The 72089-nt window shown below is 38.0% G+C and overlaps 3 protein-coding genes and 1 non-coding gene across 4 annotated transcripts; 1 reads left to right on the forward strand and 3 right to left on the reverse strand.

Annotated features, from left to right (window-relative positions):
- Positions 1 to 9225: 9225 nt before the first annotated feature.
- On the reverse strand, positions 9226 to 11789 carry LOC104242701 (large ribosomal subunit protein uL5z). Its single transcript, XM_009797773.2, has 5 exons — positions 11679 to 11789; positions 11094 to 11201; positions 10946 to 10988; positions 9800 to 9995; positions 9226 to 9625 (listed from the first exon to the last, which is right to left on the reverse strand). Exons 1-5 carry the CDS (start codon positions 11679 to 11681, stop codon positions 9430 to 9432), a joined length of 546 nt encoding a protein of 181 aa, XP_009796075.1. The 5' UTR covers positions 11682 to 11789; the 3' UTR covers positions 9226 to 9429.
- A 1320-nt stretch (positions 11790 to 13109) lies between these two features.
- Positions 13110 to 13215, reverse strand: LOC138876592 (U6 spliceosomal RNA). Its single transcript, XR_011401938.1, has one exon. It is a non-coding gene; the product is annotated as a U6 spliceosomal RNA (small nuclear RNA).
- Positions 13216 to 44581: 31366 nt separating this feature from the next.
- LOC104226324 (serine/threonine-protein kinase WNK8-like) lies at positions 44582 to 45586 on the forward strand. Its single transcript, XM_009778290.1, has one exon. It carries the CDS (start codon positions 44582 to 44584, stop codon positions 45584 to 45586), a length of 1005 nt encoding a protein of 334 aa, XP_009776592.1.
- A 67-nt stretch (positions 45587 to 45653) lies between these two features.
- On the reverse strand, positions 45654 to 48029 carry LOC104226323 (glucan endo-1,3-beta-glucosidase 4-like). Its single transcript, XM_009778288.2, has 5 exons — positions 47824 to 48029; positions 46569 to 46870; positions 46271 to 46460; positions 46068 to 46098; positions 45654 to 46001 (listed from the first exon to the last, which is right to left on the reverse strand). The coding sequence occupies exons 1-5, from the start codon at positions 47912 to 47914 to the stop codon at positions 45824 to 45826; spliced, it is 792 nt and encodes a 263-aa protein (XP_009776590.1). The 5' UTR covers positions 47915 to 48029; the 3' UTR covers positions 45654 to 45823.
- Between the last annotated feature and the right edge of the window lie 24060 nt (positions 48030 to 72089).

Below are 72089 nucleotides of genomic sequence, written 5' to 3' on the forward strand. Positions count from 1 at the left end.
CAGGATTTTAACCAGTGAGTTGGAGTATAAATATATCCAATGCTACTTGCGATTCAAATATTAGCCGTTTAAGCTAGCTAAATTTATTTTAAAATATTAGAGTTTCGGAGAAAGAAGAGAAAAGTTCCTTCTTTCGTCGAGATATTTTGCTTCGTTAATTCAATAACAATGCCAACAAAATTGCTCCCTTGTCGACATTTTCTGTGCTTAACTAAGATGAAGAGACCAAATAAGTTATCTTTTCACTTACATTAAGGACCATTTCGGTCATGGCAAATATATCAAGGATCACAATAAAACAACCCTGATATATTAAGGACCTTTTTGATATACTCACAAAGATTAGACATCAAACTTAAATAATCTTAAATCCACCTCAATAACTAGGTGAATTGATAAGTTATGTGACTTTTGTATTGTGATGATTTAACAAACTTTATATGAGAACCAGATCGGGAACCTATTACACAGCCTCAAAGTGCTCAGAACATCAAGTCATATGTCTGACACAAGTTCCAACATGATCAATCAAAGAAACGGCGGAGGAAACAGATGGCCATCAGTTCCTCCGGTAACAATACAAGTTAACTCTCTATAGTTGTTAAAGTCGTTGCACTATTTCTTTGCACACGCAACGGTGCAACAGTCACTTTATGGAGCATGCCTTGTACCGGATAATTGCATACATCATCCCAATGAACTCACTTATATATTACCAACATGAAGCAAGAGAAAACACACACTTGCAAACCCTAAATCATTAAGTCTCTCTCCCATGTGTGTTGCCGCCTTTCCTTGACTCAAAGGCTTGAAGAACAAAGATGCAATTGAACAAAGGACCAGATCCCAGCATTGAGTTTCTCGTGTGTCCTTAGCACTGTTGTGTCTATGTTAGTGTTATTTACTTGTAATTCCTACACAGCTTAGTTTAGAAGCATTTGGTAGGATATTTTCTGTAAAACTATAAATCGTGTGTTTGTGTTTGTCAAAAGTTAGTCTAGTGATGAGCTTTGTAATAGAGTTATTACAAAGAGGCTTGCAATAGAGTTATTGCAAGAAGGTGAGAGATTAAGAGTTTAATTCCTAAATTACAATAGGTTGTAATCTAAAGTTTGCTCGGTTAGTGAAGTTGAAATCTTACGAGTGTAGGTCGTAGTTTTTAATCCCGTGAGCTGGGAGTTTTTCCACGTAAAATATTGATGTCATTTACTTATCGTTGTGTGTGTGTGTGTTCTGTGGGAACTGATAGAGAACCAGGTTCTCTATACAATTTGGTGGACTCTTAGTTTTCATCAATAAAGTTGCAACTTGCAACGTACATACAGTGCCATTCACTTTGATCTCTGTAATTTACTCTCTTAGTCTCATTTTAACTGTCGCTTTAGCTCAAAAAAATTATTCCAACATAATTTTCACCTTAAGAATTCAAGACTAATTTGTTAATTATTTTCAACTACACCCTTAATACTAAAGAAGTTATAGTACTTTCTAATACTGTTCAATTCTAAAAATAATGTTTAATAAAGATAATTTAATAAACTATACCTTGTATTTATTATTTTCTTAATGGCCGTGAAAAGACCTAAAACAACAGTTAAAATAGGACGAGAAGAGTATTTGTTTATGGATAGTCCTAATGAAACTTGGCCCTTGGGGATAAGAAACTGAACACCATAAGTTAAGGGGTATAAAAAATATTAAGAAGTAAGCACGCGAAAAAGTTAAGGGGTTCAACATATTATATATATACATAAAATAAATTTTTAATTACACAATATTATTTTTCGGCGATGGGTGTAAATTGATATCCCTTAGTCTAAGGTAGCTCTGCTTGGTAGTTTGGAAGTAAGAAAGATCTCGAGAAATTAGGGGGGTTCGAATTTTAGATAAAATCCAAAAAAAGAAGGAAAAAAAGAAAAGGAGCGTAGAGTCAATTGATGCATGTGCTAATAAAAGATAACAAGTACCTTAAAAAATTAATCAAGATGCGCGAAAACTAATCATACACTAACGTAAGGATAAATAGATGGAGACTAAAACTTCTTACTTCTACCTTAATGGTTGATATTTTCATTCAACTATAAGTGATAATAGTATACTAAATTAAATTGGAAAAAAAAATAAGAACATTAATAACTAAAAAATAACTAACATGTTCATTTCTTCAATCATCACTGATCCCCCCTCCCCCCCCCCCAACCCCATAAGAAAAAGATAAAAACCACCAAAAGATCAACAATTTACAAATATTTTATGCTAATTTTAGTTTCGTCACCGGATAAAGGACAATCAGGTGTATTATCCGATAGTGTCGCCCTAAAATCTCCTTTGTATCGTTCCAATTTTATCGGACTTTTATGAAAGAACTCGGTGGAGTCTTCTAATTGGATGCGAAAAAATGAATCTTTTTGTAGCACATCTTCCATTACCAAAAGAGTAGTTTTTTTCGCTATAGCTAGCTAGTGCTGAAATCTTGTTCTTGCTTTGCTAGATATTAATTCTTAAGTTTCTAATATTGATGAGTTTAGGGTTTAATTTATCAAGTTAGCCACTTTAAATTGATGAGTTTAAGTTTCGTACATTGATAGTCTAGAAAAAATTTAGATTGCCAAAGGAGTCAACTACTCACAATATAGTATTATTGATTTGAAATTTGGGATTGAAAGCAGAAAAATATTTAAGTGCACTATGCGCTGAGTTTAATTTCTTCATTTCTTTTATTTATTATATTACTGAGAAAACGATTTTAATTAAAACCATAATAATCATAAAGTGAAATAGTAATTCATGGAAAGAGAAGCAGTGAAGATCAATCCATATTATTAAATCGCGCTTTCTGAAAGGCCAAAAACAACAACAAAAAAAAATAATTTAAGTTCTAAGTATTAACGATATAAAAAAATTATTTATGTAATTAGATCAATTAAAAGATAAATAATAACCTAGAATAAATAACAAGCAATCTACTACAGTAATTTAAATTACATGGTATAAATATTTTATTACAACTTAAACCCTAAACGATATTATGTTTCAAACAATGTTATGAAAAGTAGCTCCTCCACTTACAATGAAAAAAAAAATTCATAGTTTACTTTCTTCATGGTAAATACTTTTCACATGTGAGAGAAATGGTTCTATTTTTAATTATGGTTCTTTTTAGGGGTGTACATGGACCAAACCAATTATATCGGTTTGGATTGGTTCGGTTTTGTCGGATTTTTCGGGTTTTTTTTCTACATGAATATTATTTCAATCTTATTTTATTAAAATTATAGATAAAGCTTTGATAAGTGAATATATGTTTAGTAAATATGGAAAAAATTGACAAACATATGATCTATTAAAATATTCTAATGGGAGAATTTTTTTAGTAATATATGATAGTTATTTTCTTAGTCGTGTTAATTTATGCTTTCAAGGTTAATACATGAGAGGATCCCAAATATTTCTACATTTTCTAAAGAAAAATCACTATATAGTCTTAAAAATATAAATAAAATTTATATATTTATATGTCGGTTTGGTTCGGGTTTTTTTACTCAATACCAAACCAAGTTAAACCAAATCTAGTCGGGTTTTTTAATCAATTTGGTTTGGTTTTTTGATTTGATGCGATTTTCCGGTTCGGTTTGAACACCCCTAGTTCTTTTCACATGGGAAATAATTGAAGAATTTTCTTTTGATTTTCCAGGTACTAGTAGAGAATAGTAGTTCAGATTCTCTACTGATACATAGATAGTATTGCCATTTGTGAGAATAATTATTGTTGGAGAGGTAAGAACTCATAAAACACCACCTTATTGGGTAAATACTTATTCACACTTTAGTTCTACACCAATATAAAGTAAAATTACATATGAGTTCATGTTCAATTCAGGGGCGGCTCAATAAATTTGGTGGCCTAAAGTCAAACTTTAATGTGAGGCCCTTTTAAAAAAAATTATATATATTTTTAATTGAAGTAGATTTTTCTAGCTTTTTGAGAATAAAATTACTTAAAAAAAATTTAACAAACCATTTAATCTCTCATCTGTAGTATGATCTTAAGTAATAGAACATAATTCAAGAAGTTGATACCTTTGTATTAAAAGAATTTTTTGATGTTTCAATATACTTGTTACAATGATGAAAACCTGAGAAAAAAATAGAGTTTAAAAGTGTATTACATATTTTCTAATGATTAATGTAATCTTTTTTTTATATAAAATATTTTACTTTTCTACTTTGAAATACTTAATATTTTCTTAAAAAGATTTGAGGTCTCACGAGAAGAGTTGTGGTGGGATGGATAGCATATCTCCCTCTTTAATCGGAAGCATTCAGTTTCAGTATTTGGAACGAAAAAAATCCCTTATAAGGAACAGTTCCCACTTTAATAGATTTTACATGATACGAATTTTAATTAATCAATGTCCCAAATTGTGATGACACAAAAGATCATCACTTGTGTTAAAATAAAATTCTGCATTTCGAGGCTTTAAAAATCTCTTTTAGCATCACCTCGATTTGCGTGCACAGTCAGGGCGCGTAGCCGGAAAGCCTATATGTGAAAATCTGTGAGAAATGATAAATTTTGACTATAAAATGAATTAATTTGATTTCGGTCAACGTTTTAGGTAAACGAACCCGGACCCGTGATTTGAGTATCCCGGAGGGTCCATAGGAAAATATGGGACTTAGGCGTATGCCCGGAATCGAATTCCGAGGTCCTAAGCCCGAGAAATGAATTTTGAAAGGAAATTGTTTTCTGAAATTGTTTAAAGGATTTGGAAATGAATTTTGATTAGAACATGTTGGTATCGGGCCCGTATTTTGGTTTCGGCGCCCGATACAGGTCTTATTTGTGATTTAAGAAAATCCTGTGAAGTTTGGAAAGAAACGGAATCCGTTTGATGTGATTCGGACCTTAAATACAAAACTTGATGTTTTAAGACGTTTTTAAATAATTCATTGATTTTGGGGTTTAATTCGATGTTAATGATGTTATTATGGCGATTTGATCGCACAGATAAGTTCATATGGTATTTTTGTGTTAGTACGTATGTTTGGTTTTGAGCCCCGAGGGCTCGAGTGTGTTTCGGAAGGTTTTTGGAACTCAACAAGTTGTATGTTTTTCAGTTCTGGTGTGCTGAGATTTTCTTCTTCGCGTTCGCGGGAGGACCCTCGCGAACGCGATGAGCTATTCATGCTGAAGGAAAATTCCTTCCATGCAAATGCGAGACCCAAGTCGTGAACGCGAAGCATTTGGGGGTCTTCCCTTAGCGAACGCGGACCTGGTATCGCGAACGCGAAGGCTTATAGCCTGGGCAGGGGGAGGGGTACTATAACCTACGCGAACGCGACCACCTGGACGCGAACGCGAAGGCTCTGGGAGCTGAAGCTCCACGAACGTGAGCTGTTTATCGCGAATGCGAAGGTCACTTAAGCTGGCTTCATCGCGAACGTGATAGGCTTATTGCGAACGCAATGAAGGCCTATCCAGTGATTTTAAAACAGAACCAAAAACGGGATTTAGACAAAATTTCATAACTTCTTCTCTTCAACTCCAAATTGGGCGATTTTTGGAAGGGGATTTCACCACCAATTCATAGGTATGTAATCTTAGACTCATTTTCTTCAATTTCCATTAACACTCTTTAGATTTCTAGGCTTAAGTCATGTTCTTAAGGGTCCAAAATTAGTGATTTGGGTAGAGTTATGGCTTTTTATATATTTGTAATTTAGACCTCTTTTTGGGGTCAAATTTTGGAACTAATTATATATTCGAGCTCGTGGGTGAACGGATGATCGGGTTTTGGTTCGAACCTCGTGTGTTTGACCAAGCGAGCCCGGGGTCAATTTTTGACTTTTTGGGAAGAATGATTAGAAAGCTATAATTAAGCATTGGAATTGGATTGTTTAGCATATATTGATGTTATGAAGTCTATTATGTCTAGATATAATTGAGTTGGAGCCGAATTCGAAAGGAAAGGCGGTGTTTGAGGCTTGAGTTGGCCGTGGAAGTTCGAGGTAAGTGTTTGGTCTAACCTTAGCTTGAGATATTAGGAGTTTTGTCTATTTGCTACGTGTTAATTGTGGAGTACGACGTATAGGCATGGTGACGAGCATCTATACGTTGGTGTCAAGCATGCCCGTGAGTCTTGTGTTATAGATGGCTATGACTCCGTTGTGGTTTATTGTGCCTCTCATGTTATTTTGATATTATTGATCCCTTGTCGTGATATTGTTGAGATATTATTGTTCCCTTGCCGGAATATTGTTGAGATATTATTGTTTCATATCTCTTATATTGCTGTTATTTATTATGCATTTTTATGGTACTAATATATCGGCTCATGTTGCTTCTTCTTTTTTTGAGTCGAGGGTCTCCTGGAAACAGCCTCTCTACCTTTCGGGGTATGGGTAAGGTCTGCGTATATATTACCCTCCCCAGACCCCACTTGTAGGATTATACTGGGTCGTTGTTGTTGTTGTTGTTGTGCTGGGATATTGTTGGGATATTATTGTTCCCTTGTCGGGATATTGTTGAAATATTATTGTTCCCTTGCCGGGATGTTTGTTTGATATTATTGTTCCCTTGTCGGACTCCTCGTGATTATTGTTGGCTTGTAACTGGGAGGGGGTAATACGCCTACCACAAGATATAATGAAATGGGAGCGGGTGGTACGTCTACCACAAGATATAATAAAATGGGAGCGGGTGGTACGCCTACCACAAGATACGATGAAATGGGAACGGGTGGTACGCCTACCATAAGATATGATAAAATGGAAGCGGGAGGTATGCCTACCACGAGACATAGTGAAATATGAGCGGGTGGTACGCCTACCACAAGATAAGTAGAATAGGAGTGGGTGGCACGCCTGCCACAAGATACAGGAAATGGGATCGGGTTGCACGCCTGCAACAAGATGTGAAAAGAAAGTGAAATCTGCCTTTGTTTTCCTTATTCTTGTTAGTGATTGGATTTTGATTTCTTTATAATTCTCTTGATATCATGTTTTTACCTGTTATTCCCCGAAGCATGTTTCCCCCTCCCAACTTTACTTGTTTATATCTGTATTTATTTTCCGCTGTATATATTTGAACTGCACAGGTTTATTTGGTAGTCTGGTCCTAGCCTCGTCACTACTTCGCCGAGGTTAGGCTAGACACTTACCAGCACATGGGGTCAGTTGTGCTGATGTTACACTCTGCACTATGTGTAGATCCCGGAGCAGCTTTTGGATAGTAGTTGGAGGCTACCTTCAGTCCACGCGGAGATCCAAGATAGACCTGCAGGCGTCCGCAGGCCCTGGTGTCTCCCTCTATCCCTATTTCCTGTTTCATTTTTCCCTTTATTCAGAAATAGTGTACTGTTATTTCTTCAGACTTTGAAATGTAGCAAATCTATGACACTATGACACTAAGTTTTGGGTGGTTCAGGCTTAAGTATTTGTAATAGATTCAGATTTCATATATGTTATTATTGTCTTCCGCTTAAATTTGGATTTTTCCGCTGTTATTACGTTATCGCCTTATATTTGTTAAAAAGAAATAATTGGATAATGAAGTAAGTGGTTAAAGGATTGGCTTGCCTAGCTCACATTAGTAGGCGTCATCACGACTCCCGAGGGTGAGAAATCCGGGTCGTGACACAAATTAAATATCGGACACCAAATAAGAATTTAAAACCAAAAATTAGGGCCCTCAAAATTCTAGAGCCTAAAGACACCGCTTTAGTGCTTTACCTTTGGCCGCCCTTGAGTTCATCTTGATTAATAAATGTGTCTATAGAAAATAAATATCTTGCATTTTGTCGATTTGATATAAACATTAGGAACAAAAAAATTTACAGTATGATTGTCCCAGTCATTTACAGAAAAAGGAAACCAACACTCCACGTAACTTGAATTTTTAATCTATTGGTTGATACTTGATAGTAGAAGTACGATAAAACTTACTTAGACAAGATACTTACACCAAAACAAATTAACTTGTAATAGTTAAGTGGTTTAATAAGTGAGATTATATACTCATTAATCATGTTTAAGTAATAAAAATTTATATGCAAACACTTAACATGCATTTAGTGTAAGTTTTTTCCCCATTACACCAATTTACCATAGAGGTACTCTACCACAAGAGTGATAAATTAAAGTAAAAAAAAATAAAAAAAATATAAGGTAACTATTCACTTTAAAATAGAAAAAGTTTTAACTCCTCGAACCAAGCTCAAATTATTTTTCTTGTTGAATTCTTTATTAACAACCAAAATTATTGGACAACTAATTCCAGCTTGATAAATATGAACTTAAAACTGCGCGATTCTAGCAAAGGATTTTCGTCAGAAGTGGAAAAATAAACTATAGTGGCTGGACTAATTGAGGACTAATTAATGAAAGAAGATAAGAATTGAGGTTATGTCATTAGTGATTGACCTTAAAAAAACTATTTAAGCCTCTTTTATTTTTAATAATAATAATAATTTGACTGATCAGTCAGAGAAACCTTTGCTTGTGTCGATGGAGAGTAAGGATGTCAAAATATTATTGGTTAGTTTTCCTTATTGATTATACCTCAAAAATTTATGTTGTACACCACCACCAAAAGAGAAGAAAGAGTCGAGGATTTTCCTCGTTTTTATACATCAAAAAAAAGATATATACGGGTTCAGCCGAACGCAACTTTCGCTCAAACAATATATTTTTAAAAAAATTAATTAAATATGTACAGCCTTTTGTGAGGTAACCTAATTTTGGCAAAAAAGTAGAGATGGGAAGAAATGAGATAAGAAACTCTTTGGCAAAAAGGAGGGGTAGAGAAGAAAGACGGGGGTAAATGGCAACATAATACATAAAATGGACAATTAAAGCTCTGCTCATAATAACATTAATATAGTTACCTTTTTCAAAACACAAATAGAAATGATCACTCGTGCCAACTTACAATTTGAATAGATGAAAATGACCCTACAAAAATCTCAGGTGTTATTTTTTCACAGATCTCTAATATCATTTTTTACTAATCTCCTTGTCTAAAAAGGAGAACCCGGGATGGAATCTGGGGAAGGTAGTCTGTACGCAGACCTTACCCCTACTTAATGCAGGTAGAGAGGTTGTTTCCAATAGACACTAATCTCCTCGTGTAAAAGATCATATTAGGTAACGCAGTCCAATAAAGACATCGTTCTTACAAATCAGAGCCATAGTCGTGAGAATAATTCTGCTTTGCTTGCAACATTTGAAACTCAACCAATCAAGAAGGATAATAAAATTAAAACCATCTGATAGCAAAAATGTAAACAAAATAAAATATCCTGATATGCCAAATAACAGCAACTCTTCAAAACCTTTGAACTCTAGAAGTATTAAATGTTGGTCTACAAAATGCATAGAAAACATAAACTTGCTGGGGGACAAACTGATCCAACAGTGGATATCAACTTACTGAATGTTTGAGGATTTGTTAAGGATAACACCTTCATATTTGACTTGGAACCACTTCATTGCGTCATCCTTTGTGACCCTGTGCTGAATTCCAACTCGGGCCTTGCACCTCCTACGACGAGCAACACGGTATCCTGGGCGCTCAAGCACGACATAGAAATCCATACCATAGATACCGGTTGAAGGGTCATACCTATATAACAGAAATTAGTTAAGGCACAACCATTTTACAGACATAAATACAGGGCAGTAGATGGGTAACAATCCTATGCTGATAGTCACCTCCAGATTATAAAATTGAAAACTAAGTATGTTGAATGTGAAAATAATCGAAATAGCATGATATAGCTAGATAACATCTGCTTACTTGATTCCAAGATCAATGTGCTCCTGAATGCCAAAACCAAAGCAGCCAGTCTCACTGAAGTTTCTTCTCAACAACTCGTATTCCTTGACTTTCAATCCACTCTCAAGGAGCTGCATAGCTTTGTCTCCTCTGACAGTGACATAGCAAGCAATCTTCTCATTACGCCTAATTCCGAAGGACCGCACAGTATACCTAGCTGTCAAAGAGAGCAATACAACCATCAGAGGGAACTAAACATCGTCAACAAAGAATGAGGGATGATACTAGATCACTTAAAGTCAATAAATAATTTATTTACCTCAATACAAATGTTTCAATGTATAAACACCAATTGTAATGTGTGAACAAGCAGATATCAATTTCTTTATCATTGCATATTCGGAGTTAAACGAATTCTTGCATATCTAGCTCAACAAAAACAAAACTAAAGAAGTATACAACCACTTCTTATCGGTTGGTTCTCACTTAAGGGATTCAAGCACTGCTGCTGCCGTGGTCACCACCACCACCAACTACTACTACTACTACTACAACCCAATCTCAACGAATTCTTGCATATCTAGCTCAACAAAAACAAAACTAAAGAAGTACACAACCATTTCTTATCGGTTGGTGTTCTCACTTAAGGGATTCAAACACTGCTGCTGCCGTGGTCACCACCACCACCACCAACTACTACTACAACCCAATCTCAAACTAGTTGGGGTGGGTTACATGTATAAATGAGCCTGATTTCAGGATGCATATAGGATAGCATAAAAAACGGGTTACTCCTTGTGGCCTAACATTTAATATATCAATCAGCTACACTTCAATTCTACATCAGTTAGGGTTGACTAAATGAATCCTATTTATTTCAGCTCAAATCAGGTCCCACTTCATTCCAATACAATATAATGCATGGAAATTAAGAGATTCCACATTTAAACAGTACTGATTAGAAATTAATTGCACATTTCAACAAAATTGCCATGTCAGTGTTAATCAATTAATTCATCAACTGAGCATATCAAAGGTTAACTCATACATTTGACAGACACGGAACTAGATAAGAACAACTGACTATGCATTTGAGACAAAGGTAGCTAAATATCTGAAAATAGAGAAGAAAAAAAAGTGGAATAAATTGAGGTTCAAGAAACTAACCCTTAGAGAAAACAGGGGATTGGCCGCTGAGTTGCTCCAAGACCTATCAGTAAGGAAAAAGACAATGCCGATTTCAGTTTCACAATACAACAATGAAATCAAGTTCTAAACACAGTATTAAACGCTATCAGGAAGGAAAATGAATGACCTTGGCTGCTCTGGTGAGCCTATCTCCGCTTTCACCAACGGAGATGTTAAGGACTAGCTTCTGAACCTTGATTTCCCTCATTGGGTTGCTCAACTTCTTCTCTGAAGCCTGCTCATCGAATCAACGTATTCACATAAGTAACTTAGATTTTCAAAAATTCGATTCTTCAAAAACACAAATTAATGGGTGCATATTAATCCTTTTCTTAATAACCGAGAAATCCCCTCGGGACAACGGGCCCACTGCTCTACGCTTCTCCACTTAAATACCGGGCATTTTGTTTAACTCACACATCACAAGCTGCGCTCTTACTACTAGACCAAAGCCCTAGGGACGGTGCATTTTAGTCATTTAAATTTGCAGAAAATTGCTTCTTACTTCTTAAACACAAAAAATTAGTAGATCCACTTTTAATTCTACAACTTATATCGAACAACTCATTGATTAACGACAGATTAATAACTTGTAAAAATCATTATGAACAAAGATAAAAAAGTTGTGGTTTAATATGAAAATTACAAGCATTATAATCCACTACTCTATTTTGTGAAAAAAAAAATATTGAGAAAATAGATGGAAACGTACCATTTCGATTCGGTCTGAGGAGCTTTGCTGCAGAAAGAGATGAAGAGAAGCAAAGCGGCGGAGAAGAAGGGTTTTGGCGAGGATTTAAAGCAGATAGCGAAATTCAGATTTGGGCTTATTTTTTTGGTTTGGTTCTATTTAGCCCGTTAAATTTGGGCTTGGGCCGAGGATCTTTTTGAATTTGGGCTCATCTTGCTATATATTACAAAAATAGCTGGCCAGATTTATGTTTTATTTTTTCTAACAGGTATACATAGATTATACATTAATTATATATATATTTTACATCTGACAGCTATTTTTAGTTTAAGATTTTAGATGAGCGGCTATTTGGATTTATGACAAAAGTTACTACTGAAATGTTGGTTTTCCGACAAATGTTAATACTCGTTCCTTCTCATTTTATGTGATTATGTTTAACAGAACATAGAATGTAAAAAATAAAAAAAATACTTTTAACATGTAAGCTAAATATATGCATTATACCAAAATTATCCTTATGAGTCGTGATGAAAGCTTCATGTCTTTTCATATAAATGAGTAGTGGTGAGGGTCCAAGACCCCTCAAAAAAATAGCTCGGTGCACAAGGCATCTTGCGTTCACACAGGATCCGGGGAACGGTCACACTCCAAGGTGTATGATATAGACAATCTAATCTAATGCAAGCATTAGTGTGATGACGGTCCAACAGCTCATGTAATTAAATGAATAAATGGGATGTGCTAGAATTAAATAGTTTCACAAAGGATAAAAGTGATTTTTTTGAGGGGGGATAGACTAAAAGAAAAGTATGCTACATAAATTCGAAAAGAAAAATAATAGTTTAAGAACCATTTGGATAAGCTGATTGTAGATAAGCTTGAAGTACTGAAAAGCATTTTTAAGTACTGAAATTGATTCTTTAATTAAGCATTTACGTGTTTGGATAAAAATACTGAAATTGATAACAAGCAGTTGATGTGTTCGATAAAAAAGTGTTAATAAGCTATTCTTTTGTAAAAAAGACTAATATATCATTAAAACTTTACAAAAGATTATAAATTAAAAAGTTTCTTTATAAAGAAAAGGATGAACAACGAATATGGAATGAAGAGAAAGCTGGGAAATTTGATTTTGGAAAAGTATTTTGTGAATTAGAAAATATTATTATGGTTAAACCAGTAAAAACCTTGGTCAAACTAAAAGTGTTTATAAACTGAAAAGTCATAAGTTGAGGGGTGACCAACTTATGGCTTATGATTGATTTTAGTTTATAAGCACTTTGGATGTTTACCAAACACGTGGATAAATCAAAAAGTGCTTATAAGTCAGTTTAACCAGCTTATAAACTTAGCCAAACACCCTTTAAGTCATCAATGCATTTTGCATAACGAGGACGTCGTGGAAATGCATGTTTTGAATTCAAGTTTTTTTTTCTTTTTCTTTTCATGAAAATTTTAGTTTATTCATTGATTTGTATGTGTCATACTTGCGCAAAAGTCATGTTAATCTTCTCTATAATTTTTCAATCTTTTCAGATATAGCCGAAGGGACTATCTTTTATACTAGTTGAATGGATACTTTATTGAGTGCATGTTACATAGCAATTGTTGCTCTGATGGTAAGCAACCTCCACTTCCAAAGTTTGTGAGTTCGAGTCTCCTAAGAACAACGGGGAAGTTCTTGGAGGGAAGGATGCTGGGTTTCTATTTGAAAACAGCCTCTCTACCCCAGGGTAGGGATAAGGTCTACACACTATCCTCTCAAACCCCCACTAAGTGAGATTAACAGAGCTTCCGCGATGGCAGAAAATGAGGGGTTTCACGCTCCAGGTAACAATCTTCCCCCTAATGGGCGTTACTAGAGATTCGATTTCCCTAGGTTCAAAGGGGGAGACATTAATGGATGGTTGTACAAAGCAGAGCAATTCGTTGATTACAAGAAGATTTCTGAGGATAATAAGGTTCAAACGGCGTGCATTAAAATGGAAGGGAAAACCTTACAATGGCACAAAATGTATATGAAAGCTAGAATGGGAAGATTTCCAGATTGGGATGATTATGTAAGAGTTGTTCATCTTAGATTTAGAGATGTGGAACATGCAGATCCCATGGCAGAACTAGTTGCCTTTAAACAGACGGGAAGTGTTCAAGAATACCTTGATAAGTTTAATGAGCTATTGAATCAGGTGGAGTTGACAGAAGAACATTCCATTAGCATTTTCTTGGCCAATTTGAAGCCTGAGGTAGAGGTGCAAGTACGTATGCTGAGTCCAAGAACACTTGTGAAAGCTTATAGTCAAGCTAGACTAATTGAGTAATCTCTGAAAATACAGCAGGGACAAACTCAATCTTTGGTGAGGAGTTCAAGATTTGTACTCCCAAATCCTAGTAATTTATGGGGTATATTCTCTAAAGATTCAAGTATGGGACAAAATGGTAGAAGCAGTAGAATGGTTAAGCATAATGGTCCTAAGAAGGTAGGCAACAAACCTACAGTTCAAGGATCTAGAAGGTTGTCAGCAACAGAGATGGTTGCGAAAAGGGCTAAGGGTAGATTCCTCAGATACTTTGATGTATTATAGCAACATAGATTGTTTGTTGAACTCAGCAAATGATCCTTTGGGAAAATTGAGGTCGACTACTTTGGACATATCATCATCCAATCAGGAGTTACAACAGATCCTAACAAGGTGAAGACAATGTTAGACTGGCCTGCTCCCAAGACTCTTAAAGAGCTTAGAGGGTTCTTGTGTTTAACGGGGTATTACAGGAGGTTTGTTAAGGGCTATGGGATCATTGCAAGACCCTTGACATAGCTGTTAAAAAGGATAAATTTGGGTGGTATGAAGAGGCAGTAAAATCATTCAAATAACTGAAACATGCTATGAGCACAACACCAGTGTTGGCTTTACCAAACTTCTCCTTGGAGGTTATTATTAAGCCAGATGCATGTGGAGTTGGGATTGGCGTTGCCTTGACACAAGCTGAGCATCCTAAAGCATACATGAGCAAGGTTCTAAGTTTGAAACATCAACAGCTTTCTGTCTACGAAAAGGAGATGATGGCCATTGTAGCTACCATTGATAAATGGAGACTTTATTTGATTGGCAGGCATTTTGTGATTAAGACAGACCATCAGAATCTTAAATACATGTTAGAGCATAGAATCTCAACTCCTAGTCAACAAAAATAGTTAGCCAAATTGATGGGCTATGACTATTCTATCTTGTACAAAAAAGGAAAGGAGACTGTTGCGGAAGCCAAATGTATATAGTGTGAATAAGTCACAACTACTATACCAAAAATTATGACAGCCACCAAATAATAAATAAGACAATAAAGCAATAATAAAATAAACACCAGAATTTACGAGGTTTAGCCAATTTTGCCTACTCCTCGGACACAACCAATATTTTATTCCACTCCAAAAATACAAGTGAAATAATACTAAAGAGAGAAGATACAAATGCCTTAAGAAAATAAAAAGGCAAATGAGAGGTGTATTTAAATCTTAAACATTAGGCCTCCTTTTATAAGGTGAAGTACCAACCAAAATTGGTACTTCACCGATGTGGGATTTCTGTCATTCAACAAATCTCCACCTTGGCAAAATTTCACATCTTCAATTTTCTCTCAATAACAAAATTTTAGTTGTGTCTTCATCTTCAATCTTCAGTGTTCAACAATGTTGATCAAATCCAAACAATGTTGAAACTTGACCGCAGTTACCACTTTTGTCAGCATATCAGCAGGATTCTCTGTAGTATGAATTTTCTTCATCGTGACTCCACCTTCTTCTATGATTTCTCGTACGAAATGATACCGAACATCAATGTGCTTCGTCCTTGCATGATAAACTTGGTTCTTCGCTAATTGAATAGCACTTTGACTATCACAAAAAATTGTGATATTTTTTTGTTCAACACCAAACTCCTTTAGCAACCCTTGAAGCCAAATTGCCTCCTTCACAGCCTCTGTAATAGCCATGTACTCTGCCTCTGTTGTAGACAAAGCAACTGTTGACTGCAAAGTAGACTTCCAACTAACTGGTAGCTGATCTTCGTTTGTCCAGATCACCTGCAAAATCTGAGTCACAATATCCAACTACAGACTGATTGCCTTCCTGCTCAAAAACCAACCCAACATCTACAGTATTATGAATATACCGTAGAATCCACTTCACAACTTGCCAATGCTCCTTTCCTGGATTATGCATAGATCTGCTAATAACTCCGCAGCTTGTGAAATGTCAGGTCTCGTACAGACCATTGCATACATCAAGCTACCAACAACATTTGCGTATGGTACCTTTGACATATACTCTCGTTCAGCTTCATCCTTTGGCGACATAGTATTACTTAGCTTAAAATGGGGAGCAAGTGGAGTACTAACTGGCTTAGTCTTTTCATCTATGCCAAAACGTTGTAGTACTCTTTTTAAATATTCTTTCTGAGATAAACAGAGTTTCTTTGAACGTCTATATCTTATTATCTCCATGCCAAGAATTTTCTTTGTCTCACCCAAATCCTTTATCTCAAACTCCTTCTTCAGTTGAATTTTCAACTTATCAATTTCTTCCAAATTCTTGGAAGCTATCAACATATCATCAACATATAGGAGAAGATATACAAAGGAACCATCTTTAAGCTTGTGCAAATACACACAATGATCGTATTTGCTTCTCTTGTACCCTTGCCGCAACATAAACTCGTCAAATCGCTTGTACCATTGTCTAGAAGATTGTTTCAATCCGTACAACGATTTTTCAAGTTTGCACACCATATTTTCTTTTCCAGCAACTTTGAATCCTTCTGGCTGAGTCATGTAGATTTCCTCCTCCAAGTTTCCATGTAAAAACGCAGTTTTTACATCCATCTGAACTAGTTCCAAATCCAATTGTGCTACCAAAGCCAACATAATTCTAATGGAGGAATGTTTTACAACTGGAGAAAATACTTCATTGTAATCAATTCCCTCCTTTTGAGCATATCCTTTGGCCACCAATCTTGCTTTGTAGCGAACATCTACTTGGTTAGGAAATCCTTCCTTCTTTGCAAATACCCATTTGCACCCAATTGCTTTCTTTCCCTTCGGGAGATTGGCCAATCTCCATGTATGATTCTGATGAAGGGACTGTATTTCATCATTCATGGCAATCCTCCACTTATCTTCTTCTGAACTTTGGACTGCGTCTTTATAAGTGGTAGGAACATCATCAGCTCAATTAAGGTTGCACAAGCAACCGTCTCTATGAGACGAACATGTTTCGTTATTGTCCTTTTTGGCCTGTTGGTTGCTATTGATTCAAGTTTTTGTTGAGGTTTCTGAGTTTAAATCTCCTCTACTGGCTCTCCTTCCAGAGGATAATCTTCATTTGTTTCCTCCTCTGCTTCTTGTGTAGGAAAAATAAATTTTCCCTCAAACTCCACCTGCTTAGAAGCATCTTCATTTTGTTTGGTATCTTCTGTTACCTTATTTACCATAGCAGATTCATCAAAGGTAACATCCCTGCTGAATATTATTTTCTTTGTCATAGGAAACCATAAGCGATATCATTTGACTCCAGAAGTAATTCCCATAAAAATAGCCTTCTTTGCCCTTGGATCCAATTTTGACTTTGTCACATGATAATATGCAGTTGAGCCAAACACGTGCAAAGAGTCATAATCTACAGCAGGCTTTACATACCATTTTTCAAATGATGTCTTGCCATCAATAGTAGCAGATGCTAGACGATTAATGAGGTGACATGCATATGTAATTACCTCAGCCCAAAATTCTTTGCCCAAGCCAGTATTGGACAACATACAATGTACCTTCTCCAGCAAGGTTCGGTTCATACGTTCTGCCACTCCATTGTATTGTGGTGTATGTCTAACAGTGAAGTGTCGGACGATGCCATCATTTTCACAGACCTTATTGAAATGATCATTTTTTTATTCACCTCCATTGTCTGTGCGAATACACTTGATCCTCCTGCATGTTTGATTCTCCACCATCGTCTTCCATTTGAGAAAAATTCCTAACACTTCATTTTTGTTTTTCATTGTATACATCCACACTCTTCGGGAAAAATCATCAACAAAGGTTACAAAATAGTGATTCCCACCCAATAAAGGTGTTTTGGAAGGACCCCAAACATTAGAGTGTACATAATCCAAAATACCTTTAGTATTATGGATCGTTGTACCAAATTTAACCCTTGTCTGTTTCCCTTTGACACAATGCTCGCAAAACTCCAAGTTGCAAGCCTTTACTCCCTTTAACAATCCTTGATCTGATAGAGTTTTCAAGGATTTTCCTCCAGCATGTCCCAAGCGCATGTGCCATAGCTTGGTTGCTTCTGCCTCTTTGTCGTCACTGGATGTTACTGTCGCTGTCCCAATAACTGTACTGCCACGATAGCGGTACATATTATTATTCTTCCGATTAGCCTTCATTACCACTAGTGCACCGGAGCATACTCTCATCACTCCATTTTCTGCAATGATTTTGAACCCTTTTGATTCTAGGGCTCCCACAGAGATGAGATTCTTCTTCAAATCCGGTACATATCGAACATCTATCAATGTTCTGATCATTCCATCATGGTTCCTTAATCGTATTGAACCAATGCCATATGAGGTAAGAGGGCTGTTATCCGCTGTGTGGATGACTCCATATTCTCCTTCTTGAAATTCCACGAACCAGTCCCTGTTGGGACACATATGATAGCTACAAGCCGAGTCCATCAACCATATGTCTGATGATGTTGATGACTCTGTTGTAACTAATGAGAAGTCTGAATCATCACAATCAGCTACATTTGAATCCATAATGGCCTTTCCATTGTTATGTTTGGCCTTATTCTTCAACTTCGGACAGTCTTTCTTCCAGTGCCCTTTTTCTCGACAAAAGGCACATTCATCTTTGCTGGGTCTGGATCTTGACTTGGATCTTCCCTTCTTTGTCCTCGTTTGATTTTGAGGACGACCCCTCACAAACAGTGCTTCTCCTTCTCCGCCCTTCTGTTTTTCTCGCTTTCTTTGTTCATAGCTGTACAAAGCTGAACAAACTTCTCTGAGAGAAATTTCGTCATTTCCATGGAGTAGAGTAGTTTCAAGGTGCTCGTACTCATCAGGAAGTGACGCCAACAACATTAAGGCCAAGTCACCATCATCATAAGTTGTATCCATATTTTGCAAATCTGTGACCAACTTATTGAAACTGGTGATATGTTCATTCATCGTGGTACCAGGAACATAGGTGAAGTGAAACAGTCTCTTCTTCATGTACAATTTATTTTGACTGTTTTTCTTCAAAAATTTATCCTCCAGTGCTTTCCATAATTTACTTGCAGAAGTTTCCTTTGTGTATGGATATTTCTGCTCTCTAGCAAGGTAGGATCGAATGGTACCGCAAGCAACACGGTTGATAATTCTCCAATCTTCTTCTCCAATAACATCTGGTTTCTTTTCTTCAATGGCCAGATCTAGCCCTTGTTGAAAAAGGACATCTAGAACCTCGCCTTGCCACATCCCAAAATGTCCGGACCCGTCAAAAATTTCTACCGCAAATTTCGCATTTGACACAATTCTTGTCATAAGCGAAGATGCCAATGATGACGTATTGTTGACACTTGATGTAGATTCTTCTTGTTTATTGTCTCCCATCTTTGACACAAATATTATTTAATAGCTGACGACACAAATCAAGATTATTTCCTTTCTGGTGTGGAAGATCAGACTAAGCTGCAACCACAGAGCATACTCAGACAGAACCTTGACTCAGTTACCAAGATAAATCTTTTCTGATGTGGAAGATCAGACTATGCTGCAACCACAGAGCATACTTAGACAGTACCTTGGCTCTGATACCAATTGTTGCGGAAGCCAAATGTATATAGTGTGAATAAGTCACAACTACTATACCAAAAATTATGACAGCCACCAAATAATAAATAAGACAATAAAGCAACAATAAAGGGAACACCAGAATTTACGAGGTTCGGCTAATTTTGCCTACTCCTCGGACACAACCAATATTTTATTCCACTCCAAAAATACAAGTGAAATAATACTAAAGAGAGAAGATACAAATGCCTTAAACAGATGAGAAGGCAAATGAGAGGTGTGTTTCAATCCTAAACATTAGGCCTTCTTTTATAGGGGAAAAATCCCCCCCAAACTTAACTCCCAACCAATGTGGGACTTTGGCATTTTGCCAAACTTCAACAAATCTCCACCTTGGCAAAATTCCACATTTTCAATTCTCTCTCAATAACAAATTTTGGTTGTGTCTTCATCTTCAATCTTCAGTGTTCAACAATGTTGATCAAATCCAAACAATGTTGAAACTTGACCGCAGTCACCACCTTTGTCAGCATATCAGCAGGATTCTCTGTAGTATGAATTTTCTTCACCGTGACTCCACCTTCTTCTATGATTTCTCGTACGAAATGATACCGAACATCAATGTGCTTCGTCCTTGCATGATAAACTTGGTTCTTCGCTAATTGAATAGCACTTTGACTATCACAAAAAATTGTGATACCTTTTTGTTCAACACCAAGCTCCTTTAGCAATCCTTGAAGCCAAATTGCCTCTTTCACAGCATCTGTAATAGCCATGTACTCTGCCTCTGTTGTAGACAAAGCAACTGTTGACTGCAAAGTAGACTTCCAACTAACTGGTGCCTTTGCAAAAGTAAACACATAACCAGTAGTTGATCTTCGTTTGTCCATATCACCCGCAAAATCTGAGTCACAATATCCAACTACAGACTGATTGTCTTCCTGCTCAAAAACTAACCCGACATCTACAGTATTATGAATATACCGTAGAATCCACTTCACAGCTTGCCAATGCTCCTTCCCTGGATTGTGCATATATCTGCTAATAACTCCAACAGCTTGTGAAATGTCAGGCCTTGTGCAAACCATTGCATACATCAAGCTACCAACAACATTTGCGTATGGTACCTTTGACATATACTCTCGTTCAGCTTCATCCATTGGCGACATAGTAGTACTTAGCTTAAAATGGGAAGCAAGTGGAGTACTAACTGGCTTAGTCTTGTCATCTATGCCAAAACGTTGAAGTACTGGCAGACAAGAAATGAACTCCCAGAAGCTTTGATGTTGGTGAATGGGTTTTTGTAAAGCTCCAGCCTTACATGCAGATCTCTTTAAAGGGACACTCTTACCATAAACTTAGCCCAAAGTATTTTGGCACATTCAAAATTTTGAATAAAGTAGGAACAATTGCTTACCAGTTGGATCTTCCCCCTCAAGCTAAAATTCATCACACTTTCTATGTGTCACAGCTGAAGAAACATGTCGGCATTGCTATTGCTATCCCAGACCTACATGTTTCCCTCTCCCCTCATGGTCATATTGTTATGGATCCTGAAGATGTGTTAGAAAACAGGGTAGTCACGAAGCAAGGCAATTCAGTCCCTCAAGTCTTGGTAAAATGGTTTAACTGTCCTATAGAAGACAGCACATGGATGGACACTCATTCCCTGCACGCGCAATTTCCCTCCTTCTGTCCTTGAGGACAAGGACATTTTCTGAGAGGGGGAACTTGTTACATAACAATTGTATAGGGAGGGCATTATAGTCTTTAGCAATTTTATAGTGCGGGTATTACAGTCTTTTACTTGGAGGTCGTTAGTCGGTTAAGTGGGCCAATGGAGTTAGTTAGAGAACTCAGAGACGGATCCAGTGTGAGAGTTACGGGTTCAATTGAACCCATAACTTTCGACGCGAAGTAGAAATTTATGTGTAAAAATTCATTAAAATTGCAAAAATAATAGATTTGAACCCATAACTTTAAATATATAATGGGTTCAATGTTAAAAATCTTAAAAATTGAACCCATAGAATTTAAATCCTGGATCCACCTCTGAGAGAACCATTATAAGTATTTGTTAGCTGGGTAGTTTTGGGCATTCTAATTCATTGTGTAAGATTACAATCAATAATATCAATTCCAACTCTTCTACTCTCCAGCTTAATCAATTCACACAACTCTGTTCAGGAATTATTCCCCATCCTAGTTCCTTAGGATTGTGTACTTGAGTTCTTCAGTGAGCTCGCTTCAGTGCACTCACTTGTCATACAACAACAACCCAGTATAATCCCACTAGTGGGATCTGGGGAGGGTAATGTGTACGCAGACCTTACCGGCTGTTTCCAAATAGACCCTTGGCATCCTTCCCTCCGAGAACTCCCACCTTTGCTCTTGGGGTGACTCGAACTCACAACCTCTCGGTTAGAAGTGAGGGTTTCTTACTGTTAGAAACCAAAGAAGTTCTATATTTCATATCTAGAAGAGAAGATTACAAGGCCTATTTATAATATTAATTCACCTAATCTATTAGTTTCCATACACCTAATTACACCTACTATACAACTCATATACATGTGCTAGCTATGATGTAGTACATGTGTATACATGTGCTACACAACTTGTATTACACCTACTATACAACTCATATACATATGCTAGCTATGATGTAGTACATGTGTATACATGTGCTAGACAACTTGTATGTCAACACTCCCCCTCAAGTTGGAGCATATATATTGATCATGCCCAACTTGTTACAGATATATTCAACTCGAGCTCCATTCAAAGCTTTTGTGAAAATGTCTCCCAATTGATCTCCAGTTCTAACATGACCTGTAGAGATGAGCTTTTGTTGAATCTTTTCACGAACAAAGTGACAATCTATTTCAATGTGCTTAGTCCTTTCGTGAAATACAGGATTAGAGGAGATATGAAGAGCAGCTTGATTATCACACCACAACTTTGCTGGCAATGTAGTTTGGAAGCCAACTTCACTTAATAGTTGATGTACCCATACAACCTCACACACAGATTGTGCCATAGCTCTGTATTCTGCTTCCGCACTAGATCGAGATACGATATTTTGTTTCTTACTCTTCCACGAAATCAAGTTTCCACCAACAAAAACGCAATATCCTGTCGTGGATCTCCTATCGGTTTTTGACCCTGCCCAATCTGCATATGTGAAACACTCAATGTTAGTGTGTTCATTATTCTTATATACTAGACCCCGTCCTGGAGATCCCTTTAGATAACAAAGAATCTTCTCCAGAGCCGCCCAATGCCTGACTGTTGGCGAAGACATAAACTGACTCACAATGCTGATAGAGTATGCGATATCGGGACGAGTTACTGTAAGATAGTTCAGTTTCCCAACCAATCTCCTATATTTCTCTGGATCTTCGAATAACTCACCGTCTTATTTCACGAGTTGTGTGTTAGGAACCATTGGTATTGTGATCACGTGATTTTTGTTTCGCGCAACAATCGCTCCAAAAGAAATAAAATAATAATAACAATTGGTCCTGCTGTACAATTTTTGGATTTTTACATGACACTTTGTTAATTATTTATGATTTTTTGCCCATTTTATTTTATTAAAATAAAATACAAAAAATGTATGTGTCATGCATAATTTGAACCGTAATCCGGTTGTTAAATAGAAAATCATAAATAGGCATCTTTGTCCGTGATTTTGTTCTTGCTTGATTTTACCTGTTTTAAAATATTTTAAGGTGTGTGCAAACAATTGTATTAAGTGTTTATTTAATTTTAATTTGATTTACTTAGTTTTTTGTTTTTAAAATAAAGAAGAAAATAAAATAATAATAAAAAAAAGAAATCTTTTCGGACTTGGGCCAATTTTAAACAAATTGGCCCAAACAAACTCAGCCCAAAATCCCTGTGCAACCCAGTCCAGTCCAGCTGACACCAAGGACGTCCAAACGACGTCGTAATGGTTGAGTTTGATCTGAGCCGTTGATCTCTGAATGATCAACGGCCAAGATCACCTCCCCATAACCCACTGATGACCCCGACCCGTTTCCACCCGGACCGACCCAAACCCTCTAAAGATGAAACGACACCGTCCCCTATCAGCCAAGAGATCCTGACCCTTCATCGCACCTCATCCAACGGTTAGGAATCAACCCCTCACTAACTGTATAAACCCATAACCTTACCCTGCCCCCCTATCCGAACCCCGGCTTTAGGTCACCTTCGTCCTCATCCCATTCCCCCTCCAAAAAACCCTAGCCGCCCATGTATCCTTCACCATGAAAACCGGCGGCACGGACGCCGGTGACCCCACCCTTAACACCATAGAACCCCCTTGCCATCCGGAACACGGATCTGTTAACCACGTAACTCGAATCCCTTCCCACCTTCTCGAATCTTCGTTTGAAGATCCGAGTCGGAACTTGACTTACACCGTTTAACCCCAGTTTCACACCAGACACTCCCCAGACCCTCCTCGTGACCAAACCATGCTTGGTTTGGTCCGAATCTGATCAGGGAAGCATGAATCCCAGATCTGATTTTTGGAACCTTAGGGTTCCTCGTCACTGGTCCATATCCGTTCAAGCCGAAGAGATTAAGGTCTAATGGACCTTAATCGAAGTGTTTCTCATCTGAGAAACACTTCGATTAAAGTCCGTTCAGCCTTAAGAAAGGTCTGTTCGAATCCAAGTAAGATTTTGATTTTTCGGGTTTTAAGCTAAGTTTTGCTTTCTTTTCTTTATTTGTTTTAGTCCATGTGATTGTTTGAAAGGCTGTTCATGTTTCGTAAAATTTTGTGTTTTGAATTTTATCAACTGTGTCCTGTCCACTTTGTTTGAACCTCGGTGTTTTGAATCCTTCTTCTATTTGTTCTGATAATGCGTATGTATTTATGTGTTGTGCAATTAGCTGATTCACAAATTTGAACTGACTAACTGATTCCTCGAGTACAATTCTGTTTGGTGAGTACAATTCAAATCATGTGTCGATACTGTTTAAATGTCTGATTTTTGGCTACGATTGTGTATGTTATGATTAGTATAGTCGAGTCGACAAATGTCGTCAATTAATTTCAATAGTTCAAATGTTAACAATTGAACCTGTTGCTTGCTGCAACTTTGTTTGAATCAAAGTAAGAATCAAGTGTGGTCACTTATAGTTGCTGTATTTGAATCTGAAAATAAAAGGGTAGATTGTTAGCTGCAATCTAAATTTGAGGGCATGTGCACTTGTGCACAACATGTGCATAAAGGCCCTTTTGGATTAAAATAGTTTGACAGCATATGTTGTCAGATTATATTCCTGCTGCCCATGTCTGCTTTTAGTTAATAAAATGGGAAAGTTAAGCCTGCCAAGGGAATGTCATGGGGTTAATACTTAAATGACTAAGTGGAACTGAAAAGAGAGAGCACATGGGAGGGTGTTTGGGTGATTGATGAACAGGCTGTTAAAGGGCAGACTTTAGGCTTATAAAAGGAAGAACTTCCATCAGAAAAGGGGGAAGACATCTGATATTAGAGAGGCAGACATAGGAAGAGAACACGGAGATAGGGGATTCAGACTAAATCATTGAGGTTTTGAAGTTCAAGAAGATAAAAAAAAAACTGAGAGGAGTTCTTCTGATAACTAAAATAGATTTCAAGACTGAAAATTGGCACTGTTTTGTTTAAGAAGAAAAGAGATAGTGAGAGGGATATCATAAAGAAGCACATACAGACACATTGAGAGAAGCTATATACACAGATAGGGAGTGAACAATAAACAGAGAATATACAGAAATTTCAGGAGAAACTGTTTTCTGTTTGGGTTTCATTTGCTGTCAACCTGTTGGGCTGTACTGATTCTTCCAAGTCTCGATTGAGATTACTGGTGGTATTTCGTGCTTAGTTTCCTTTGGTTTGGTCTGCCTGGAGTTTTTGTTAATGCTACACTGCCTACTGCTGTCATTTTCCACTTTTTCCTCGTCTATAATTGTATCTTGCATCGGAACTTGTCCTGTTGCTGCTATCTGTTACTGCTGCTGTTTCGTTTACACTGCTGCTCAACTGACTCCCCTGCTTTCTTCATTGTAAGCATTTCCTCAGGTACACATTTCGAATATGTCTGATGTTGCAATGAAAGTTGAATCGAAAGATCTGAAGGAGTTATAATCATCTGTTGCATTGTTTACAATTTTTTTTATAAATGTTGTTAAGATGTGTAAGTTTCTAGTCTGTTAGCCTAATAGAGATACATTAGTAAGGTTGTACTTAATTAAAGTTTATGCCAATCTAAAACTGCGACATTTGACTCGTTTAGTAGTATACAAGATGTAAATACAATTCATGAAATGTGCAGCTATTTAACACGATTGTTAACTTAAACTCGCTTTTTCAGCATGCTTTGAATATGTAAGGGCAAATGGCCGTTTAAATCTAGCTAAAGATAATACAGTTTCAGATTCTCGAGTTTCAGCTTCATTAGGCAGTTTATAGGATGAGTTTCAAATATCATTAGTCGCATCTTCTAATAAGTGGTTTTAATTAATCTTGTCTAAATAAGTTAAAGTTAAGGAGCTCTTGTAGTAGTCGTAGCATTTCATCAATCTTGTATATAATTCTTCTATCAAATTAAAAGCATGTTTCATGAGGTACAACGTTTCTTCACTCTGTAAATAATTAATCAGACGATTAACCAAAATCTGGATTTGGCCAAAGCATATAATTGAATTAGCATGCATCTTTTCTTCTATTTTTAGAGACAAACACATTAGAAATGTAGTCGCTTTAGGATGTTCCTTCTAAAATAATGAGACGAGCCTCGCCAAATAAAAACGTAAATTGCGGGGCCCTCAATAATTAACCATAATAAATATTTAGAATTCAGGACAGACCGTTTAGTGAATTTCATGGCCTTCCTCAAAATAATAACGCGTTTAGACTTTTAGGCACGGTTTAAGTAAACTATATTCTTAAATTCGGGTGCACATTTATGTGACCCAAATTCAAATCTCAACGGAGTCGAAATGTGTTAACAACTACGGGTGCATTGATTGTGACGTGGTTCGAGATGCATTTTCACGACGTTGCAATTCTATAAAAATAAATGATAATAATAAAAGCGGTTTAAACTTAATAAAAGCACGTAAGTCATAACATGTATTTAAATCAGATATTTAGCCATTATAACAATTTAAGCGACCGTGCTAGAACCACGGGATTCGAGGGTGCCTAACACCTTCCCTCGGGTCAACAGAATTCCTTACTTAGAATTTCTGGTTCGCAGACTTCATTTGGAAAAGTCGAAAATCTCCTCAATTTGGGATTCAAGATAAACCGGTGACTTGGGACACCAAAAGCCAAACCTTTCCTAAGTGGCGACTCTGAATTAAATAAATAATCCCATTTAGAATATTATCACTTAAATTGGAAAAACTCCCCTCGCGCATCTTACCCTTCGGGGCGGGCGCGCAAAAAGGAGGTGTGACAGCTCTGGCGACTCCGCTGGGGAATGTTAACCCAGAACCACCGGTTCAGGGTTCAAGAATTCGAGCTTAGAATAATTGTTATATTTGGCTTTATTATCTGATCTTTATTACATGTTTTTGCATAACGTGCTAAATGTTATTTTTTACCGCTTTGATATTATCTGAACTGTATATAAACTGTGCCAAAACCTTTCTCTTCTTACCTCCGGGGAGAAGCTCGCTGGTCGAGACTCCTTATTCTGTTAGTGTCGATACCTGAAATAAGAAAGAGGTCGGACAAGTTACAAAGCCGGACGATCTCGCGGGTCCCCGGTACGTAGCCCCCTCCTCGACTCGAGTTGTCTGCTCGGGTACACAGTCTAGAACAAATGCCCAGGTTATAAACTTAGTATAACGAAACTTCATGCCAGATCCCTAGTAGGAACGTTTATTTGCATCATGTTGCATTTGACTTAGGGGGCTCAACACAGGGGTTGGGTCCGTCTAGGACAGGCAACCTGAAATGAAAAGACCATCCTGCTGCATTCCTATCTGCTTTGCGCATTTATTTGCTTCAGTTCCGCATGCTGACCAGTTTCTAAAAAAGAAAATAGCAGCGTAGGGAGATAATTACTTATTTTGGAAAAATAAAACCAATGTCCAAGTAGTGTCAAAACCTCGCCGGAATTTTTCTAAAAAAAAAAAGAACAAAAACAAAATTTGTCTTCTTAGTTTGAGTTATTAAAAAAAAATAATATAAAATTTTTTCTTTTTTTTATCACTTCCAAAATCAAAAAAAGAGAAGGTATTTATTTAAAAGTAAAAAAAAAACGGAAATTCATAATTCAAAAAAAAAATGTTGTCTCTTTCGTAGTACCCCTTTTATAAATTCAGACTAATAGTCCAAATATTTCCTAAAAAAAATAATAATAAATATTTTCTTTAGTCTTTATCTCTTTGCAGAAGAAGAAAAAATATAATAAAAATACGTATTCTTGATTTCTAGGTTTATTTGATTTTTTGTATTTACGGTATGCCCGAACTACGCCGGTTTGATTCTCACCGGATGTGAGATACGTAGGCAACCCTCGTCGGGTTCAACCCCATTTTGCTAAAATAGCCAAAATCAATAAATAAATAAATAAATAAAAAGAGATGTGTCAAATTTTAAAAGAGTCATAAATAAGTCAGGTGACGCTGTTTTATCATAAATAGCCGAATGATTCCGAAAAGGGACGCCGGAAGGCTGACTTTGCATAAACAGCCACCTTTGGGTCTTGTTTAGCATTTTTGTCCAGTTGACCCACACAGCCTTAAAATCTTCGTCCCCGAAGTGTTTAAAGGCCGTGTTCAAAACTTGATCCCCTTTGTAAAATATTTTTGAGTCAAGTCATTTTGTTAAAATCACCTTAATAAATGTGCAGGATGAGCACGATGCAAAATGAACATTTTTCAATAATGACCAAAATCCCTGTCAAGTTACGGCTATGGTGGAATGATCTAGGTGTTGAAGGACAAAATGAGGTTAAGAAATATCTGAAAGGTCTTGTGGGTCTGTTGGAAATCCAGCCTCGGGGAGATATCATAAGAGCTTTGGTTACCTATTGGGACCCGGCGCACAATGTTTTCCATTTCTCTGATTTTGAACTCACCCCGACTTTGGAAGAAATGGCCGGATACATCGGGAATACTGAACTTCCCTTGAGGGAAAAATACTTGGTCGCCCCAAGAGTCGTCACGGTACATCGGTTCCTAGATTCATTGAAGATACCTAGAACAGTCCACAACCCGGATCTGGCAGCCGGATTTTGTACTCCATGCTTCATATATGATAGGTACGGTCATGAGGGGGGATTCAATAATCCAATCAACAAACTGTGCAGCAAAGGTGTTCGTCAGAAGTGGGACAAACACAGACGGGTAGCTTTCATGATGATGTTCCTGGGCCTTCTGGTATTTCCAAGGAAAGACGGAAACATTGATTTGAAGATATCCGGGGTCGTCAGCACTTTACTCACGCAAAGTGACAGTACTCTCGCGCCTATGGTGGTATCTGACATCTTTCGAGCTCTTACAGCTTGTAAAGCTGGGGGAAATTTCTTCGAAGGTTGTAACTTGCTCCTACAGATATGGATGACCGAGCACCTCTGCCATCATTCCGAGATTTTGAGCCATGGTTCCCCGGAAAAGACCTGCATAGAAGAATCTTACACGAGAACCAAAGAGATCAGTTTGCCCAAAGGAGTCCTGGCATGGACCTCGTTCTTTCAAGCTCTTACTGCCAGCCAAATACAATGGACGTTGGGATGGTTGCCTGTTGATGAGATCCTATATATGTCTGCAGCTAAAACTCATTTCTTACTGATGGGGCTTAAGAGCATTCAACCTTACGCACCCTGCCGAGTTTTGAGACAGTTCGGAAGATGCCAGACAGTACCTCATGAGGAAGATCTTAGCACTCAAGCAGTTGAGATAAGTCCTAATGGACAATTCCCAGAAGCGAAGATTCGCCAAATCTGGAGTGAGTGTCAATATTTGAAATCAGATACTTGCGTGCGGGATCGAGCCAAAGGAGAGACGGCGCCAGGTTACCTTGCATGGTATAGAAGGGAACTTGAGCATGAAAGGCCAGCTAAGAGACCCCACATCCGGAATTTCACCGAATCATCGCAAAGACAGTGGGATTGGTTAGCGAAGGAAAGAGGCTATTGCGCCGAAATCAGCAGGTTAAAGCAACAAGTGGGAAGCTTGAAATATGAGCACAACATACAAGTTGCTACCAATCTGGGAGAGCGGAACAGGTTAATTCAGGAAAACGAAATGCTCAGAGCCCAGATCAAACAGATAAGGGTGGATGCGGATAAACAGCCAAGGCGTCGATCAGACGAGCAGCTGATAAAAAGGCTAAAAAGTGAAATCAGGGGAATGGCAAGATGGTTTGGAGAAATCTGAAAACGTCATAGCAGAGCTCAGGGCACAGTGGGATACAAGAGCAGATGAGCATCGCCGATACCTGAATCAATTGGAAGGCGACCACGAGAAGACTGTTGCTAAAATGAAGAGAGAGATGGCTACACTTGAGATCAAAGCAGCTAATCAGGCCAAGGATTTCCAAATTGAGAGCAGATACTGGTACGACTCAATAGCCCAGATAAAGTTGGAAGTACGGCGACTGAAGCATCAGCATATACAGGATGCTCAAGTATTCAAGATATGTAGCGATCAGATAAAACGCCTACTCGTAGAGAAAAAGCAAACCAGAGATAGGATCAAGGCCATTGCCCATGCCATCACCAGACGATGTCTACGATGTGAGAACATGTCCAGCGTTACCGTCCTCTCGGCAGTAATGGGTTATGTCAAGCAGACTATGCATGAGCTGGAGCAACTTGAGAGGGATCTCATGCCTAGGACCGCGGTGAGGCCGAACGATGCCCCGCGGACACCAATTTTCAAAGCCATAATGCACTCATAGGTCAAATCTGTATCTTAGCATCTTCTGTTTGTTTTTCCCATCAGGGTGATTTTTAGTCTATTTTGAGTCTAGGTTTATTTTCAAAGTTTGTTTTTTCTTTTGCAAAATGTAGTTTGTAATAGACCATTTCAACAATAAAGAGGTTGCTTCTTTTACGCTCATTTGTGTTTTTCGAACTACATAATGATCTGATTCACGTAGGCATCGTGATACGTAGGCAATCCTCATCGGATCCGGTCGCATTTCTTTTACTGCAAAATAAAAAAAAACATAAAAGAAAAACAAAAAAAGAGAAAAAAAAAAAGAAGGGGAAAAACTAATAAGAGGAAAAATGTCGGAATGACGCATGCTCTCGTAGCAAACATGTAGTAATCCACTTAACTGTATAGGTGCATCATGCCCAACGTGAGATTGACTATCTGTTATTTGCTGCAAATTAACCGTGCGTTTGTCGATGAGTATTCCAGGGTTTTTGGAAAGACGGTTGGTTTGGTGAAAGTCTGGCCTCGCACTCATACTTCACGAGGTCAAGGAGAAGTGTTTAACTACCTGTTGTTAGGACCAGAAGCAGTACTCACACTTACTTCACCAGGTCAAAAGGAAGTGTGGAAATGTCTTCAGAAATTCCATTGCAAACAATCCCTGTTTCCGAGGAAAGCTCGATCTCAGCCGTCCTCACACCTGAATCCGCAACTGCGGAGGAAAATAGAATCCTACGGCTCCGCATGTTGGAAATGCTGGACGATTGGAATAATGGGAAAGAGCCGCCAAGTGTCGTCCCCGGATTCCCTGAATTATTCTCCAGGTCAAGTGGGACTTCTAATGTCCCCATAAATTATCCTGCTACCCCATTCGGGTACCCAGCCACCTCAGCCTTCTCTGCTGGATCGCCTTCTGAGCCTCATCCCCGAATGTCATCCACTGATGCAAGCATGAACATCTTTACTGCATCGCCTTGCCCGATTACGGCACAGCCTACCACGTACAAGCCAAGCTTTGACTCATCCTCTTTTACATTCCAAGCACCATCGTTCTCAATGGAACCAACTAGGTTCGCTACCAGCACTAATCCTCTACCGCCTCAGTGCGAACTTGCACCCGGGCAGGATCAGAACCCCAGAATTGCAGAACAAAATGAGATTGCCAAGAGAATGAGAAGCCTTGAACAAAGTTTGAAGAATATGCAAGGATTGAGCGGACAGAAGAGCGTCTCTTACGCCGACCTGTGCATGTTCCCTCACGTGCACCTGCCAACGGGTTTCAAGACCCCAAAGTTCGAGAAATACGATGGGCACGGTGACCCCATTGCACATCTTAAGAAATACTGCAACCAATTGCGGGGAGCCGGCGGAAAAGAAGAACTGCTAATGGCATATTTTGGGGAAAGTCTAGTAGGGATAGCCTCGGAATGGTATATGGACCAGGAAATGTCCCGATGGCATATATGGGATGATCTCGCCAGAGATTTTGTGAAACAATTCCAGTATAACATCGACATTGCGCCAGACCGAAATTCGCTGTCGAATTTGAAGAAGAAACCTTCAGAAAGCTTCAGGGAATATGCTATTAAGTGGCGTGAACAGGCGTCAAGAGTGAAGCCTCCCATGGATGAAGTGGAAATGGTCACTACTTTTCTCCAGGCTCAAGAATCTGACTATTTCCAAAACATGATGTCAGCCATGGGTAAGCCATTCGCGGAAGCGATCAAGATTGGAGAGATGGTAGAAAATGGTCTGAAAACAGGTAGGATTCTGAGTCAAGCAGCCATAAGGGCAACCTCCCAGGCCGTCCAAAGCGGGTCCGGAGGAATGACCAGAGGGAAGAAGAAAGAAGAAACAACTATGGCAGCCTCGGAAGCAAGGGAGTATCGTCATCCCAGGCCCCGTTTCCCGGAAAGAACCCCACAACACTATTTCCCCCACTCCAATTTGGCATATGCTCATCAACCTTATATGGTCATGAATGCCCAACCTTATGCCCATCCACCACAACAAGCCAACCGAGGCCCAGCTCCACCTCCCAGAAATCAGCCTCCTTACCGCAACCACTATAACCCACAACCCCTGCAGAATAACTTTCGCCCTCAGGAGCCACCTCGACGGCGGACTTTCACGCCCATCGGAGAGCAATACTCTACTTTGTTCCCTAAGCTAGTCCAATTGGGTTTCTTGCAACCAATCCCTCAAACAAGGCAAAACCCGACGTCACCTTCTTACAAAGCTGGAGTCAGATGCGCCTATCATTCAGGGGCCGAGGGACATGATACAAATGATTGTTGGTCGTTGAAAAGAGTGGTCGAGAATTTGATAGAGCAAGGGAAAATAGTGCTAAGGGACGAAGAGATCCCAAATGTGACTAATAATCCATTGCCTGCTCACAATAATGGGCCGTTGATCGGAATGATTTGCGAAGACAAAGAATTCGACCCTGCTCTGAAAGCCATAATTGCCATTGTCTACATGGGGAAGAGGCCCGAAACAGACCAGAAACCAGGAAAGAGGGAGGAGGCCAAGGCTATAAAGAAAGAACTTGAAAAGAAGGTGGAGAAGAAAGTGGTACCGGTAGGGGATGGAGTTCTTTACATACCACGAGGTCGAGCTGAGAAGACGCAGAACTTCGCAATCAAAAAGACAAAACCTATGTACGTGCCGAAAGGGGCCTATGTGGTCCGGGGGACGATTCAACCACCTCGGCTGAATGAGCCAGTGGTTATCGGACGCGTGCCACAAAAGCCAATGACCAACCCATCCACAGTGCCGTGGAATTATCAAAAGACTTTGGTAATGTACAAAGGTAAAGAGGTCATGGGAGAACTTCCAGAAAATACTTTCATTGGAAGGTATTCAAACACCCAAGAACTGAACAACGCCACACAAAGGCGCTTCCCGCCAAAGAAGCCCGTAAGTGTTGAAGAAGCGGAAGTGTTCTTCCAACAAATGAAAATGCCGGATTACGAAGTGATAGATCAACTGCGCAAGTACCCCGAGCAAGTGTCCATGCTATCATTATTGATGAGGTCGGCCGAGCATCAAAAGATCTTACTGAAGACCCTGAATGAAGCATATGTGCCAGTTGAAACCTCGGTTGAGCAATTAGAGCGGATGACAGAAAGATTCTTCGCCGTCAACCAAATCTCTTTCAGCAAGAACGATCTACCCCCGGAAGGAGCGGCACACAACAAGGCTTTGCATCTAACAGTTAAATGCGAAGACTATTATGTCAAGCGGGTAATGTTGGATGGAGGCTCAGGCGTTGACATTTGCCCGCTCTCCACGCTACAAAGAATGGAAATTGGGACCGGAAGAATCCGACCCAACAATGTCTGCGTAAGGGCTTTCGACGGCATCAAGAGAGATACCATGGGAGAAATAGACCTGTTATTGGTCATAGGACCAGTCGAATTTCAAGTAACCTTCCAGGTGCTCGACATGGATACATCCTACAATTTTCTCCTTGGCAGACCTTGGATCCATGCGGCAGGAGCCGTGCCTTCCACTCTTCACCAGATGGTGAAGTTCGAGTACGAAGACAGAGAGATCGTGGTCCATGGGGAAGATGAGCATGCTATTTATCGGGACCCATCCACCCCATATCTGGAACCGAGAGAAGGGAGCGAACATACGGTCTATCAAGCTTTTGAGATTGTACTGGCAGAGCAGCACGAAGAGGGAATACCCTGCCCCCAGCCTTTCTTGTCTAACGCCTCGGTTATGGTGGCCAAAGAGATGATCCGGCACGGATTTAGGCCAGGGAAGGGGCTTGGACGAACCCTTCAGGGAATAACAGAACCCATTACCTTGCCAGTCACCAAGAAACCTTTTGGACTAGGTTTCAAACCTACTCCAGCAGACGAAGAGTGGGCAAAGAAAAGGAAAAATGAGGGTTGGAAGTTACCTCGACCACTGCCGGATTTATATGCAACTTTCATCAGGCCAAGGTACGTTGAAGAAGAAGATGATGAAGTCTTCACAGCTGAGGAAATCGAGGAGATATGTGGGGCGATGAGAGAGATGCTCTACGAGGTCCACATGGTTCAACCAGGTGAAGGCACAAGCACTGCTGAGATGCTGTACATGGGGCCGAACGCCCAACTTCAAAACTGGGAGGCCACGCCATTCCCGACTAGACGGAAGTCCGGGTAGACCTGTCCTGCCACCTTTCCTGTGTCACAAGTTATCTCCAGGACATAACTTGAGCGTTTTCTTCCTTTCAATTGTTGTTTTGAATTCCTAAGTTGTAAACATTGTTGTCTTCCAACTTTCCAAAGAAAAATAAAAAAAAATCATCATTGCTTTCCCATTCTTTCTTTTGTTCTGATTTTTGTTATTTTTCCTTTTACCTTTCTTTTCAATTATAATAATGCGGCTTTAAATATGACATGCTTGCGGACTTCACGCCCAGATCACAATGAGCTATTTAACTGCGAATTAATGAACCCAGAACCAGAATATGATGCGGAAGAGGCTTTTAGGGAGATAAACCGAGAGTTGGAATATTTCGAGAATAAACCTAAGCCAAATCTGAATGACACTGAACCGGTAAATTTAGGAACCCCGGAAGAAATCCGGGAGACCAAGATAAGCATTCACACGGACAAGAAAACGCGAGAGGCGATAATTCAACTTCTTTTTGAATTTAAAGACGTGTTTGCTTGGTCATATGATGACATGCCGGGACTAGGTGTTGATCTAGTGGTTCATAAATTGCCGATTCATCCTGATTGTCCTCCAGTTCAACAAAAGCAACGAAAGTTCAAAACTGAGGTCAGTGACAAGATTAAAGAGGAGATCACCAAACAACTGAAAACGGGAGTGATTCGGGTAGTCCAATATACAACATGGTTGGCGAATGTGGTTCCAGTACCAAAAAAGGACGGGAAAACTCGGGTATGTGTAGATTACCGAGATCTGAACAGAGCAAGTCCTAAAGATAATTTCCCGCTGCCCAACATCCACATCCTCGTTGATAATTGTGCCAAACACGAGATACAGTCTTTTGTAGATTGTTACGCTGGGTATCATCAGGTATTGATGGATGAAGAGGACGCCGAGAAAACTGCCTTCACCACGCCTTGGGGCACCTACTGTTACCGAGTCATGCCGTTTGGTTTGAAGAATGCTGGGGTTACTTACATGAGGGCCATGACTGCCATTTTCCATGACATGATGCATCAGGAAATAGAGGTGTACGTGGACGATGTGATAGTCAAGTCCAGGACGCAGGATAATCACATCCAAGACTTGAGGAAATTCTTCGAGAGATTAAGGAAGTATGACTTGAAGCTGAACCCAGCCAAATGCGCTTTCGGAGTTTCGTCAGGCAAACCTTTGGGCTTCATCGTAAGCAGGAGAGGAATCGAGCTAGATCCAACTAAGATAAAATCCATCAGAGATCTACCTCCCCCGAGAACAAAGAAAGACGTGATGAGTCCGTTGGGCAGGTTGAATTACATCAGTCGGTTTATTGCCCAGATGACAAGCACGTGTGAGCCCATATTCAAGCTGTTAAGGAAAGATGCAGCGATTAAATGGACCACTGAATGTCAAGAAGCTTTTGATAAAGTCAAAGAATACCTTTCGAATCCCCCGGTCTTGGTCCCTCCAGAATCGGGAAGGCCACTTTTCTTGTATCTAACAGTCTTAGAGAACTCTTTCGGTTGCGTCCTCGGGCAACACGACGTAAACGGAAAGAAGGAGCAAGCAATCTACTACTTGAGCAAGAAATTCACCGGCTACGAGGCCAAATACACTCTGCTGGAAAGGACATGCTGCGCTCTCACATGGGTTGCTCAAAAGTTGAGACATTATCTCCAAGCCCACACTACGTTCCTCATAAGCAGGTTGGATCCTTTGAAGTATATATTTCAGAAACCAATGCCTACTGGGAGACTGGCTAAATGGCAAATCTTGCTTACGGAATTCGACATAGTCTATGTCACTCGCACGACAATGAAAGCCCAGGCGTTAGCAGATCATTTGGCCGAAAATCCGGTCGATGAGGAATACCAGCCATTGGATACCTACTTTCCAGATGAAGAAGTAAACACCGTAGAAGTGGCCGCGGAGGAAGCTCATGTTTGGAAGATGTTCTTTGATGGAGCCATGAACGCCAAGGGTGTAGGGATTGGGGAAATTTTGATCTCGCCTTCTGGTCAGCATTATCCCGCCACAGCTAGACTTCGTTTCTTTTGCACAAATAATACAGCTGAGTATGAAGCCTGCATCACGGGCATGCATATGGCAATAGATCAGGATGTCGAAGACTTACTGATTATGGGAGATTCTGACCTGATTATCCGGCAAGCTCAAGGCGAATGGGAAACTCGGGATGTCAAACTTATCCCTTACCGACAGCATGTGGAGGACCTCAGCAAGCGCTTTACATCAATAGAGTTCAGGTATATCCCGAGGTGTCACAATGAACTGGCAGATGCACTTGCTACTTTGGCTTCAATGCTACCCTACCCGGGCAACGCCCACGTCGATCCTTTGGAAATCCAAATCAAGGAAAGACACGGTTACTGCAATGTAATCGAGGCAGGATCAAATACGCAGCCGTGGTACCATGACATCAAGAGGTTCCTAAAGACACAAGAATACCCCGAGCACGCTACTGGAGATCAAAAGAGGACCATTAGGCGACATGCAAGTGGTTTCTTTCTAAGCGGTGAATTGTTGTATAAGAGGACCCCGGACCTCAATCTTCTAAGATGTGTCGATATCGAGGAGGCAAGAAAGATCATGCACGAAGTACACGCAGGTGTGTGCGGACCTCACATGAACGGTTATGTCTTAGCAAAGAAAATCCTTCGAGCAGGTTATTACTGGATGACCATGGAAAAGGATTGCTTTAGCTTCGTTCGGAAGTGTCATCAGTGTCAGGTGCACGGTGATTTGATTCATGCACCTCCCACGGAGCTGCATCCCATGTCTGCACCTTGGCCATTTGTCGCCTGGGGCATGGACGTCATTGGACCAATCGAACCGAAGGCTTCGAATGGACACAGGTTTATACTGGTTGCCATCGATTACTTCACAAAATGGGTAGAAGCTGTCACTCTCAAGTCGGTCACTAAAAAAGCTGTAGTGGATTTTGTACACTCAAATCTTATCTGTCGTTTCGGTATTCCTGCGACTATCATTACAGATAACGCAGCAAACTTGAACAGTCACTTGATGGGAGATGTATGCGAGCAATTCAAGATAACGCATAGGAATTCTACTCCTTATCGGCCGAAAGCCAATGGTGCTGTGGAAGCGGCGAACAAAAACATCAAGAAGATTTTGAGGAAAACGATCCAAAGTTCCCGACAGTGGCATGAGCAGTTACCATTTGCATTGTTGGGGTATCGCACTACGGTACGCACATCAGTAGGAGCGACTCCTTATCTTTTGGTTTATGGGACCGAGGCTGTAATACCGGCAGAGGTAGAAATTCCTTCGCTTCGAACCATTGTCGAAGCAGAAATCGAAGACAGCGAGTGGGTCAAGACTCGGTTAGAGCAATTGACTTTGATTGATGAAAAGCGAATGGCCGCGGTTTGTCACGGACAGTTGTACCAACGAAGGATGGCCCGTGCTTACAACAAGAAAGTCCGACCCAGGAATTTCGAAATAGGTCAGCTGGTACTGAGGCGTATTCTGCCGCATCATGAGGAAGCAAAAGGGAAGTTTGCTCCAAATTGGAAAGGCCCATACATCATAAGGAAGATATTGCCGAGAGGAGCATTGTATTTAGGTGATATCGAAGGAAATGACCCCGACACAGCAGTAAATGCGGATGCAGTCAAGAGATACTACGTCTGAATTATACTCCAGTAGTCTTGACACATTTGAAATGATGAAGGTTTTATTCCCCACTACTCCCCAAACACTACGCAATTCTCTCTACAAACCTTTGAGCCGCTTACAAAAAAAAAAAAACATTGATTGAGGCCTGAACTACGTTTGACTTGATTCCGAAAGGATACGTAGGCAGCCTCTCCCTGAGGTTCAGTCACACCAACAATAAAATCCCATTCACCCTGAAATTGAAACTGGGGCACGTCGAGCAGTTTAGAAGTTAGTATCATCTGCCTCTCTTTACCAAGCACAAGCTTTCAGATCAATTATCAAAGATAGTGGGAAACCAATAAGCGTCACAAATGGAGACTGGCACACTCTGAATCGAGAAAGAAACAAAATGAGAGAGTCTCGTCGGTGAAAACCTTCGGGCACCACGAGGCGACGGGAGTAGAGAAACCAAAATGAGAGAGCTTGTTTAGTAAAAACTTGCAAAGAGTGCTATCAAGCGATGACAGGAAGAGAAATGAGAGAGGTCAGCTGGCGAAAACCCGCAAAGGGCGCTGTTGGTCGAAAAGAATGACTCCACCCCAAGGAGGTCTCGGCAAAGCTCCACCAGTTTGGAATCACAGATCCGTTCTGGTTCAGGGAAACGCAAGTCTATGGAAGGTCAGGCGTCCAGTCCAAAGAGCATGTCATGTCATTAAAGCTAGCATTATCTTCCTCGGATAAGTCTTTCTCGTCCCGAAGGGGGCACTCCTTTTCTGAAATTCGTTTTATCTTTTCTTTGTTTTTCTTCGAATTTCTTTTATGTTTAAGCCCAAGTTCTAGATGTACCGGAAAGGACAGGTGGCAGGTTTGGTTGCACGGAATTCCATTTCATGAAGGAAAACGCCTCATTTCGTTGGTACGATTGCCCAAGCCTGATGAATCATGATGTTTGATGGTGTTTAAAGTAAAGAGGAAAGAGAGAAATCTTCCCCAGCAAGTCCGCCTTCAGACGAATCCCCACAGAGTCTCCCTTTGTACAAATCCCCACAGAGTCTCTCCTTGTACAATCTCCCACAGAGTCTCCCCAATAAAAAAAAAAAAATGGAATCTCCCCAGCACATCCCCAGCGAGTCCCTTTGTAAAAATTCCCCAAAGATCTTACCCCAACCAAGCCTAGAAAGCCCGCTGCGAAACAATTACCCAGCATGCCCCATTGTACAAAGATCCACACAAAGAATACACTTTGTAAATATTCCCCCATAGGACTTCCTTTTGTACAAATCCCCACAGAATACCTCCAATAAAATCCCCGTTGAGAACCTCCAAGCAAAACGGGACACAGAAAAAAAAAAAAAAAAAGGGCCTTACGAGGCAAATCATCACAGAACCTGGAAATACAAGCCTGAGCAGTCTAAAGGGTTTCGACATATGAATCAAATCAATGGCGGGACTTCGCAACAGAAATGAAGACGCAACAAAGCAACCGGGAACGATCAAGGTCACCAAACCGACCGTCATTTCCGAACTAACAATTGTTCTTTGTCTGAAAAGTTGAAACAGGTTTAATCCAAGACAATCGTGCAAGAAGCAGGTGTCGCCCAAAGGAGAAGGTACATGGGTACAAGAAATATTTTGGCAATAAGGAATTCACTCGAAAGGTAAGTTTCCACGAAACTCCCTTTTGTCTTTTACTAAAACAAGAAAATTCAAAAAAGAGGTCAGTTGTTTGTTCTCGAATTTTGCCCCCAGCTAATCACCATTAGGGTTTTAAACCCTAAAGTGAATTTTTCCTTTAATCAGCATTAGGGTTTTAAACCCTAAACTGAATTTTTTCCTTTAGTCAGCATTAGGGTTTTAAACCCTAAACTGAGCTTTTCCATGCAGTCAGCATTAGGGTTTAAACCCTAAACTGAACTCTTTCCTTTCAGCCAGCATTAGGGTTTTAAACCCTAAACTGAGCTTTTCCATGCAGTCAGCATTAGAGTTTTAAACCCTAAACTGAACTCTTTCCTTTCAGCCAGCATTAGGGTTTTAAACCCTAAACTAAGCTTTTCCTTTAGTCAGCATTAGGGCTTTAAACCCTAAACTGAATTTTTTCCTTTAGTCAGCATTAGGGTTTTAAACCCTAAACTGAGCTTTTCCATTTAGTCAGCATTAGGGTTTTAAACTCTAAACTGAACTCTTTCCTTTCAGCCAGCATTAGGGTTTTAAACCCTAAACTGAGCTTTTCCATGCAGTTAGCATTAGGGTTTTAAACCCTAAACTAAGTTTTTCCATTTAGTCAGCATTAGGGTTTTAAACCCTAAATTGAGTTTTTCCATTTAGTCAGCATTAGGGTTTTAAACCCTAAACTGAACTCTTTCCTTTCAGCCATCATTAGGGTTTTAAACCTTAAACTGAACTTTTTCCATTCAGCCAACATTAGGGTTTTAAACCCTAAACTGAGCTTTTCCATTCAATCAGCATTAGGGTTTTAAACCCTAAACTGAATTTTTCCTTTAGTCAGCATTAGGGTTTTAAACCCTAAACTGAACTTTTTCCATTCAGCCAGCATTAGGGTTTTAAACCCTAAACTGAGCTTTTCCATGCAATCAGCATTAGGGTTTTAAACCCTAAACTGATTTTTTCCTTTAGTCAGCATTAGGGTTTTAAACCCTAAACTGAACTTTTTTCCATTCAGCCAGCATTAGGGTTTTAAACCCTAAACTGAGCTTTTCCATGCAATCAGCATTAGGGTTTTAAACCCTAAACTGAATTTTTCCTTTAGTCAGCATTAGGGTTTTAAACCCTAAACTGAACTTTTTCCATTCAGCCAGCATTAGGGTTTTAAACCCTAAACTGAGCTTTTCCATGCAATCAGCATTAGGGTTTTAAACCCTAAACTGAATTTTTCCTTTAGTCAGCATTAGGGTTTTAAACCCTAAACTGAACTTTTCCATTCAGCCAGCATTAGGGTTTTAAACCCTAAACTGAGCTTTTCCATGCAATCAACATTAGGGTTTTAAACCCTAAACTGAATTTTTCCTTTAGTCAGCATTAGGGCTTTAAACCCTAAACTGAACTTTTTCCATTCAGCCAGCATTAGGGTTTTAAACCCTAAACTAAGCTTTTCCATGCAATCAGCATTAGGGTTTTAAACCCTAAACTGAATTTTTCCTTTAGTCAGCATTAGGGTTTTAAACCCTAAACTGAACCTTTTCCATTCAGCCAGCATTAGGGTTTTAAACCCTAAACTGAGCTTTTCCATGCAATCAGCATTAGGGTTTTAAACCCTAAACTGAATTTTTCCTTCAGTCAGCATTAGAGTTTTAAACCCTAAACTGAACTCTTTCCTTTCAGCCAGCATTAGGGTTTTAAACCCTAAACTGAGCTTTTCCTTGCAGTTAGCATTAGGGTTTTAAACCCTAAACTGAATTTTTCCTTTAGTCAGCACTAGGGTTTTAAACCCTAAACTGAGTTTTTCCCTTTAGTCAGCATTAGGGTTTTAAACCCTAAACTGAATTTTTCCTTCAGCCAGCATTAGGGTTTTAAACCCTAAACTGAACTGTTTCCTGTAGTCAGCATTAGGGTTTTAAAACCCTTAAGCTGAACTTTTCCCTAGTTGGTCAGTATTAGAGTTTCAACTCTAAAACTGAACTTCTCCCCAGCTAGTCGGTATTAGGGCTCCAACCCTAAACTGAGCATTTTTATCTTCCTTCACCAATTTTATGAACTTCTTGGCGAATAATTCACGAAATTTTCCTAGTGAAACTGGGGCAGAAAATTTCGTTCGTTTGTTTGTTTTCTCCTGCAGGTCTAACCTCAAGCCACACGGATCGAAATGACCCACGAGATGAGTCTCAACTCAGAATCAAAGAAGAAAAAGACAAAAAGAAGATATCCCGAGACATCAGAGTGAATGGAAGGCGGATCGACTCCAACATTTGATTTGAGGCCCTGACCTCTGCCAGTCGCGTTTCACTCAGTATCCCAAAGATTGAACAAGTCGCCGCAACTCGCAAGCATCAAGATTCGGATCAAAGTCTCCAAGCACAATCAGCTAAGACCCAAGATCAAGTCGTAAAAGAATCATAGATAGGAATCTTGTAACTCGCAGTTTGACATGCATATAAGTAGTTAGTCCGTTTTGGGCCAAGCCCGGACGGTTTTCTCCAAAAGGCCTCACACCGTTAAGAGTTCCATACACCTTATATGTTGACTTCCAATCTTACTAATGTGGAACTTTGTTCACACACCCAACAAAAAGAAAGATATTTTGCTTTTTTTATTATAAAGAAAATAGATTAACCAAAAACTTTTAAATCGATAAGAGTCGATTTCCCTTTTAAAATTATTTAAGAACCCATCCAATTTGAATTATTTTACTTTATTTAACAATTTTAATTTATTGTTGCTCCTTCTTTAATAATTTTCGAACTAATTTCGTAATTAATATTCCTCCGTGTGACTAAACAAAACAATGTTCTTTTTTTATATTTTAGAAGTAACCACATTTTGATTTTACAGTGTATTATTGCCTTTATAAAGAATCTAGAAAAATTTTGAAGTTCAAATCTCTTATATCTTTCAATCCAAGTCAAATAAGGAAAATAATTGTAGGAAAGATTAATCCAAACTGAATTAGGAAATCTTTACCGTGAAGGCAGCAAGGGCGGCTCCGTAAAATTGGTGGCCTAAAACCAAACTTTAATAAGAGGTCTTATACTTTTTTTATTAGTACGTATACATACATATATGCAAAAAATTTAATCTTGCCATTTTCTTCATACTTGTTGTTTATAGCATATATTCATAAATGACATAGTCTTTAACTTCACATAGTAATATAATTATTTATATTAGAAAAGGAAAATTTAAATAAATGAGATATTAGACATGTATTTGCAATATGTTACCTTTGATATTGTTGTAGAAAATATATTTACTAATATGAAGATTTAAGTAGTTTAATTCAAAGTTTTAAAAATATTTTTACTGTTTAAGAGTGGACACCTTTCTTTCCTTTTTACAACTTTTTGTACTTTATTATTTTTTCTACAAACATTAATATTTTCTAATTTGAAATAAAGTTATAAAATTCATTATTAAAAATTTTGGGGACCTAAATCAAGGCTTTACTAGTCTCCTACTAGAGCCACATATCCGCCCCTGAGATTCTCAATAAAATTTATACAGTCTCACTTAAAATAAGGCAACAATGACAAGAGTATTAAAGGCAGCGAGTTTGTTATTCAGTTACCAAATATGAATGAAGCTGGTTGAACAGTACGTTTATTGTGGGGCAATAGTATGTAAATAATTGTTGATTGTCATGAGGGGCGGCTCAACAAAACTAGTGGCCTAAACCAAAATATATTAAAAAGACCCTGAAACGTCTTTTATAAAATTCATATAATACTGAGACACAAAAAAAAAACCTACATGACTTTGATATAGTGGTGGGAGCACAACTCATGATGTATGAGTTAGGTGCGCGTCATATGGTATTGAATTTTTCCCTTAAGTGAAAGTGGTAAAGAGTGAGCTCATTATTCATCTTGTTTTGAACCTTGCGACATTTGCCTCGGGGATTTCTTAGTTAAAAAAGATGAGACACAAAAAAACTTGCTTTCTGGTATGTGGTTCAATCAAATGTGACCAAAAAAAATAGTTAATTTAGAGAATTGGAGTTGAAATTAGAACGTAAAATCGTAAGAACCATGAGACTATACATAAAGAAAGAAAAATAAAATTGATGAGAAGGTAAATATATTATTTAATTTAGTGAATTTTTTTTTCCAATTAACTCACTCGATCTTACGTCTACCAAATATTAAAAATTATTAAAATTTAAAATCTTTTATTAATAATTATATAAATATAAATATTATATAATAATATAATAATACTTTTTATTTTTGGGGCCTTAATTATTGGGGCTTAAGGGCTTCACTTGCCCTGCCCTAGAACCGCCCTCGGAAGGCAGAAGCTTCTAATTTTATGAAAGAAAGGAAAAAATAATTGGAACGGAATATTGAAATCCTAACTTTTCACTAATCCTACTTTAACTCAATTAAGGAAGTATTTTCACTAATCCTATATAACTACTAAGTTCGAAATAAAAAGAAATATTACGCCTGCCTTCACTATATTTTACCTACATTAATCTCATCATTCGGCACTCAATTTCATCGTTTTTTCATTCTGTTTAATGCATAAATTCATGAGATGAAAAGGTTGAGATTATCCTAATCAATGTCTCATATTAAGCTATCGAACATCATGCGTTTTCAGCCAAATTTGTCGTTAGTTATGGATTCTTTTACAGCTGCAATCGAAGCATTCTTTGAACACCCGCTTTGATCTTTTTTCCTCTGTGTTTCCAATCTCTTTGTTTTCTTCAAGTCGGAATTTTAGCTACGATGGATTACGGGTTACACAAAGTTGAAGAGAAATCTCCATGTGGTAGGTTCGTTAGATATAGTGACGTGTTAGGTGAAGGCGCTTTTAAAGAGGTGTACCTAGGGTTTGATCAAGTTCAAAACATTGAAATTGCGTGGAACCAAATAAGTTTTCATGGAGAAGATGGTGAAGCATTATTAAAAACCCCAGAAAAGTTGTTCTCTGAGGCTGTTCTATTGCAATCTTTAAACCATGAGAGGGTTATGAAGTGCCTCTCTTACTGGTTTGATTCCGAGGCAAAAACTCTAAACATGATCACAGAATTATTCCCTTCGGGCAGTTTGACAAAGTATATGTTGAAGAGTAATAACGGGACTGGTATTGACTTGAGGAATATTAAGAACTGGGGTAGGCAGATTCTTGAAGGTTTGAGCTTTCTTCATGGACAGAACCCGAAGATCATTCATAGAGACATCAAGTGTGATAATATTTTTGTTCAGAGTGGTGGCAAACAGGTTAAGCTTGGAGATTTTGGGTTAGCGATTCGTCTTATGGAGGGTGATTTCGTCACAGAGGTTAAGGGAACGCCTCAATTCATGGCTCCTGAGTGCTACGATGGTGAATACAATGAACTGGTGGATATATATGCATTCGGGATGTGTCTTCTTGAGATGGTTACTGGTGAATATCCATATAGGGAATGCAACAATCAAGGGCAAATACTTAGGAAAGTGTATATCACTGGTGAAAAGCCTGCATCTCTTGGAAAGGTTAAAGACTCAAGAGTGAAGGATATCATTGAGAAATGTTTACTTCCCATGTCTGTTAGGCCGTCCGCAGACGAGTTGCTGGATGATCCATTCTTTCTGTACAATGGTGGATCATCAACAATGGAGGCTTGTGCTCCTACTGCCAGTTTTGTAGTTAGTCATCCTTTCAGGGGAATACAGTGTTGTGCAAGGGATATTAAGAATTTATATAGGATGAATCGCGCACTTTCTAGTTTAGGAATAAGGCGTAGTTGATTGATTGATTCTTTTACAGACATTTTATCTTGGAGAAAGTTTAGTGTAATTAATGGAACCTTCAAAATGTAAGTATTGCCTTTTCATTTAAACAGTTTCATAATGGAAAAGGAAAAGACAGTTTCATATTTCTTTGACATATTTTCTTGTATTCTGAATCTGTTTTCTTCCTTTTGAGTTTTGCCTTTTCATTTAAACTTTCCAATTCTTGCTTTTGAGACATTGTTTTGACCAATATTATGAAATTAGCTTCAGTATTAAGGCGAGCAGTATCACAAGGTAAGCTAAAATGTAGAAGTGATAAGTTAACAAGCTACTTGTCGCGACAGCTGATGAGGTAGATGGTGTGATTGGTCCAGCGCCAAATACTCTCGATCCACTTGCATTACTTATGTTCAAAATAGATGCATTTGTGCTGTAAAATTCCCAAGATTTGTCAGAATTTCTCTGTTAAAGAAAAGAAGTATAAGAATTAAGTTACCTTGTTGATGGATATTGACATGAACCTCTACCTGCACACAAAGTAAGAACTTAATAATGTTGACAGACATAATATAATTAAAGTAATTAAAAGACTGTTCTCTTTAACCGTTTAAACTTTTAAATGAAATGGTGACGCATTTCAATAAGTAACACGTCATCAACGACATAGTACTTGACTAATAACAAATGTAACTAGCTTACTGGGGTCAGTGTTGGTAGCAATAGCAGTGCCATCAAAATTGCAGCTATTTGGAATTGGATTTTTCTGGTAGTAGTTGTTGAATGCATGCGAAGCATGATCTCGGAGAGTGTTTGGTATGTAGCAGCTGCCACTAGGCTGAATTGCTGAGCAGTCAGCACCACCATAGCCACAAGCATAGTCTAAAGCAACCTGCAATTATAGCGAATCCAGGATTTAAAGTCAATCGATTATAAAGTCCGGACTAGATACAGTGGGTTCTTTTGAACTTTTTGCGTCTAGTCTAGATCCGCCACTAACCTGCAGAGCAATTTGTGAAGCAGCTCGGCTAGCAATACACCAGCTCGCGCCTGAAGACACCGGAGAATTGGCTATCGGTGTCATTACTGAATTAGTCGGCCCAGTGGGAGTCGAATCAGGATTTGAGATTGTTGGATTCAGGACAGGAGTAGATGTGGTAGGATTTCCTGTTGGAACTGTTGTTATAGGAGTTGTAATATCCTTTTTGCTACTAGAAATTGTGTTAGACTTCTCAAATTTCTCCTCTACTTGGTGTAACATTTTCTTCTGCTCTATGAATTCTTTTGGTGGTGCATTTGAACCTGTAAGGAGCAAAGGAACTTTTATTGTCAAAACAAAATACTAGTTAAAGTGCATCAAAATTTTATATTTGAGAACAAACTATTGTAACCTACGGGCGACGGGGAGCCTGGAGCAACAGTAAAGTTGTATCCATGTGACCTATAGGTCACAGGTTCGAGCCGTAAAATTAGCTATTGATGATTGTGTCAAGGTGGCTTCCTACATTACACCCCTTGGGGTGCGGCCTTCCTCGTACCCTGGGTGAATGGGGATGCTTTGTGTACCGGGCTGCTCGACGACTATTGTAACCTATAGGGATGACATTTCTGGTTTTATGTAATTATGACTACTTTATAAACTTTAGGTAATACTCCTATAAGTTACCGGAAATAGTTATCTCTACAAGAAATGTAGTTGTACACCCCCCACCCCCCCCCCACCCCACCCCCCCAAAAAAAACTATTGTTGCTCGGATTCTTCAGATCACCGGGGGCATATTGAATCCTCGAAAAATAGTGTATTTTTTGGAAGTATCTGACACGGTAAAACAACATTTTTGGAGAGTCTGCTGCAACATAGCTCAGAAGACCTAACGGCTTGAATATCTAATTATGTGTAAAATGTGAAAAGAAATCTAGAATGGTTCTGTTTAACTATGGTGTACGGACTCTCCAAAATACTGCCACACTAGCATCGGATCCTTCAAAAATATACTACTTTTAGAGGATCCAACATGCACCCGACGATATTTTCGAAGAATCCGAGCATTATAGCTGTTTAGCAGAGTTGAAGTAGCATATTCTTTTAAAGAAAAGAGCTGCAACTACTACTTCCTAAGTTTGACCTTAAACTTAACATGCAAATTCTATGAATTTAATTACAAAGCAGAGGAATAATAGAAGAATATAACAAAGAATAAGATACCCTTTTGTAAAAGAAACTTGTGCAAATGAAAGAGATAAGGTTCATTCACCTGAACAGATACAAAGAGAACTGAGTTGAATAAATATAAGACTGCTGAGAATTCTTGTACTTATTGTTCTAAAGTTTCCAACTTTCTTCATCTTCTTTTGTACTATTAAATTCTGCTCTTAGTTTCCCCTGAAAGTGATGAGGACAAACCAGACCATGTCAAAAACAAGAAACCATGATTACTTTCTAGCAAAGCAGATGTTGTTTTGTGTATATATACCTATAGGTTTTAATTTATATAGCAGAAAATGTAAAGAACTTTATAATATCAATATATCTAGTAACACTCATTTTTAGGATATTGATCTCTTCTTCTTCTTTTTTTTTTTTTAATAAATGGTTACTTGTAATTTTTATTTAGCTGATTCGATAGTAAAAATGGCAGCTCGATGCATAAAGTATTTCGTGTTCGCGTAGAGTTTGAGGAAGATCCACGTCCCAAGGAGTATGATGTAGACACCCTATCCTAATACAGTATTAGTGTCTGCTTCTATGGCTAATTTGATAGTTAAAGAATTTTTACAAGAAACCATGATTACCTTCCAGCAAAGCAGATGATTTACTTTATATACACAGAAAAAGTTAAGAATTTTTACAATATCAGTATATTTTAACCTGTTGTACCAGATAACTTGTCTTCTTTTTCTAGTTTTAGATTTTATTTTTTATGAACGATTATCAATAATTATCATGTAGCGATCCGATAGTATGAAATTCTTATTTTTGTCAGTGGCAGATATAGGTTGTGAGTTATGGGTGCTCAAGCACCCATTACTTTTGGTGCCAAACACTATTATTTATAACAAAAAATTGATAATTTATATAAATATATGAACTAAGGACCGAAAGGGAGGTCTCATTTTCGCATTTGATCCTGGAAGAAGGGAAAGCAAGTATGCCCGCTTACCCTCACTGACAAAGGTAAAAAAGGATGAGGAGCAAAGACACATAGATTGGTGTTTTGCATGAGTCCTCGACATACGGAAAGAAAATGCAGGACGACGGCTTTCAAAAGACGAGTAAGGCACGGGGAGAGGGAGACTCTCGAAATCAAACGAGACTAGATAGTTGAGCACCCATAACTGAAAAATTCTGGATCCGGCACTGTATATTTTCCATTTACAGAAGTTAAATTCATACCAATATCGACTTGTACAAGCTAGAAAAAGAAGGTGCAAAAGGGGGAGAAGAAGTGGGAAAAGGAGAAGACAAGAAAGTGAAAGAGGGAATTGTTTGGAATTTAAGTGTGGGGTGTGAGTTGAAGTTAGTGATGATAGTAATGATGATAATTTGTGCAATTTCCTCTTTTTCTCTTTTTGTGACATTTAACTTTATTCATTATTTCATAGGACCAAATTAAGTACCCAATAATAGCAAACTGATTATTTCATTTCTGACTTACTGTGCTCAATGTGCTATCACAATAGTTCAAATAATATAATCACAATAGTTCAGCTGGTTGTTTATCTTTTTCTTTTCTTTTTCCTCTAAGATAAAATACTTAGTAGAAATCAGGTCGGGTGTAGAGCGTACAATACGGATTTATTCGAGCTTAATAGCTTTGATTCGAACTTTGTATATTAGATTTTACTAAATAAGTACAAATAATTGATCTCGAACTCAATAAATCAAATGAGTTGTGATATAATTTCAAATTTGAATCCATAAAGTTCAAGTCTTACATCCGGCTCTCCTAAAAATGTCATCTATGTGATTGTATCACATCTCTCCCGAAAAAATGAGAATGATCGTAATAGAGTGATGATCAAATTAAAATAGTTACCTGTGACGAATCACTTAAACGTTATCTTTACTAGAAAAAAGTCATATGAACAATGAAACACACGAATTTGCATACAATGGAATATAAACAAATGATCTTGAATAGTGCGGTGCAAAAAGCATCCTGTATTTACGCAGAATCCGAAAAGGGCGCCACCGGTCCTTGCTTTCTCACACAAAAAGCCCCATTCGTTCTAATGCTAAAAGAACCGTCATACTCCTAGATTTTCTATGTACATTGGAAAAAGTTGTTTATCATGAACTCCAATAGTTGTCTTTGTAACGGTATTTTTTTTCTTTTGTCTAAACATTCAACTATGAAAGCTTGATACGAGGCTATAACTATGTATTTTTGGCCACTATTTGTACTCTAAATTGGCTGTACTTTAATGATGTTTGGGTATTAAATTGCTCTAATTGAGTATTTTATGCTTTGCAGGAGCAATTCCGGGCTACAACAAGGTTAAGGAGCGTGTTGAGCTAATATGGAGCGTTAAAGGCCAAGTAAAAGCTTATGGAGTAAATTGGGAGTTCGTTAAAGGATCGAAGGAGGTTAGCGCACTTAAAAAGAAGAACGAAGAAGAATGCAGAAAATGGCCCTGGTGCGCGGTCGCGCACTGGGCCGCGCAAGTCAGGCAGAAATTGGCCAAAGTGCGCGGCCAGATGCACGGTCACCTGCCCAGGTGCGCGGTCGCGCACGTCCTTCCGAGAAAAATTATTCCAGGGCTAAAATTGTAATTCTGGAGGCGACTTTCCTTGACCTATATAAAGCCTAGCTCGCCCAAAAAGAGGTTATCTTGGTTAGAGAAGAATTTTAAAGGCAAGAACAGGCAAGGAGCAAAACAGAAGATTCGGAAACTAGTTTTTATCTTTCTTCCCCCCTTTTTATCATTGATGATGAATTCTTATGTTGTGATTGTGAAAACAATTATGAGTAGCTAAACTCCTAATCTAGGGTTTTAATGGAACCTATTGGAGGATGATTTTTCCATTATATTAATATAGAATTACCGTAGTATTTTCTCTATTTGTTCAACTATATTATTATTGTTGTTGATTGAAGGGCCCTCAATCGACTGTGTCTATTTAGTGTGTATTACTTGAGAGAGAGTGCATATTTAGGTAGTTGTTGAACAACATCACTCCTAACGTATATGAGGGATCAATACAGAGGGTTTAAAGATGGGATTAGGGATAACGAAACCTTGGTGCTATCCGAGTGAGCCGTACTTAATGTCAGCTAGCGTAATTCGGGAGAATATGTCTAGTAAGTTGTGGTAGTTACTCGGGAGAGAATTACGACACTCAGCGTGCTAATGATCGGTAGAGAAGACTTAAAAAACGTAGCGAAAAGGATTCCGAAAATAGGGAAAATCATAACCTTAGATCATTCCAATTCTTGTCTACAACCCGTTCATAGTTAGTTATTAATTATTGCATTTTCATTACGTGATATTTAGTTAGTAAACATCAAATTTGTTACTTAATATTTCTGAAGATTGATTGCGTGAATTTGTACGAGCCTAGTAGACGTATTTAATAGGTTAATTCCTTGTGGGATTCGACTCCGGACTTATTAATCGAAATATATTTGCAACGACCGCTTAATCCTTTTTATAAGGCATAGCTTCGCGTAATCAAAACTTAAGTTCAAATCTTATAATTATGTGTTGAAATTAAGAAAATTGATAAAATACACAACATAGACTAATTAAATTCCTCCATCCCAAAAATTTGCTCTTAAAGATGCTAAATATAGACTTTTGCAATAGTTGCGGCTGTGTTTATGGCTTTTCTATAATTTCAAGAAAGATTTTTGTCAAAAAGTGAAAATTCAAGTCTGCAACTGCTCCCACAGTGAAATAAACTATTTAAAACTAATGATGATTATCTTCCTAAATACTAGCTAAAGAACTACTTTTGATCAATCAATTTCAAACTTATTAGACTCCATGTATAAAAAATTATCTTTGTGGGGCTCCTTTGTAAGCTGCAAGTAAAGTGAGTTCTTATAGTGTCCCTTGGGATTAATTGATCACAAATAGGGCATGCATTTGATGGAGATCACAAATAGAGGCGGAGCTAGAGCATTAAGTATGAGGTTCAGATAAAGTAATTTTTGTTTACATCTTATATTTGTATTAAAAAATCTATTAAAAATATATAAATACTCTATCCGTTTAAGTTTACTTATTCACTATACTAAAAATAGAGATTCACTTTTACTTGTCCAGTTTGAAGAAACAATGGATAACTTACTATTTTATTACTTATTTCGCCGTTCTTATTGAGTACCACTTATTTTCAGTTCATTTTTCAACATATAATAAATAGGGGTGATACAGTGAAATTACTATGTTATTTATTGTTTCTTAAGGAAAATCACTAGAGGCGAACTCATGGCTTTTACGCGATGGGGACACAATATTCTGTTCAACCAGTGCCCCCTAAAGGCTTTTAGTATCTAGGTATCAAATGCCTTAAATTAACTATTTTAAAGGTGTATATATATAAGATTTTTACCGAAGATTACAGGATTTGGTGGCATCCACTATGATATATAAGGTTCGCGTTTAAGGAGTACTTGAATTTAGGAAGTACTTAATTACAAATTCAGTAACTAAGATAGAGATATGAATTCGACGTCAAATTTAAAATTCATAAACACCAAATTCTCAATCAGTCTAACACAACATATGACTTGAAATTTGAGGCGAGTGTTTAGTGACTATTGTTTAATCATTAGTGCTAATCCGTTGGGATCATGTGCACTTCTTTTTGCACAAATAAAAATCTTGATTCCAAAGTAGAAAGCGACACGTTTCGAGTTTTGGGGCAAAGACTGAGCCGAAAGGCTACAATTTGTCCCTCAAGACTTTTGTGGCTATGAAGGTCAATGAAAATAGGAATTTTAGAATTCTCATTTAGTGTTTGATATATATATAAAAAAGATTGTTTTTATCAACTCTAATTCTTATTGAATACTTGACTATATCAGTTGCTTTTTTTTTGGGCAAGAGGTTATATTAGTAGTTGTTTAAATTTCATTATTAAAATGTATTTCCATACCGGTATTGATGGGAGGTAATGAATATTTGATTAAATAGTTGGGACGCAATTACTTTAATATATACAAGTGTCATTTCCTGCTTAAAATATTGATATATGTGGAAGAGACAAGAGAGAAAGATGTAAAGAAAAAGGTCAAAAAATAAAACACAAATGAAAGAAAGAAAGAACTAAAGAACCTCTAAGAATCCCAAGTTGCCAAAGGCCAGTCCTACACACCTAAGTCTAATTTCTGCATTTGTCTTGAAATTTATTGATATATACAAATTATATTAATTTAGAACCAATAGTTTTAGGGAAATTCGGTGCATTAAGATCTTGCTATGCGCGGGATCCGAAAAAAGGTCGAATCCTGTATTTCTGCAAGATATTGACATGTATGTGGACCGGATTGGTTCGGGTTTTATCAAAACCAAACCAAACTAACTATATCGATTTGGATTGACTCGGTTTTGTTGGATTTTTCGGATTTTTTGTTAGTTAAATATTATTGCAATCTTACTTTGTTAAATTTTTGATAAGTAAATATATGTTTAGTAAAAATATAAAAAAATTGACAAATATATTATCTATTAAAATATTCTTATGAGAGAATTTTCTTAGTAACATATAATAATTATTTTTTTAGTCGTCTGACAATAATGTTTCGTTGATGCGCACTTTCAAGGTTAATCGAATTTAGTTACTAAACATAAAAATCAATATGATACCTAAATAATAATGATCACTTCACATCCGAAAAGATATAACAATCTAATAGATCTTAGCATATGATATGAATATAGAAGAACAAAGAGATTAACAGATTTCAGTAATACTTGATGAGAAAGTGATCATACAACCCATTATTTAAGGTTAATAAATATGGAGCACTTCATATACTATTAAATACTATATATCCCACAAGAGAATCCCAAATATTTCTAGACATTTTTTAAAGAAAATTCTATATAAAAATTATATATTTATATGTTAGTTTGGTTCGGATTTTTTTACTCAATACCAAACCAAATCAAACCAAACCTAACTGGGGTTTTTAATCGGTTTGGTTTGACTTTTCGGTTTGGTGCGGTTTTCCGGTTCGGTTTGTACATGTCACAACCCAAAATCCACTAAGGGTCATGATGGCGCCGGACACCACTGTCAGGCAAGCCAATAACAATTTACTAGCAATTTCTCATTTTTATTTATTTTGAAATCATTTTCTTTAAACAAATAAATAATGAATACTAAACTCCACTGAATAAATGAGGATGTCTTTACAAAATTTAACTACTGAAAATTCCCGTGATCATCCCAGAACCCGGTGTCGCAAGTGCATGAGCATTTACTAGTGAATGAAACAAAATACAGTGACTATCTGGAATACGAGTGAATAGAAATGAAAATACAATACAATACTCTGAAGGAGACTCTGCTGACTGCGGGGCGTCTCGATAATGCAGCTCACCTAAGTCCTCGTACCAACAATGCCACTATGACATTATCCACACATGAACTTGTGCAACAAAAATGCACAACAAGTGTAGTATGAGTACGAAAACAACGTGTACCCAGTGAGTATCCCGTCTAATCTCGAAGAAGTAGAGACGATCGACTTCGACACTTACTAGTGGTCCAATAATAATATTTGTAAAAATGGGAGTAGCCTTGTCGGCCTATGTTTCGAGTTTACTAATGGTCATGTCGGTCTTATAGGCCCGCATGTCACATATATTAGTTTGTATATCATGTTGGGTTTTCATATGTTGAGTATTCCCTTATGTTTTATTCTTGTTATCTCATGACGGGTTTTCTGGCTCATTTACTAATGATAACATGATAAGAAAGATATGTTGTGTTGGTACTCGGTTGAGTAAGGCACCGGGTGCCCGTCGCGGCCCTTCGGTTTGGGTCGTGACAAATTTCTAGCTCTAATCCATGAAATAATAGCCTAGGAATGAGTTTTAGGTCCAAATTCCTTACCTCAACGAAGTTCCCTTGAAATCCCTCTTTCAAATTGCCCAAAAAGCTCTAAAACCGAGATAAAAATGGTGAAATAGCTCAAAATTCACGAAGCCCACAATTTATACTTTCTGCCCAGGCATTTTCACATCTGCGGACTAATACCCTCTTCTGCGGTACCGCATATGCGGCCAAATTACCACTTCTGCGATTCTTCACTTAAAAGGGCCAATCCGCATCTGCGGTCAACTCTCTGCATCTGTGTCTGCCGTTTTCATGATAGCAAGGTGCTCCCCTTTATTTGAATACCCATCTTTGGCTTTGATTGTTATTACTTTTGAGGTGCGGCCATACGACCGCATCTGCAGTTCCCACGATTCCTCCAAAATTCACTTTTGCGGCTCCTCTTCCGCACGTGCGGTCCCCAATCCTCAAGTGCAGAAATACCAGAAGCAGCTGAGATTCTGCAACTTCACAAGTCTCAAACCTTTCTGTCAACCATCGGAAATCACCCCGAGGCCCTCAGGACCATAACCAAAAGCACAAACATATCCAAATACCTTATTCAAACTTGTTCCAATCATCAAAACACCTCAAACAACATCAAATCATCCAAAACACATTGGATTCAAGCCAAACTTTGTAAAATCTTCCGAATTTTGCTTTTGATCAAAACCCCAACCAAACCACGTCCGAATAACCTGAAATTTTGCACACACATCCCAAATGACACAACGGAACTACTACAACTCTCAAAATTCTATTCCGACCCCTATATCAAAATCTCACCTACCAATCGGAAATCGCCAAAATACCAATTTCGCCAATTCAAGCCTAAATCTACTCCGAACCTCCAAAACTCATTCCGATCACGCTCCTAAGTCATAGATCATCTACCGAAGCTAACCGAACCATCGGAACTCACATCCGAGCCCTCTAACACATAAGTCAACATCCGGTTGACTTTTCCAACTTAAACTTCCTTAAAAGAGACTAAGTATCTCAAACCGTACCAAAATCATTCCGGATTCGATCCGACCAACCCGATACTACAAAACACGGATAATAAGGCATAGAGAAGCAAAAATAGGAAAATCGGAGCGGTAACTCATGTAAGCACGTGATTTTTGCCCTATATGAGAATTACTCCCAAAAAATTCAAAATAAAATGATTTTCCTTGGTGTGCAATTTTGTAAAATTTTGTGATATTTTTGGATAATTATTTGTATTTTGTCTGTGCATGTTTATTTGTTAAATTAATAAAAAATACAAAAATATGTCGCATTTTGCATGTAGGATTTAATTCTACAATTTGTTAGTAATTAAGTTTGTTTACAAAAAATGAAAATTACAAAAATAGGCATCTTTTGCATTTTTAGCATTTAATGTCCAAATATACAATTTTATGCTTAATTATTACTTAATTGTGCGTTAATTATTATTGGGAGTTAATTTGCGCTTTTATAACTTAATTTAGTTCTTAATAATAATTTAAGTACTTTTATAATTTAGTTTTAGAAAAATAAAAGAAGAAAAGAGAACAAAAATACAAAGAAAAATCGGATTGGGCCACTTATTCAAATTTCAACCTCAGGCCCAAACAATTGTCCACCTTACCCATGACCCGGTCCACTTCAAATCGGGTCGACCCTGTCCGCCCCATTAACCCAAATACCCAACACCCCTTTTCATTTTTTTTTCAAAACACAAAAGAAAAACAAACAAAAAAAAAAGAAAAACCCTAAAAAACCGAAAAACTATCCGCCCCCCCTCTCTTACCTTCTTCTTCTCCAAACCTTCCAAACCCCACCTCCCATGGCTGCCCTTCACCCTCACCATGGACGACCCAGCTCCGTCTTCAGCTTCACCAACGTTCATGGCTGCCCCTCCTCCTTCGTTCTTCGTTCAAACAACCAAACGACACAACCACCCAACGATAGCCATGAACGGCCAGCCCCATCGACGACCCTCCCATTTCGCTTCGTTTCACGTCGCAACACCTGCACACACAACTATGGTTGCCTCCATCGCCTCCAACTTGAAATCGTCGACTCCATTAGCAAGCAGCTCAAGCCGCTTCTGCCTTGGACGATCTCAAAGCTCCAGCTGCTTCTGCCTTCTGCCAGCAGCCCGTGTCGTCGTCATGTCCAAACGACCAGACGCTCCTGCTTCTGCTTGTCGCGTCTCCTTCACGCACATGGATGTTGTTGTTTCTGCTTTCATCTTCTCCATCCAAACAACCAAACGACCTGTTGTGTCGTCCATGGTTGACCCAGACGCTTCTGCTTCGCTACGTCCAAACACACCTTGTTTTGCTGCGTTGTTGCTGCCACGATGAGCAGCTTATTTTGTTTCAGCTCTGCTGCTGCCACCATTTCGTTTATTCGAGTTTTAGTCGAGGTCGTCGAGCGTCGTTTTGAGTTCATCAAGTTTAAAAGGAAGGTGAGTTCGTCGTTGAGTTCAAGATCCGTTAGGGCAGTCTTGGTGCGACAATCGTGTCCGGACAGATTTATTCCCATTCGAGTTCTTCGTCGTTTCGATCCGGTTAGTAGATTTTGAGTTTTATGTTTGTCCGTATTTCGTTCTGATATTTCTCGAATCTAAAATCGGTAGATGTTTGATTTTTAGTTTGTTCATGTGTTTTGTTTTCAGATTTCAAATGGAAATTTAATTAGTTGTTTTTCATTGTTTATTTCATGTTAATTTTATTTATTTTTGTAAAAAATGAATTGTTAGTTTAATGTTTGTCAGATTCAAATTGAAATTTAATTGATTATTTCTTTAATTTGTTTCATGTTGTTATGTATTTTCCAGAAATTATTAATGTTGTTTGAATCATTTAATCCGTCATGTTTGTTGTTTTAAAAATAGATTTAGTTCATGTTCATCTTTGTTTGAAGTTCATTTTTAATCCAGTAATTTAATGTGAGTTTATGTTTTTGATTTGTTGATTTAGTTTGAATCATGTATTTTATTGTTTGTATTGTTGTCTCTTTGCTCATTCATTTTTGGTCAAAGTTAACCAGGATTAGTTCCCAATATGGTTAACTTATTTCCATTAATTTGAATTTGTTGTTCATCTGTGTTCATGTGGTTTGTTGTTGAAGATTGTTGAGAAATTGGTCATATTGGCTATATTTTGGTTAAGATTGATTAATTGATTGTTTAGAGCTGATGGGGGTAGTTTGGTAAATTGCAGTGCGTTCGGGGGGTAAAATTGTAATTTCAATAAGGTCGAAAGGGTAATTTGGTAATTGAACATTATTGTAATTCTTTATATTAAGCATGAGGGACAAAATGTATTGGGGTGTAGGTGATATAATTGTTTAATATAATGGGGGACAAGACATAATGTAGTGGAGGGGAATATGGTAATTGTTTATGATAAGCATGGGGGACAAGATGTAATGGGGTGGGGTTGATATATTTGTTTAATTTAGTGGGATTAAAATAGGGATGAGTGGGAAGATAATGAGTTTGGTAGGAGAAAGTGGTTGATTTTAATTGATTAAAGGGTTGGGGATATAAATAAGAGGTCTGGAATCAGATTTTAGAGGAAGAAGAATAAGAAAAGAACGGACAGAGAGAAAAAAGGGCTGAATATTTAAGAGAGAGAAAAATTCCGAAAAATATTAAAACTTTCAAATAACAAAAAAAAACTAAAAAAAACTTATGTTTTCTTTCATTGTTTGAAATCAACATTAATTGTTGTTGTTTCATAAAAGCTTGAAGTTTTTGTTTTGGGATTACTACTCCACCAGTTTGCAAACTAAGTTCCTGGGTTGTTACTGTTGCTGGACTGTTGTTGTGCTGTATTGTTATTACTGCTGCTGATTCTCATCTTCATCTTCTTTTGCTTCCAATATCAGGTACACAACTGACACGCTAGTTATTGTAAACCGAAATATGAAGCATGAATACGAAAATGAAGAGTTGAAATTCTAAATTTAATTTAATTATATTCTGAATTTTATTTGTATGTATAAATTATTTAGCTTGCAAAAATCAGAATCATGTAGCTATTTAATATATAAAGTGGAACATCCGACGATAGCTTAACGGATGAACTATCTATAAATTGCCTAAAAATAAATAAATGGTGTAGTAATTCTGTCTAGTCAAAAATTCAAACAAATAGGCAATTTAGGAACTTGGATTAAATAATTTGATCTAGACTTAATGCCAATATATTTTACGAACCTAACAATTAAGCTCAAATATGTATGGACTAAATTCACGTGTGTGCAATAGTAAAAGTGCCATATGAAATAAAATAGAGTGCAAATTTGTATATTAAAAGATATTTAAATTGTTTGATAATATTATATGTACAACAGCAACAACAACAATAACTCAGTAAAATCATACAAGTGGGGTTTGGGAAGGATAGTGTGTATGCAGACCTTACCCCTACCCCAAAAGAGTAGAGAAGTTGTTTCTGATAGACCCTCTGTCACACCTCCTTTTTCCGCCCCCGCGAGGGTACAAGGAGTTTTTTCCAATTAATGGACAATCGAAACGGGATTTGTTTATTTATTTCAGAGTCGTCACTTGGGAGATTTAGGGTGTCCCAAGTCACCAATTTAATCCCGAATCGAGGAAAAGAATGACTCTGTATTACAGTCTGCGAACCAGAAATCCGGATAAGGAATTCTGTTAACCCGGGAGAAGGTGTTAGGCATTCCCGAGTTCCGTGGTTCTAGCACGGTCGCTCAACTGTTATATTCGGCTTGATTATCTGATTTTATACAAATATGAACTTATGTGCAAATTTTATCTTTTTACCGCTTTCATAATTGTTATTATTATTTTTACAAGAATGTGAACATCGTTTAAAAACATGTCTTTGGATTGCGTCACATAAAATGCACCCGCGATCCGGAACGTATTTTTATTCAATGTTTTAGGATTTGGATTTGGGTCGCATAAATGCGCACCCGTGTTTAAGAATGTATTATTATTAAATCGTGCCTAAAGCGATTAGCGTATTATTATTTATGGGTAAGACTGTGGAATTCACTAAACAGTCCATCCCGAATTCTAAATACTCAATTAAATATTTATTGAGGGCCCCGCAATTAGTGCATTTTATTGGGCGAGGCTCATCTCATTTTATTTTTAAAAGGACAGTCCTAAAATGCCTACATTTTTTATATTAAAATTGTCTCTACAAAATGAAAGAGAAAAGGTCTTAATTTATTTACATGCTTGAGTTGTTATAGTTGGGTTTCGAATATGATTCAAAAATTCTGAAAATGATACAAGCAGGGCAGTCCGTTGCCAATGCGGGCCCAGGCCCAACGTGTATGGCATAAAACTAGACCTGGGTCGTCTTATTCACATGTTACTACCTAGTTACATTATACTAGGCATGTTCTCAGTTTGTCAAAAAAAAAAAACTTAGCAATCTAATTTTAATCCTAAACCATTTACATGCTGAAATTAACCAATATTATTTAACTAAACAATATTCCTACAAGTTCCGAAATGGTCTACTCGTTTGATTTTTAACTAGACAGAGTTACTACACCATTTATTTATTTTTAAGCAATATATAGATAGTTCATCCGAGCTATCGTCAGATGTTCCACTATATATATTAAATAGCTACATGATTCTAATTTTGTAAGCTAAATAATTTATATATACAAATAAAATTCAGAATATAATTAAAATAAATTTAGAACTTCAACTCTTCATTTTCGTATTCATGCTTCCTGTTTCAGTTTACAATAATCAGCGTGTCAGTTGTGTACCTGATATTGGAAGCAAAAGAAAAGGGAGATCAGCAGAAATTCAGTAGCATACAACAACAGCAACCCCAACAACCAGTAACAACCAGCAACGAGAAACTTAGTGACAGATTTTAAAATCAAGACAAAAATCCAGAAACACCAACAACAATCAACGGACAGAAGCAAAGGGAATCTTTTCAGATTTTGAAAGACTAGTTAGTGTTTAACCCTTAATTTCTGAATCCGTATATCAGAATATTTGGATTGTATATCAGGTGTATACTATTCTTCTTTTGTATTTCCAGAATGTTTTTCTTTTTATTTTCTGAAGTCTTAGTATTTTTCGGAATTTCCTCTCTCTTAAAATTTTCTTCTGTATTCTGTCCCGTATTCTCCTCTCTTTTTATTCTGTCCTCTTTTTTCTGTATTCTCCTCCTAAAATCTGATTCAAGTCTTTCTTATTTATCTCATCCCAAACCCTTTAATCAATTAATAAAATAACCACTTTCTCCTACCAAACTCATTATCTTCCCACTCATCCCCCTTTTAATCACACTACCTAATATTTTGTCCCCCACTACATTAAACAAATATATCAAACCCCAACTCATTACCTCTTGTCCCTCATGCCTAACATAAACAATTATATCCCCCACACCTCATTACATTTTGTCCTCCATGCTTAACATAAAGAATTATTCAAAATGTTCAATTACCAAACTACCCCTCCGACCTTATTGCAATTACCATTTTACCCCTGAACGTACTGCAATTTACCAAACTACCCCATCAGCTATAACCAATTCACCTAATCAATCTCAACCAAAATATAGCCAATATGACCAATTTCTCAACAAATTTCAACAACAAATTCAAACTAAATGATGAACAACAAAGAAACAACTAAAATTATTTTGATTGAACAATATTTTTTAACAACAAACAAACCTACTTTCAGATTCAACAACAACAACAACAAACAAGTATATTCAGATTTCTAAATTCAATAATCATTTGAACTTAAAATTAAATCTAACAACATTACAACCAACAATTTCTATATTAAAACTAAACAAGATCATGAAACAAACTGAAGAAATAATCAAAAATGATAATCAACAAACAAGAAAATCAAACTTATACTAATTTCGGATTCAAGAACAATCAAACAAAGTATGGACATAAATGAAAAGATTCAACAACAATAACAAGCAAGTTTTATTCAAATTCGAATTAAACTCGAATTAAGCTTAAACAAAACAAATAAACATATTCAAATCACTAAACTTCAAATAATCAATTGATCTTTTTAAATCGATTTAAACTAAATCTAACAATATGAAAATTAAACTAACAATTTCTTTTACAAAAATAAATAAAAGCACATGAAATAAACTGAAAAACTAATTAATCAAAGTTCCATTTGAATCTGAAAATTAAATCAACAAAACATATGAACAAACTAGAAAATTAATTCAACGATAAACATGAACAAAGCAAGAATCGAACATTTACCGATTTTAGAATCCGAGAACATCAAAATAAAAATACGGACAAAATGAAACTCAAACCCACTAACAGGATCGAAGCGATGCCGAACTTGAACGAAAACAAATCCGTTCGGAAGCGATTATCGCAACAAAATCACTCGAATCTGCCCGGAAACTTAAACAATAGACGAAGCTCGATGGAGGGGTGCTTGGCGACGACGAGAATTGAAGCAAAAGCAACAAAGCTGCCATGGAGAAGAAGCAGCTAGCAGCAGCAACAAAGGAGCAGCAGCAGCAGCACGTCGGAGTCGCAGCAGCAGCACATCGGAGCAGCAGCAACAACACGATGGAACAGCAGCAGCGACGGGAATGGTGGTGGGTTCAGCTGACGTGAAGAAGAAGCAACCAGCAGCGGCAGTGAAGCAGGAGCAGCGATGAGCGACGAAGGTCAACGAGGAAGGAGAAACAGGCAGCAGCCATGTTGGACGCGGCAGCCATGGGTGTCGAGCTCAAGCTCGAGCTTGACGAAGAAGATGAAGCAGTGGCAGCAGGGTCGTGAGGGCGATGAAGAACGACGTGTGTGTGTGTGTGTGTGTGTGTGTGTGTTGAGGGTGAGGCGTAAGGGGGCAGGGGTGTGAGGTGTGAGGGCAGCCATTGGAGGGGAGCTTGGGGTATGGTTTGGAGAGGATGAAGAAGAGGGGGGCGGGTGGTTTATGTTTTAGGTTTTGGTTTTTAGGGTTTTTTTTGTGTTTTTGTTTTTGTTTTGGGAAAAATGAAAAATGAAGAGGGGTTAGGTATTGGGGTTATGGGGCGGACCGGGTCGACCCGTGCAGAGATGGACCGGGTCATGGGGAAGGTTGGGTATTTTTGGGCTTGTAGCTTGAATTAGAAGAGGAGCCCAATTCCGATTTTTTTGTATTTTTGCTCTCTTTTCTTCTATTATTTTTCTAAAACTAAATTCTAAAAATCCTTAAATTATTATTAAGAACTAAATTAAGTTATAAAAGCGCAAATTAACTCCCAATAACAATTAACGCACAATTACGTAATAATTAAGCATAAAATTGTATAATTGGACATTAAATGCTAAAAATGCAAAAGATGCCTATTTTTTGTAATTTTTAATTTTTGTAAAACAAACTTAATTACTAACAATTGTAGAATAAAATCCTACATGCAAAATGCGATATATTTTTGTATTTTTATTAATTTAACAAATAAACATGCACAGACAAATACAAATAATTATCCAAAAATGTCACAAAATTCTCAAAATTGCACACCAAGGAAAATCATTTTATTTTGAATTTTTTGGGAGTAATTCTCATATATGGCAAAAATCACGTGCTTACAGATGCCCCTCTTTGCCCGAAGACACGAAGGATTTTTGTGCAAAGATAAAGTGAGCGATTTTTGCCCATCCGAGTACTCCGTGTGAAGCATTTTTTGAAAAAGATTTGACCGAACCTTTGCTTCAGAGATTTCCTACATATCCTGGGCTAAACAGGAATCAGGTCAATGTAGTTCGGGAATCTTTGGTAGCTGGGACTACCGTGGGACTACAATGTTACTGCTGTTGCATGCTATTACCACTGCTTACCGATCTCCTTGTTACACCGTGCTTAAAAGAAAACAAGAAGCTAGGCTAGACTGCAACTTGTTCTTGTTGCCTTGCTTTCTTGTCGGCTTGTGTTTCCTCCGGTGCTTTTCTTCCGTGAATTTGGGGATGACACTGGCCCTTTGCTTTTCTGAATGCCAATTTTTCATCATTTTGTTCGGTCCGCTGGGGACATGGCTTCCTTCATTAAGCTTTCGGCGGTTCCTCTGGGGATACGACTTTCTTCATCAGATTTGTTATGCTGGGCATAATTTAATGTTCACATGCCGCTTCTTTCAAGACGCGTTTTTTCTTCCTTTTGACTCAGGCGCTTGAATTTGTGCTGGGACCTCTTGTTGCAACCTTCTGCTTCCCGGTGCTGGGGATTTTTATTGTTTCCTGCTGGGGATTTCTGTTGTAACCTTCTGCTTTACTGCCTTCTGACTTGATCTTGAAATGTATTCCTCTGTTCTATGGGCGGGCTCCCAACTTCAACGCTTGAAATGAAAAGACTGAAATGTATTCCTCTGTTCTATGGGCGGGCTCCCAACTTCAACACTTGAAATGAAAAGACTGAAATGTATTCCTCTGTTCTATGGGCGGGCTCCCAACTTCAACACTTGAAATGAAAAGACTGAAATGTATTCCTCTGTTCTATGGGCGGGCTCCCAACTTCAACACTTGAAATGTAATACTGAAATGTATTCCTCTGTTCTATGGGCGGGCTCCCAACTTCAACACTTGAAATGAAAAGACTGAAATGTATTCCTCTGTTCTATGGGCGGGCTCCCAACTTCAACACTTGAAATGAAAAGACTGAAATGTATTCCTCTGTTCTATGGGCGGGCTCCCAACTTCAACGCTTGAAATGAAAAGACTGAAATGTATTCCTCTGTTCTATGGGCGGGCTCCCAACTTCAACACTTGAAATGAAAAGACTGAAATGTATTCCTCTGTTCTATGGGCGGGCTCCCAACTTCAACACTTGAAATGTAATACTGAAATGTATTCCTCTGTTCTATGGGCGGGATTTCAACAACTTTTAAAAATAAAACGCCTTTCCTCTCTTCAGGCGGGCTCCTGACTTAAACAACTTTAAAAAAATAAAACGCCTTTCCTCTCTTCAGGCGGGCTCCTGATTTCAACAACTTTTAAAAATAAAACGTCTTTCCTCTCTTCAGGCGGGCTCCTGACTTCAAACAAACAACTTTTAAAATAAACGTCATTCCTCTCTTCAGGCGGGCTCCTGACTTCAAACAAACCACTTTTAAAAAATAAAAATGCCTTTCCTTTCTTTAGGTTGGCAAAATTTCAACAACTTTATTTTAAAAAAAAAACGCCTTTCCTCTCTTCAGGCGGGCTCCTGACTTCAACAACAACTTTGAAAAGTAAACGCCTTTCCTCTCTTCAGGCGCGCTCCTGACCTCAAACAAACAACTTTTAAAATAAACGTTATTCCTCTCTTCAGGCGGGCTCCTGACTTCAACAACAACTTTAAAAATAAAATGCCATTCCTTTCTTTAGGTTGGCGAGATTTCAACAACTTTTAAAAATAAAACGCCATTCCTCTCTTCAGGCGGGCTCCTGACTTCAACAACAACTTTAAAAATAAACGCCTTTCCTCTCTTCAGGCGGGCTCCTGATTTCAAACTTATGAGGAAATGTCATCTCCTATGGGTAAAGCTAAACTTTAGGATGAAATGCCTCTCCTATGGGTGAAACTAAACCTAGGAGGAAATGCCTCTCCTATGGGTAAAACTAAACTTAGGAGGAAATGTCTCTCCTATGGGTGAAACTAAACTTAGGAGGAAATGCCTCTCCTATGGGTAAAAATAAACTTTAGGAGGAAATGCATCTCTTATGGGTAAAAATAAACTTAGGAGGAAATGCGTCTCCTATGGGTAAAAACAAACTTAGGAGGAAATGCCTCTCCTATGGGTAAAAACAAACTTAGGAGGAAATGCATCTCCTATGGGTAAAAAAACAAACTTAGGAGGAAATGCCTCTCCTATGGGTAAAAATACAAACTTAGGAGGAAATGCCTCTCCTATGGGTAAAAAAACAAACTTAGGAGGAAATGCCTCTCCTATGGGTAAAAAAAAAACTTAGGAGGAAATGCCTCTCCTATGGGTAAAAACAAACTTAGGAGGAAATGCCTCTCCTATGGGTAAAACTAAACTTTAGGAGGAAATGTCTCTCCTATGGGTAAAACTAAACTTTAGGAGGAAATGTCTCTCCTATGGGTAAAACTAAACTTTAGGAGGAAATGCCTCTCCTATGGGTAAAACTAAACTTTAGGAGGAAATGTCTCTCCTATGGGTAAAACTAAACTTTAGGAGGAAATGCCTCTCCTATGGGTGAAACTAAACTTATGAGGAAATGCCTCTCCTATGGGTGAAACTAAACTTATGAGGAAATGCCTCTCCTATGGGTAAAAATAAACTTTATGAGGAAATGCATCTCCTATGGGAGAAAATAAACTTAGGAGGAAATGCGTCTCCTATGGGTAAAAACAAACTTAGGAGGAAATGCCTATCCTATGGGTAAAACTTTAAACTTAGGAAGTGCGTCTCCTATGCGTGAACCATTTCCTTCTTCCTGAATTATTTACTTACCTGTGTTGTTTTCCCTCGAAACTGCTGGGGATTATTTTGCTGGGGATGAATTTTCCTTTTCTTCCTTACCCACTCTGGGTTGTCCGACCCTCTTGAAACTTGGTCGAAACTCTGTCGAGGATGCTTCTACATATCGATGGTCCGTTAGGGATAACACTGCGAACTGTTGAGTAACCCTGCTGGGGATAACACTGCCGAGGATAACTCTGCTGAGTAAATATGTTATCTTACTCCTTCCAAAATTACTTCCTTTTAAGTAGGATGTTTCATTCCTCTACAAACTACTTCCCCCTTTTTTTTCCTTTTCTTTTTCATTTTTTTTTTTGCATAGCTTCTTCCTTCGAAGACTGGCTCCCTTAAGACTCGTTTTGCCTTTCCCCGAAAGGAACCGCTGAGGATACCGATTTTCACCAAACTTGTGTTGGACTCCTCGAAACTGCTGGGGATAACCCTGTTGGGGAATTATTTACTTACCTGTTGGGGGATAGAATGTTATCAACTGGGGATAACGCTGTCGAGGATAACACTGTTGGGGGATTTTAAGTAGGATTGAAACTTATTATGTTGGGGGCAACACTGGTTCAAAGACCACTTCCCTTGAGACTGGTGTTATCTTTATTCTTCCCCAAATGGGTACCAGACTTCCGGAAAATTTTTTAAATGAAAGGAAAATTTTCTGCCCCTGTTTGATAATATCCCTTGTGGCATGCATTTCTGTCATCAATGTCATTTCCTTTACCTGTTTCAAATCAAACAAACTCCACTGGGATGGTTTTTCTTTTCTCCTTCCTTGCTCTGCGTTCCACAATTTGTTGGGGATGATATTATTTGCTGGGGATAATCCCTTTCTGCCGGGGATATCCCTCTTCTTTTGTGGCATAGCTCGGAAACTGGCATTTCCCCGACCTTTTAGTCTAGTATTAATTTCCCAAATCATGCTCACTGCTCTCCTTGCTTTGTCCACGGGCCTTGGCCTTGAGGTTTAATAACCTTTGATTTCGGCTGGGATATCCCTCTTGACACTCGTCAATCCTTTTGTCAATTCCCTTTTGCTAGGGATATCTTTTTTGACACTGGCCTCGCGCTTGTTCCTTGCTGACTATACCACTTGGATGTACTAGCCAGATCTCATCTTGCATAATTGTAAAGCTGATGGCATATTTTGAAGTCAATTCTCACTTGTTCTGACCAAACAGACTCTACTGGGGAATTTTTCTATGAAAGGAAAAAGATAAACAAAAAGGGAACCGAATAAAAGACAAAAGAAAAAGATGACTCTTTAACAAAAGAAACTATAAATAAAAACCTATCAAATGCAGATACCAACTCTAATGGTCATGACATGCACATGTGGCCTATCCTCCGCCGTCAATCGTCTTTCAAGACCTTCAATTGGCAATTCCCCATCTGATTCTCAATCTTATTCGACTTGTAGTGCCCGAAGGGTTTTCACTATCAAGCCTCTCTCATTTTGGTTTTTCTCTCAGCTTTCATCGCCTTATGGTGTCCGTGAAGATTTTCACCGATAAGACTCTCTCATTTGTATCACTTTCCAGCTGGGGATTTGGAGTGTTGCCGGTATGACTCTCTCTGCTGGAGATTAGAGTCCTTTCTGCTGTGGAACAGAATGTTATGTTCGCCGGTAAGACTCTCATTTGTCTGACTTGGCATCTTTTGCAGACTGATCAGAAGGTCTTTCTTTGGACCGTAATGTGGGTTTTTTGGATAGGCTTAGAAAGAAAGGGTATTAAAGGCTCAAAAACAAATCAATTTGAGGTTCAAAATTATAACCTTCGGAACCCTTGCCCCAATTTCTTGCTTGGGGATTATTTATTTATATATTTTTTTAATTTTTTAACACCATGCACACTATGCACACTATGACCGAGCCGTGAAGCGCCTACGTATCCTCTTTGAGGAATCAGGTCAAACGTAGTTCCCAATTCCTCTGTTTTCTTCTAACTTTTTTTTTTTTGTTATCATTTTTCTTTTCTCTTTTTTCATTTTTTGTTGTCGTTTTGTTGATTTTTTTTTTCTTTTTGTGTTTTTTTTTCTTTTCTTATCTTTTTATGTTTGTGTTTCTACTCTTTGCTACTGATTCCGAAAGAGGGGTATGAAAGAAGAAAATAAACAAGGCTCAAAAGGGGTAACGAAGGATAAAGTGTTTAGGTAGCAGAACGAAATGCCTTCATCATTCCAGTCTTCAAACATGCCAAGTGCAAACAACACAATTTAAACAAAGATTTGTAACCTCTTCTGATGGTGTTGGACTTGACAATTATATTTAACATTTGCTTTTTCATTTGTCATTTCTAAAGCACCGTTGGGCGACACTCTCATTCTAATTATCATGAACGACCCTCATGCCAATTTGGCGAATCTTGCTTTTAACGGTTTTCTTTGTGTTTAACTTGCCCTAGTTCCACATGACTCGAGCTCCAAATATTCTCAAATCGTCCTTATTTTTCCGGGTTTTATGATTAACTTTAAAGACTAGGCCCAAAATGTGTGCGCATGGCATGTCACTGGAATCGGCGCTGAAAAAATGATAAAAGGACTAAACAAAAAGATGACTGGAAATAATAAAAGACCGGATTTTGCATTAGACTACTGGTGAAATGGTTTGAATAACAAAACAAACAAAACAAACCAGAATAAAATCCTAAAACAACCTGGACAAACTTAAACAAACCGCTATGACAAAACGGAAAGATAAGACAGTTTGACACAAGACAATATCCGAATTACAACCCTAATAATCCGAACAACAGAAATGACAACAAAATAAGCCACCACAAGCTTCTCTCTTGCTAACCAAGGAACGGAGCGTCCTCCCACTTTATCAAAATTGGCATCGTAGCCACTGAGCTTCGCGTCAGTATTGTCCATGTCATTGCCAACTTCGATATCATCAACCTTAGTCAACAATTCCCCAATAGGATTCGAGTGCTTCTGTCATCAGGCCTGATCCCCGCAAAATGTGTATCATGATGTGCAGGTAAAGGATTCCGCGCGATATTCTGGGTGTCATTGTCCCGCTTACCACAAACCAACCACCTTAACTTTCTTTGCGATTCAAAACAAAACAGGTTAGAATGGACTCAGTCGGTCCTCATTATTAACAACATCTTTTTTTCCTTTTTTTTCTCTTTTTTTTTCTTCGATTTTTCATTTTTTTTAATTTTTTTTTTCATTCTTTTTTCAATTTTTTTTCTTTTTTGTCGTGGTCGAATCTTATGGAGATTGCCTACGTATCATGACCCCGCATGAATCAGACCTTGCGTAGTTCGGACCAATAAAGATAAACAATAATAAACATTTTTTTCAATTTACATATTAAAACAAACTGGGTTTCAAAGGTTTGAAGATGACCTACAACCTCGAAAATCAAACAACCCACATATTCTAATAAAAAGATTTACAAACTCCAAAAACAAATGGCCAGCTTCCTTTCTCCGTTTGACAAATGCAACTGAACGGTTATTTTTGCAAACGTGGCCCCCTCCAAATTTCACATGAATTAGAGGTCGGGGAGGATTATTTTATGACACTTTACAAACTTGTCCGTTCTTTTACGAAAATAGCCTTTCGACAATTGAAAGATACTCTAAGGCTATTTCGGCAAGAACGGTTTAAGACGCGGCTGAAGCTGGCTCGACTTATTTTTGACTAAAAATTCAAACGGTATTCACCTGACCGCTGACTCTTTGTTTTTTTTTTTCAAATTACAATGAAAACGTGGTGTTGCAAACACGGCCCTTCAGTGCCTCGGAGACGAAGATTTTTAAGGCTGTGTGGGTCAACTGGACCAAAATCCTAAACATGACCCAAAAGGTGGCTGTTTATGCAAAGTCAGCCTTTCGGCGTCCCTTTTGGGAACATTCAGCTATTTTTGACAAAAACAGCATCACCCTGACTTATTTATGACTCTTTTTATCATTTTTCAAAAATAGAAAACTCAACATTGCAAACACGGCCTTTCAACGCCTCGGGGACGAAGATTTTTAAGGCTGTGGGGGTCAACTGGACCAAATCTTAAACATGACCCAAAAAGCGGCTGTTTATGCAAAGTCAGCCTTCCGGCGTCCCTTTCGGGAACATTCGGCTATTTTTAACAAAACAACATCACCCGACTTATTTATGACCCTTTTTAAAATTTTAGACATGTTTATTATTTATTATTTATTTGTTTTTGGCTATTTTAGCAAAAGGTGGGGTTGGACCCGATGAGGGTTGCCTATGTATCTCACATCCGGTGAGAATCAAACCCGCGTAGTTCGGGCAATTAACTGAACTATTTTAAAACAGGATTTTTTTTTCATTTTCAGCAGCAAATAACAAAACTATTTTCCTTTTCTATTTTTTTTTTGAAAAATAAGACAGAACAACGACTCTTTTTTTTCTATTTTTCCTTCGCTTTTAATAAAACTAACTAATAAGACATTTTTTTTTTCATTTTCTCAAAATTTCGGCAGAGTTTTGACGGTATTCGGGCATTGGGTTTTTTTCAAAAATAAACAATCAATTCCCTAACCGCTATTTCTTTTTTCTTCAATTTCACAATATTCCTGATATTCAAAAGTTGGTCAACACACAAGTCTGAATCAAATAAATGCGCAAGTAGGAGCAAGTAAGATGCATCAGGATGGTCATTTTCATTTTTGGTACACCTGTCCTAGACAAACCCAACCCCTGTGTTGAGCCACCAAAGTCAAATACACGTGATGCAAACAAACGTTCCTACTAGGGATCCAGCATGAAGCTGAGTTATTCTAGGTTCATAACCTGGGTATTTGTTCTAGACTGTGTACCCGAGCTGACAACTCGAGTCGAGGAGGGGGCTACGTACCGGGGACTCGCGGGATCGTCCGGCTTTGTAACTTGTCCGGCCTCTTTCTTATTTCAGGTATTGACACTAACAGAATAGGGAGTCTCGACCAGCGAGCTTCTCCAGGAGGTAAGAAGAGAAGGGTTTCGGCACAGTTTATATACAGTTCACATAATATCAAAGCGGTAAAAGCACCATTTAGCACATTAGGCATGTATCATGTAACAAAATCAGATAAAACCAAATATAACAATTCATCTAAGCTTGAATTTCTAACTCTGAACCAGTGGTTCTGGCTGTTATCCCCAACGGAGTCGCCAGAGCTGTCACACCTCCTTTTTCCGCCCTCGCGAGGGTACAAGGAGTTTTTTCCAATTAAAGGACAATCGAAACGGGATTTGTTTATTTGTTTTAGAGTCGCCACTTGGGAGATTTAGGGTGTCCCAAGTCACCAATTTAATCCCAAATCGAGGAAAAGAATGACTCTGTATTACAGTCTGCGAACCAGAAATCCGGATAAGGAATTCTGTTAACCCGGGAGAAGGTGTTAGGCATTCCCGAATTCCATGGTTCTATCACTGTCGCTCAACTGTCATATTCGGTTTGTTTATCTGATTTTATACAATTATGCGCTCTTGTGCAAGTTTTAAAATGTGAACATTGTTTAAAAAATATGTCTTTGGATTGCGTCACATGAAATACACCCGTAATCCGGAACACATTTTTTATTCAATGTTTTGGGATTTGGATTTGGGTCGCATGAAATGCGCACCCAAGTTTAAGAAGGTAAGATTAATTAAATCGCGCCCCTAAAGCAATTAACGTATTATTATTTCTGGGTAAGGCCGTGGAATTTTGCTAAACGACTCATCCCGAAGTCTAAGTAATTTTAATTAAACATTTATCGAGGGCCCCGCAATTTGTGCATTTTATTGGGCGAGGCTCATCTCATTTATTTTAAAAGGATAATCCTAAAGTGCCTACATTTTTTCTATTAAAATTGTCTCTACAAAATGAAAGAGAAAAAGTCTTAATTTATTTACATGCTTGAGTTATTATAGTTGGGTTTCAAATATGATTCAAAAATTCTGAAAATGATACAAGCAGGGCAGTCCGTTGCCAATGCGGGCCCAGGCCCAACGTGTATGGCATAAAACTAGACGTGGGCCGTCTTATTCACATGTTACTACCTAGTTACATTATACT

Source organism: Nicotiana sylvestris, chromosome 8 (assembly GCF_000393655.2).
Source record: "Nicotiana sylvestris chromosome 8, ASM39365v2, whole genome shotgun sequence".
Lineage (NCBI taxonomy): Eukaryota > Viridiplantae > Streptophyta > Magnoliopsida > Solanales > Solanaceae > Nicotiana > Nicotiana sylvestris.

Bases quoted from the DNA above. Each gene is read 5' to 3' on its own strand.
- LOC104242701 (XM_009797773.2), bottom strand. The intron at 9,996-10,945 runs GTTAGTTTCTTG...TCTCTTTGACAG, and splicing joins ATCCCCTGTTTTCTCTAAGG to CTAGGTATACTGTGCGGTCC. The intron at 9,626-9,799 runs GTAAGCAGATGT...TCTGTTATATAG, and splicing joins CACATTGATCTTGGAATCAA to GTATGACCCTTCAACCGGTA.
- LOC104226324 (XM_009778290.1), top strand. From the start codon at position 44,582: ATGGATTACGGGTTACACAAAGTTGAAGAGAAATCTCCATGTGGTAGG.
- LOC104226323 (XM_009778288.2), bottom strand. From the start codon at position 47,914: ATGAAGAAAGTTGGAAACTTTAGAACAATAAGTACAAGAATTCTCAGC. The intron at 46,871-47,823 runs GTGAATGAACCT...TGCTCCTTACAG, and splicing joins TTCTCTTTGTATCTGTTCAG to GTTCAAATGCACCACCAAAA. The intron at 46,461-46,568 runs GTTAGTGGCGGA...CTATAATTGCAG, and splicing joins CTTCACAAATTGCTCTGCAG to GTTGCTTTAGACTATGCTTG.